General features: G+C 39.4%; 5 protein-coding genes across 6 annotated transcripts; 2 read left to right on the top strand and 3 right to left on the bottom strand.

The window, feature by feature from the left end:
- The first annotated feature begins 13,166 nt into the window (after positions 1–13,166).
- Positions 13,167–18,860, top strand: LOC131311495 (protein translation factor SUI1 homolog). Its single transcript, XM_058338992.1, has 5 exons — positions 13,167–13,317; positions 16,216–16,322; positions 16,589–16,794; positions 16,899–16,952; positions 18,583–18,860. The coding sequence occupies exons 2-5, from the start codon at positions 16,286–16,288 to the stop codon at positions 18,625–18,627; spliced, it is 342 nt and encodes a 113-aa protein (XP_058194975.1). The 5' UTR covers positions 13,167–13,317; positions 16,216–16,285; the 3' UTR covers positions 18,628–18,860.
- A 19,413-nt stretch (positions 18,861–38,273) lies between these two features.
- Positions 38,274–39,686, top strand: LOC131311523 (MYB-like transcription factor ETC1). Its single transcript, XM_058339024.1, has 3 exons — positions 38,274–38,765; positions 39,184–39,268; positions 39,373–39,686. The coding sequence occupies exons 1-3, from the start codon at positions 38,711–38,713 to the stop codon at positions 39,458–39,460; spliced, it is 228 nt and encodes a 75-aa protein (XP_058195007.1). The 5' UTR covers positions 38,274–38,710; the 3' UTR covers positions 39,461–39,686.
- A 1,845-nt stretch (positions 39,687–41,531) lies between these two features.
- LOC131311451 (uncharacterized) lies at positions 41,532–44,954 on the bottom strand. 2 transcript variants are annotated; one of them, XM_058338933.1, is made up of 4 exons: positions 44,848–44,954; positions 44,604–44,721; positions 41,893–41,984; positions 41,532–41,789 (listed from the first exon to the last, which is right to left on the bottom strand). In XM_058338933.1, exons 1-4 carry the CDS (start codon positions 44,861–44,863, stop codon positions 41,725–41,727), a joined length of 291 nt encoding a protein of 96 aa, XP_058194916.1. In that variant the 5' UTR covers positions 44,864–44,954; the 3' UTR covers positions 41,532–41,724. The 2 variants fall into 2 exon arrangements, with proteins under 2 accessions (XP_058194916.1, XP_058194907.1); XM_058338924.1 differs by lacking the exons at positions 41,532–41,789; positions 41,893–41,984 and adding an exon at positions 42,008–43,092.
- A 9,759-nt stretch (positions 44,955–54,713) lies between these two features.
- Positions 54,714–58,781, bottom strand: LOC131311211 (probable xyloglucan endotransglucosylase/hydrolase protein 8). Its single transcript, XM_058338565.1, has 4 exons — positions 58,493–58,781; positions 56,515–56,615; positions 56,154–56,356; positions 54,714–55,283 (listed from the first exon to the last, which is right to left on the bottom strand). Exons 1-4 carry the CDS (start codon positions 58,677–58,679, stop codon positions 54,881–54,883), a joined length of 894 nt encoding a protein of 297 aa, XP_058194548.1. The 5' UTR covers positions 58,680–58,781; the 3' UTR covers positions 54,714–54,880.
- A 544-nt stretch (positions 58,782–59,325) lies between these two features.
- Positions 59,326–62,256, bottom strand: LOC131311205 (probable xyloglucan endotransglucosylase/hydrolase protein 8). The gene is made up of 4 exons (XM_058338552.1): positions 61,922–62,256; positions 61,106–61,206; positions 60,800–61,002; positions 59,326–59,957 (listed from the first exon to the last, which is right to left on the bottom strand). Exons 1-4 carry the CDS (start codon positions 62,106–62,108, stop codon positions 59,531–59,533), a joined length of 918 nt encoding a protein of 305 aa, XP_058194535.1. The 5' UTR covers positions 62,109–62,256; the 3' UTR covers positions 59,326–59,530.
- Between the last annotated feature and the right edge of the window lie 3,666 nt (positions 62,257–65,922).

Genomic DNA, 65,922 nt, shown 5'->3' with positions numbered 1-65,922 from the left:
CATCTCCCTCCTCATCATCTTCTTCGCTATCCTCATCGGTCTCATCCTTCTCTTCTTCCTCATCAACACTACTATCAACCACCGCCTCATCCGGTGGTGCCTCGTAATTCACCTTATCATTTGATTGTTGGGTATGCCAATTTAGCTCGTGTCTAAGCTTCCCAACCTCTCTAGCCAGCTGCCTTCTCTCCTTCTTATCCTTCTTCCTCTTCTCCTCACTCTTCCACAAGCATTTTAAAATGGCCACATTCTGACAGAAAAGTTTATTCAACATGTTGTCTTTCTTCTCCTTCGAGCCAGGCTTAGTAGTCAAAAAGGCTTTCGAACTTTCTTTGGGAGTGCTAGAGCGAGACTTGCTCTTCTTTAAAAAGGTACTAGTGATAGGCCCAGGGTCGAGACGTTCCATCTTCTTGTAAGCATTGCCTTTCACACCCTGCTGCTTGCACAGAGTAGTTATCATGCAAGGAAATGGCATCCGGGCTGAAGAAATTGTATCATTCTTAAAATCGACCAACTGATTGAAAATGAACCTCGCCCAATCCACCACTAGCTTTGAATTCATAAAAGCATACATTAACTCCCCACTCTTGCGACTCAGCTTGTGCTCCAACCCCCTCGGATAAAGATTGTGGTGAAAAGCTGTATTCAGCACCCGAATATCATCCCTGAATCCCCCCACAACATGTGGAATCTTTGCATTCTTTGGGTTCGTGTACAACACATTGTTAATCAAACCATCATCAATTTTTTCGTTGCGGGGGTAATTCACCGTCCCTGGAGGAGGCCGTTCATACCCCAAGTACTTGGCAATAACCGTAGGGTCAATCATAATATCCTTGCCTCCTACCTTAGAGGTAATCCTAGCGGTGTCACTAGTTTCAAAACCCGCCGGAGGGGTTTTCATGTTTTGGTAAAACTCAGTAACGCAGACGACATTATAGCCCTCCAATCTACGAGTCCAGAAATTCATACCTTTGCTCCGAATGCGCTGAATCACCAAGTGATCGGACCCAATGGATTTCGCCTTAACCTGCCTCTCATTTTTTAACGTACGATTCAACATACCCTCCTTCCATTCAATCCGCTTATCCGCCTGAACTTGTTTGCCCGTTCTGCGAAGACGTTTTCTGGACCTCCGAACCGATTTCCCAGCCGCTGGCTCGTCGGAGCCCGAACTGACCTGCTCCTCCACAATTTCCGGAGCAGGGGCACTAGAACCAGCCCCAATCTTTCCCTTACCCTTCTCTCGCACCATGATCAGAGTATGGAGGATGGAGAGAGAATTCGGATTTTTGACAAGGGTTTGGTAAAATTTCGGAATTTGTGGGGTGGGGGTGATTTTTGGGCTTGTAGCAAGGGATTGATGGTGGGATTATGTAGGAGAGGTATAGAATATGGAGATTAATGGAAAGAAAAGAGGGGAATTCGAAATCTATGGAAAGAAAGAGGAAATTTCGAATTTTGAAGAGAAAAAATGGGTTTACCTTGATTTTGATGGGTTAGGGCTTGAACCTTTGAAAACCCTTGTGATTTGTTGAAGAACCATGGTAATTGATGGAGAAGATGCAAGATTTGGGAGTGTTTATGGAAGATTTGGTGGTGTTTGGAAGTATTTTGAGGTTAGGGTTAGGAGTTCTTGGTGGTTATGGAGGTATAGAGAGAGGGAGCCGTGGGTTTAGAAAAGAAAAAGAAGGATCGGGCCTTTTGATCTCCTGGAACTGTCAAGTAACCTTTGGTACCAATACCACAAAATTAAGGTACCAATACCTAACCAACTGTCTTCCACTGGATAGAAATGGTACCAATACCAGGTTTTTGAGGTACCAATACCTTTTGCTGGTTTTCTGCGGAAACTACTTCCTTGGCCATTTCATGTTCCGACTCCTTGTAACTCACCCGAAACACCTCCAAACCATATGCAACATAGTAACACACCTTCCGAACGAACCTCCGAACATCCGGATCCCTAGGTTAATGAGAAAAATGTAGGATACGGACTAGGATACAAAATAGGACGAGGGGACACTTTTGTGGTTTAATCAATCAAAGAATGCCTTGAATCACTTCCAAAGTACGCCATAGATTCCATAACCGATTCAACATAGATATCAAACACAACTAGGCATGAACATGAGATTATAAACCTAACTAAGAGTTTAAGACAAAAAATGATGGGATATGGGTAAAACTTACTTAAAAACACACTCAACACCTAGATCACTCATCTTTTAATCATGCAAATTAGTTGAGATGTAGATAAACACTCAAGATCACATAAAACTCTTGCCATTTAAGAACTCAATGAGCATGCGCCTAGTTATGTTATACCAAAAATTATGTACCACGGAAGGATTGCACTAAAAAAACGAAAAATTTTAACCGAAATAATAAAAGCATATATATAGAATAAATATATCTCTCCCCCCAACTTAAAATGAGCTATGTCCTCATAGCATGCAGAACAACAGTATTGAGAGAGAAAGAACAAAAAAAAATCATACCTCTGGGGGAATGTCAACCCCCGTATACCTCGACCAAATTGGAGGCTTTTGCGTCATCGTCTCCTTTTGTCATACGAACAGCTTCCAAGGTCGACTCCTTCGGCTCTTCCAACGGAACCACAGCTAGTCACACAGGGTCATGGTCAAAGCTTTATTGGACTAACAACCGCGACACGTAATCGCACCCATGCTTAGGGCTCCTGAATGCCGCATTCACTCCGACTTTAGACCCAATCCACCAAGGCTGGTGTGGTAGCACGTTCACCCTGCAAAAGACTTAAGCTCGAACTACCTATTAAGAGACAATTGACATTAGAACCGCCCGGCTCGTGTTATCCGGGCGCCAACAAACATAGATACAAAAGAAAAATTAAGAAACACCACCCGATTTTCACGCAATCTCACGAGTCATACTTTTCTTCCCGTGTCTCACCGGCGAGGTAAGACACGGGTGGCTATACTAGACCGTCACATTTGTTACATCAACGCCCGAAGTAAAATTTACCGCCTGACCTCGCCAAGCAATTAAGCCCAGCGTTCCCTATGATCAAAACAAAGTGAGACAAGACAGAGCCTAGCGCCAAAGCACGGGAATATCAAGTCTCACCCAAAGACCTAAACTGCCCCCGATAGGGACATATCTGGTGAGCATGGATCATTAACGGCAAACTACTGCAAAGAAGGACTAATTAAAGTCCGATACAATGATGCATTGATGAAATCTCTTAATGAGAAAAACCCAAAACTAAACAAACATGCAAATATGTACAAGAAACGAAACATTGCCCTTACTAACCGGAGCTGGGCACACGATCCTTTTTTTAGTAGCGGCGTGCGGAGCTACAAATACCCAAGTCAATGGAGGGTACCCCCTACCTGGGGGCCGGGTCCGACAAACAGTTAAGTTCAGCGGTTACGCTTGCGCTCCCCGTGCAAAGTTAGTTCAAAACAAGCTAAGAAACAAGAGCATCAGAATAAATGGGATCGCCCAATTCCTCATCAGGCTCGCCAACGTCAAAATGACCAAGAAACGGCTTAAGCCGTTGGCCGTTAACCTTGAAAACATTCCCACTGGATTCATTCTCAATCTCTATGGCCCCGTGAGGGGCGACAGATTTAACAACATAAGGACCAGCCCAACGGGACCTTAACTTGCCCGGAAACAGATGCAATTTAGAATTGTACAAAAGCACTTTTTGGCCTATTTCAAAGTCCTTTCTAAGAATTGTTTTATCATGCATAGCTTTGACTTTGGTTTTATAAGAACTAGAGCGATCATAAGCATCGGACCTTATTTCTTCGAGTTCATTGAGTTGAAGCTTCCGCTTAGCACCGGCAAGCGGGAGGGAGGCATTCATCTTCTTGATCGCCCAATAAGCTTTGTGCTCCAATTCCACCGGAAGATGGCAAGGCTTTCCATAAACGAGCCGATATGGCGACATTCCCAACACGGTTTTGTAAGCAGTACGATAAGCCCACAAGGCGTCGATCAGCCGAAGTGACCAATCTTTGCGGTTTGGATTAACCGTTTTCTCAAGGATGCCCTTGATCTCCCGATTAGCTAGCTCAGCTTGTCCATTAGTTTGGGGATGATAAGCCGTCGATACCTTGTGCACAATGGCGTATTTCCTCATCAAAGCCGCAAATGACCTATTACAGAAATGCGTGCCTTGGTCACTGATTATAGCTCTTGGCATCCCAAACCGTGCCAAAATGTACTCTCGGAGAAATTCGACTACAACCTGAGCATCATTGGTACGAGTAGGGATTGCCTCCACCCACTTGCTGACATAGTCGACGGCAAGCAAAATGTAGAGGTAGCCGAATGATGTAGGAAAAGGCCCCATAAAATCGATGCCCCAACAGTCAAAGACTTCAATGATTAGGATGGGATTTTGGGGCATCTCGTTGCGTCGGGTGATCTTGCCCAAAGCTTGACACCGTTCACAAGACCTAGTATACTCGAACGTGTCTTTGAACAAAGAAGGCCAATAGAAACCGCATTGTAAAATTTTAGCCGCGGTTTTCTTGAAAGAGAAATGGCCACCACAAGCCTCCTTGTGGCAAAAGTTCATAATACTCTGATGCTCAGAATCCGGAACACATCGCCGAATAATCTGATCTGGACAGTACTTAAACAAGTAAGGATCATCAAAAGAAAACCTTTTCACCCTTGAAAGAAACTGCTTCCGCTCTTGAGAAGTCCAATGTGTCGGAAGTAACCCTGTTACCAAATAGTTGACAATATCTGCGAACCACGGGGTACTTGAGACACCAAAAAGTTGCTCATCCGGGAAAGTATCGATGATTGGAAGTTTAGATGTACGATCCTCAAACTCCAATCGTGACAAGTGGTCGGCCACCACATTTTCCACTCCCTTTTTGTCCTTGATGGTAAGATCGAACTCTTGGAGCAAGAGAATCCATCGAATAAGCCGAGCCTTAGCGTCTTGCTTGGTGAGCAAGTACTTGAGGGCAGCATGATCCGTGTAGATGACAATAGGCGAACCAATCAAGTAGGAGCGAAATTTATCCAAGGCAAAAACTACCGCGAGCAGCTCCTTTTCAGTGGTGGAGTAATTCATTTGAGCATCGTTCAATGTTTTGCTCGCGTAGGAAATAACGCAAGGCTGCTTCTCCCTCCTTTGGCCTAAAACAGCCCCGACGGCGTAGTCACTCGCGTCGCACATAAGTTCGAATGGGAGGTTCCAATCGGGACTTTGCACAATAGGCGGAGTAGTAAGGCGTGACTTAAGCTTCCGAAAAGCTTCCTCACAATCATTCGTCCACTCAAAAGGGACGTCTTTCGAAAGCAGATGGCATAATGGCCGAGAAATAGCACTAAAGTCCTTGATAAATCTCCGGTAGAAACCGGCATGCCCGAGGAAAGAACGGACATCCTTGATGCACTTGGGAGTAGGGAGGTTGGCAATGAGATCAATTTTTGACTTATCAACCTCAATGCCCTTCGATGACACGATATGGCCCAACACGATGCCTTGCGTTACCATGAAATGGCATTTCTCCCAATTTAGAACAAGGTTCTTCTCCTCGCATCGTTCCAACACCTTATTAAGATTGGCTAGACACGACTCAAAAGAGTCCCCGAATACCGAGAAATCGTCCATAAAGACCTCAACAATCTTCTCCACCATGTCACTAAAAATACCCATCATACACCTCGAAAAAGTGCCGGGAGCATTGCACAAGCCGAATGGCATGCGCCTATAAGCAAAGGTCCCGAACGGGCAGGTAAACGTAGTCTTTTCTTGGTCAGCCATGGCGACCTCGATCTGGTTATACCCTGAGTAGCCGTCTAGAAAGCAATAGAAGGCATGGCCAGCTACCCTTTCCAAAATCTGATCAATGAACGGGAGAGGGAAATGATCCTTACGGGTTACCGCATTTAGCTTGCGGTAATCAATGCAAACACGCCACCCGGTGACGGTCCGAGTTGGAACAAGCTCATCTTGGTCATTCTTTACAACTGTTACCCCCGACTTTTTAGGCACCACCTGGATAGGACTCACCCATTGAGAATCAGCAATTGGGTAGATTATCCCCGTATCCAACAATTTCAACACCTCCGCACGCACTACATCCTTCATAATAGGATTCAACCGTCGTTGTGGTTGGCGCGATGGCTTCACATTATCGTCAAGATAAATGTGATGAGTACAAAGGGAAGGAGAAATCCCTTGTATATCGGCTATAGTCCACCCAATAGCCTTGCTACGCCGCTGTAATAATGCAAGCAACTCCAACTCTTGAAGATTCTCAAGAGTTGAGGATATCACCACCGGAAAAGTTTTGTTGTCGCCAAGGTAGGCATACTTCAAATGGTCAGGTAGGGGCTTCAAATCAAGCTTAGGCGGCTCGACACTAGATGGCAAAGTTTTTCCCTCAATTAGTGGCAACTTCTCAAAGGTAGGAATCCACGGTTCCGCCCCACAAACTTCCTCCTCGTCTAGCAAGGAACAAAGATTCGCAACTTCCGGCGATTCCAAAAAATCGGCTTCCTCGGCGGTAAGACATGCCTCCAAATCATCCTTGGATAAGAGTTCATCCACATGATCTTGAACTAATGAATCGATACAGTTGACACCTTGAACATCATCATCATCTCCCATTTGACTCCCAACGTTGAACATATTGACCGCCATCTTCATATTGCCGAAGGACATGTTCAATAGCCCATTCCGACAATTGATTACAGCATCCGAGGTTGCTAGAAACGGCCGCCCAAGAATAACAGGAGTAGACAATGGCGATGAAGACGTCGGGCAAGTATCCAATACAACAAAATCCACCGGATATACAAATTGATCAACTTGGACCAATACATCTTCCACCATACCACGAGGAATTCGGACACTCCTATCCGCCAATTGAAGAGTAACCCGTGTAGGCTTCATCTCCCCCAAACCCAACTCTTGATACACCGAATAAGGTAGCAAATTGACACTCGCACCCAAATCCAAAAGAGCTTGCTCTACTCTCTTACCCCCAATAGTAATTGCAATTGTAGGACATCCGGGGTCTTTGTATTTAGGTGCAAGATCTGTTTGGAAAATTTGGCTAACTTGCTCGGTGAGAAGCACCTTTTTGTGCACGTTGAGCTTGCGCTTCTGAGTGCATAGATCTTTCAAGAACTTGGCATAAGAAGGAATTTGCTTGATAGCATCCATTAACGGGATGTTAACATTTACCTTTTTGAACACGTCAAGAATATCGGCATCCTTGGATGGGTGAGCCGGCTTTTTCAGTCGGGAAGGATAGGGCGCAGGAAAGGGAGAGACTTGTGGGCTTGGAGTGGTGTCGGCCTCATTTGAAACTTGAACGGGAGATTCCCCGTCTTCCTCCGGAGATGACTTGGGAGATTCCCCAAGCGTTGTAGAACTTGTTGATGTCGAAGCTGGTTCTAAGATAGGTGTAGCCGGCGGATTGACAACGAGATTGTCAACCGCCTTGCCACTCCTTAGAGTGATAATTGCTTGAGCTTGCTCGGGCGGTGGTATGGAAGAATTACCAATGAGAAGTTGACCTTGTGGATTGGCTTGTGGCTGGGTCGGAAACTTTCCTTTTTCTTGTTGGAGAAGCCCTATAGATGTGGTTATCTTTCCCATTTGGTTCTTCAACTCCCCCATCATTTGGGTGTTACTCTCATTGTAATTCGATTGAGCTTGCATGAAGGATTGGAGAGTGTCCTCCAAAGATCGCCTTGGCGGGGGTTGATATTGGTTAGATCCTTGAAACGGGCCGGATGGTGCGAAACCTGGCGGTCCTTGTGGAAAACGAGGCTGCCCTTGGCCTTGAGCAGACCGCCATGGTTGCATTTGAGAACTGGGAGGTGCTTGAGATGGTCCGCCTTCAATCTGATTGTTCCAACGGAATCCCGGATGTTGTCGTTGATTTTGGTTGAAGTTTTGGGGAAAAGATTCAAACCGTTGGTTTACCGCACTAACTTCTTCGAGCGGAAGGTTGAGGTTACCGTAATGATGTCTGAAAGTGGGAATAGACAAGCAATTGTCGGTGGAATGGCCTGATGTTTCACATATAGCACACATCTCCTCTACCGCTTGCACTGCCTTAACTTCCTTTACCCCTTTCAACTCCAACTTCTCCAACTTTTGTGCTAGTTGCTCCATCCGTGTTTCGATAGCATTGTGCTCATTTATGGAGAACTTTCCGGAGCCACCGGGACCTTGGCTAGCCATAGCTCTATCACCAGCATCTTCATAATTCCAAGTCAAAGACTTCTTGGCCAACTCATCTAAGTAATCCCAACCGTCATCGGGTGACTTATTCATGAATCCTCCGGAGCACATGGTGTCGAGCAGTTGCTTGCTTTGTTGCGTGCAACCCATATGGAAGTAGTGAATCAGTTGATACAAGGCAAAGTTATGGTGAGGAACCGCAGAAAGCAAATCCTTGTAACGCTCCCAATACTGATGGAAAGCTTCTCCCTCACGTTGCTTGAAACCCTGGATTTGATCCATCAAGAGCTTTGTTCGGCTCGCTGGGAAGAATTTCTTATGAAAAACATCTTGCACTTCCCCCCATGTGTTCAAAGATTGAGGCTTCAAAGAGTGAAACCATGTCTTAGCCTTATCCTTCAAAGTGAAAGGAAAAAGCCTCAATCTTGCTTGGTTGAGAAGCACCTCCCCGCTAACAAACGATTGGAGAACTTCCTCAAATTCTCGGATATGTTGGTACGGATCCTCGCGCTCCATACCATGGAAGAATGGAATGCAACGATGATAGTCTGATTTGAACACGAATGTGTTTGCAACAGTGGTGGGCCGTGGAAAAACTATCGGTGACAATTGAGTGACCCGTTCCGGATTCAAATAGTCCTGAAGAGTCCTAACCGGAGGAGCTTCCTCATCTGCCATTGATGTTCTTGGTGGAGAGTACGGTTGAGAATATCTGCTTGGTGGAGAGTAAGCTCGAAGATTGCTTCGAACACGAGGTGGAGAGCTAGATCGATGCAGCCGGTTTGAGCGAGGACTACGATATACCACAAGCATGAACCTTCGCTTTGACCGATTAAGAGCTATGGAACCGCTCTGCAATAAGAAAAACAGACTGGAGGGGCTATGCCGCCTCCTCAATATATATATATATATATATATATATATATATATATATATATATATATATATATATATATGTATGCAAGAAAAGAAAACAAAAGGCAATAGATACCAACACTAGCTTCGTTACACCTCAATTTGATAGTGTGATCGGTTAGAGGTATCCACTAGAATTAGTATGCAATGCACAAAGGAAAATTAAATGGAATACTTACAATGGTTTGTCAAACCTCCCAATAAGCTATATAAGAAAGATATCCCCGGCAACGGCGCCAAAAATGCTTCTCGTCGCAACCTAACCTCTTAGAAATAGGTTTGCACCCCAAGCGTAGGGCTAGGTCGTTGATAGCATATAAACCGGAAGACCGGATCGTTCCCACAGAGAAATCTTCTTTAGCGAATTTGGAATAGAAGTTGCTTAAAGATTGCGGCGTTCAAGCGGCCAACTTTAGAGTTTTGATTCGATTGATGAAATTAAACTTGGAAATAAACTAGGTTAAGATGGTCGAGTCAAAGGGATTGATTTACCCACGACTTAGCCATCAAACGGTTCCTTCATCTAACTCATGAGTGAACCGAAACCGTCCGGATTCCACTAGAAGAATTAAAAGCTGAAGACTACTTATAACTTAATTCAAAGCTCTAATTCAAATTGAACTCATTTAACGCAAGTGAGAGACGAAAAAAGATCGTTCGCACGCATAGGATTATCAAGCACGTAGCACAAGGCGATAGACTTCATTGATCAAAGAAGCCACCAATCCCCATGATCAAAGCTAGAAATCATGGGTTTAATTCATTCAAAACCTTGAGATTAAGCTAAAGTTAAGAGAAACCATTTGATGGACTAATCCATAGGGTGAACCTCACCCCATGACCGAACCGATTATCTACTCACTCATAATAAAAAGACTAGAAAGCATGCTAAGAAAGGTAAACATGATTAACCGATAGAATTGAAAACAAACTTGATTTATATAGAGATCTCACTAGTGGCTACAACATTAACAAACGAGAATTAATCATCCAACCACTACTTACTTGAGTTGTTGAGGAATTGAATGCAAGAACTTGGGAGAAATAACTATGGAGCTCTTAAGAAAATAAAAGACTTAAAGTGTAAAAGAGTACATAATGGCCAATAATGGCTTACAAAGCTATTTAAAGGCCACACAAATCAGCCATACAATGGACCAAAAGGTCCCTAAAATATCCCAAAAACATACTAGAAGTAGAAACTTTCTATTAATAGAAAGTTGAAATGTTCAGCACAAAAAGCTGCTGGCCGAAGGGCATTGGTACCAATACCTAAAAAATGAGGTATTGGTACCAATCCAACTGTCTTCTAATTCGGCATGATGGTACCAATACCTAAAAAATGAGGTATTGGTACCTCTGTGTGAAAACAGCAGAACAGGGTCAGCTTGGGCCATCATGCCTTGTCGTGCCCCGACGGCCTTCCAATGCTTCATTACATGATCAACGAGACTTGGCGGAGGTATGCCATGTGGCCTTGGTCCCACGGATGTCCTCGGAACCATCACTGATGCGTTTGCCTCATTTGATACACTTTGGCTCACTCCTCGCCAACCTTGACCTCCGGCCAATCTCCGAGGCTTCTTGTGGCACCGTTAGGCTCCGGTGACAATGACCATATGCCGCCGGGCACTTGAACTCTTGGTGACATACCGGAACGTCCCTTGGCATACAAAATCGCCTTATTAGCACGTTTTTCCTGAAATACACACAAAAATACCTTACGTGCATTATGGGATAAAAACGATTACTTAAACATATAAAAGCTACAAATTAGAGGATTAAAGCCCCAAGATTATACAATCTTGGGTGCTAATCAATCACCGTGGAGGCTTTGGAGCTGAGGAGCTGGCAAGAATAGAGGTGCTGAGGAGCTGTAGTTAGGAACCCTAAAATACCCTTCCGTTTGTGTAAAATATTGAACTCTTGTGAGAGTATTTGTTGTAATAAGAGTCAGACTCCATTTGATTGTATGAATAAAATGTCCTTTTAACGTACCCAAAATTCAGGGCGTTACAGATTTTATCAATAGATTGTCCTTTTAACGTACCCAAAATTCGGGGCGTTACAGTCAAAATCAAATCCACGGCCACACCACAAGCACTCATCAAAGCCATCGATGAGAAAATTGGCGGAGGCGATTTCGACAGAGAATTCGAGCTCGTCGTCGTCATGAAAGTCCTCCGCAATGTAGAGCTTGTCCGTGGTTATGACACTTGTGATTGTGGTCTTGTACTTGAGCTCGTAGCTGCTGATATGGGCTTCACACTAACACCTCTGACTGTCGCCGTAAAATGGCTGGGATTTGTCACCGCCGTGTGGGTTCAAGCCATATCCAGCAACAACTACACCTTCTTGAATTACTTTGACCATCGAGACCACTCAAACACTCGAAAGCGAAAGCGAGTAGTAATTTCTACCTTCAGTTTGTTGTATATGTGTTCGTTTTATTATGAGTACACAGAGATGGTGCCTACAAGGTGTTTGATGTTATTTCTGAGTAGGAGTGCCAACAAGCCGAGTCAAGTTTCACAGTGTTTGAGCTCCGTTTCTTTATTAAACAAGCCTAAAACTCAAGCTTGCACTCATTTAAATCATTTTTTATTGGATGTTAAAAATGAGTAATTGTGTTTACTCATTTTTATTCTCATTTGAATATAGGCCATCTGGAAAAGGAGAGAGGGTATTTTAGTCGTTTTAGATGTACAAGAGTAAATTTGATCATTTTAGTGTACATGGGTAGTTTGGACATTTAGTACATAGGGGTAATATGGTAATTTTAGAGTATAGGGGTAATATGGTCATTTAGATGTGCATGGGTAATATGGTCATTTTAGTGTACATGTGTGTTTTAGTTATTTTAAATTTTAATAGATATGTAAATGGGTTAATGGGAGGGGCGGGTTTCATTTTAAATGAATGGGTTGGGTATGGGTAATTATATATGCTCATAACAATTGGGTTCTAAATGGGTCAATAACTCATTAAAAACACAACCCACTTAAAACTTACCAAATTTGGCTCAAACTCGTCAATTTGACAACCCTAGCAAAAATTGATAAAAAATTTAATTTATCACTATTTTTCTATATTTTTATAGGCCTCACATAAAGCGAAGGAAAAGATCGATAATAACGGTGCGGTGAACGTAACACCTCTTTCTTTCCACACCCCTAAATTTTCTCAATACTCACGCCTTCCTATCTTCTTCTTTTTTTATTTCGATAATTTTAAATTTTATAGATGATTAACATTCCCTGCTTCCAACCTCTCCCCCTACCATAACACCAAGCCAAACAGGGAGTGCTAGGTAAAAAAAAATGTACTCCAAAATACTTCGAAAAGAGTAAATTAATTGTACGATTTACTTTTTCGGGGTACATTTTCTTTGTACTTAGAATTTCTCATGTTTGTTCCTATTTTGCTCTATGTAGAGTATAAAATTGATCAATCCTTTACCAATATCCGACTGAGCTGATTTTTTACAACCATCGTCAAAAAGTGTTTTAAACAAATAAAGCCACTTCGAACATTTATGTGAAACCCGAAGTGGGTCTCATAGAACGCGATGTACATTCTTATTTGTTGGGAGGATAGAGGAGGGGACAAGGGAGGAAGGAAGAGAGAAAGAAAAATGTTCCTTGGTAGGAGAATGAAGGGGGAGAAGGGAGGAGAAGTAGAGCTTATCCTCTCGAAGAGTGTTAGTAGTTAACAACACTTCCCACTCTAAGATTAGCTTATTCGGTGGAAAAAAAGACCAAATTACTCTTTAAATCATTTTGTACTCCATTTTCGATGAAATGATTAAATGAGTGCAATTAAGTAATTTATCACATTATCCATTCTTATCCATCCATATTAATTACTATCCAAATCATGTGGAGTATTAGGTAATCCCTTTTTTAACTTATCCTCTTATAGTAAATTCATCTCTTATTCACCCTTCTTCTTATCCATTAGTAAAATTTTATTCATCCGAGAAACGAGCCCTACAGAATTAAAATATGACGCAAAGCCCATTTTATCTCTCCACCCCTTGTCTTATCCCAAACATTTCTCTCCCTCTCCCTCTCCCTCTCTCTCTCTCTCTCTCTCTCTCAAAGGAAGCTTCGTTGTTCTGTTTTCCTCTATCACCGACCCTCTCCCCAACCTCGTCAAAACTCTAACCGTTTCGACATAATCAGGTGCTCCGTTTTCTCCTTATATGCATACATTCATGCATAGCTCAATTCGTCGTCATACTATCTGTTACTATTGTTATGTTTTTGTTCGTATATCAGTTGTTGTGTAAAACTGTTCTCTCTCTTCTCTCTCTCTCGTGTAATGAATTACTAATTCCCGGTGAAAAGAAACGGAAATTGGTATGAGAGAATCGAAATTTTTGTAATTTAGGCCTTAATTATGGTAAAAAGAATCGAAATTTTTGCACGCATTTGCCCTAATTGTTGCTGTCATGATTTGGTATTTCATGTGCTAATTCTTGGAGAAGGTCCTGAATTTACGTTGATTTGGTGTATTATATACGTAAACATATGGACTATATATTTCAAATACACGGTCTCGTCTTGGGTGGAATAGCGAATTGCAGAAACAGCTGTTGGGAAATTTATACACAAGGAAAAAAAAATGTTCTTTTTGACTTACCGAGGAGGTTATGATTAGTTTCTCTCAAAAGGCTGACTTTTTTTTTTCCTCCTCTGGTGAGTATTTATGGAAAATGTTAAAAAGAGCCCGGTGGGCTTTCTGTTAAAGTTGAAAAAGCTTATTGAAATAGTATATGAAAAATGTATTAAAGTGCGTGAAAAAGAGTAGAAAAGTGTAGTGTATTGAAATATGTGAAAATTGTATACAAATGCGTGAAAGAGAATAGGCAAACGTAAAAAGTGTATTAGAATTTGTGTTTTTGTTTCATTTTATTTGGCTTAATGAAAGCCCATGAACTTCTGAGCGGGACCCAATATTTATTTGCATGAGCTTTTTCCTGCTTCTAATGCATTTAATTTTTGTTTTTCTAGTTCTATGACAGAACTGGCAAAAGTAAAATAACAGAGACTAAATTTGAAAAGAGAAGTTGTTAAAGACAAATAGATCCAGATTATCGAAAATTTTTTGGAATCTGTAAGTTGATTTTGTTAACAAAAATTGATTAGTGTATTTCGTTTCTATAATGTTGATTACGATACTTATTGATATGGGTGTTTTGGGAGCTGATATAAAAACATCTTCTTTCGTGAGTTACAAATTTTATTTTGTTGTGATGGTCACTTCCGATATATTTTCTCTCCATATTCATCTAGTTTTGGTCCCTGCACATCTGATAACACGCATATGGAAGGCCTATTGATGGCATCACGATGCCTCTAGTTTTGTGGAGATGGTTGTGGGCGTACATGGGTCAGGTTCTGACATGACCCGTCACCGTTTCTTTAGAGAACCCATACGCTGAAATTTAGACCTAGGTGGATCTGAGGGAGAAAGGACAAAAGGTTTCTCAAGGGGGATCAATTCCTCGCCGTACCCCTCCATACTCTCCTTATGGCTCCAACTCCTGAGCCAACGCCAAGAATCGGAACTGTTCATCTTGTAGAACTCGCAATTAGCTATGTCCACGAAAAAAATCAACATCGGACATTTATATGTGTGAACAAGTCACATTTTCTTTCAAACATTGGACATTTTAAGTTCATATTCATACAACTTCCCATTTTGTGAAACAAAATACGATATCTGATTTTTTTAATGGACTTAGATAACTACGAATTCTACGAGATGAACGGTTCTGATCCTCGGCATTGGCTCGGGAGTGGATGCCACAAGGCACAAGGAAGGTATGGAATATGGAGTGGAATTGATTCCTTCTCAAAGATAGATTAGAGGGAGAAGGGCTCCGGTGGACGCCATCGTTGCGAGTTGTCATGCTTCACTGGAAGGAGGCTTTTATCTGTACAGGTGTAGGAGGGAGGGAGAGAGAGTTGGGTCACGTGTGGTTACTTAATTGATAAGTTGTTCAGGTCTCAGGTTATGTGCTTATGTAATATCTTGACCCATCATTCTATTGAAAACCGATATTATTTCGTTATCAAAACCCATGGCCTCCCGACCACCAAATCAAAACTGTCAGTTGCCAGTTCGATCATTTTTATTGGGTGATTTGGATCCTTTCACATCCCTATCTGTATTCTAATTTTTTGTTCTATAGATCGAGCTTTTACAAGATAAAAGTTTTCGTGTAAAATATACCTTTACCAGCATTTAAATTTTCTTAATTTGATTCATGTTGATTAATAGTGTCACAAACTTGTTTGTGGCTTCCCCCTATGAGCCATCATATATTACAGTTAGAAAAGCATGATAGAGTTGTTACTTGTTTGTTGTGGAGTCAAGTTTGATGCTTGAATTCATCTCATTTTATTGTTCAAGTAGAGCTTTATTTTTCCAACTTGTCTTGCCAAAAGATTCTCCTATTCTTGGATTTCAAGAACAACTTCTTGTGCACTAAATGCAGCCAAATAGGAATAACTTTTCCCGTGCAAATGCAGTCAAGTGGGATATTGGAATTGAAAGATTAGTTATAACTTGTTCTGATGGGTGTTATACTGTTATATTATACAATATTGTACTGCCGGCTATGGGCTTCCAACATATAGAGGTTTTCCCGCGTAAGGGCCTTGTACAGATCCTGAAACATGGGAAGTGGATGTGATTTGTGCTTCATAGCTTGGCTTGTTTCTCTTGGTCTCAAGCAGTTGGAAATCTACGTCATAACCATCCATTTATGACTAGAGCACTCACATTGCAGATTCTAAAATACAGTTTCTTGCCCTGTGTATTCAATGTATGTTAACAGAGTGATAATAATAATATTTGCTAAAGCCCTATATTTCAGAAAGAATTTCAACTTTACTAACCCACCATTGAACACTTTCTGATACTCCATCTTACCATCAGTGATTATTTCCTTAAGGTAATGCCAGCAGTTGGGACAATGGCTAGACAGCTAGTTGGCTTGACTTGATGTCTGGAGGTTTTATACTCTTTATCATTGGTTTGACTCTGATTGTATCTTTCGCTTTATATTTCAGTTCTGAGCACTTTAAACAGAGCGGGATTTGCCTGTTGGTTTGGTTCCTTGAATTCGAGCAGCCAAGTTTCATGTCTGCGCTTGACATCCAGATTCCCAGTACCTTCGGTATGTTTGTTTCCACGAGTTATTTTCTTTTCACTCTGGAGTCCTTGGCTTGTATAACGGTGGACACTGCTGGTTCACTGCACGACTGTTGGGCCAGCATTGGTTCTGATAGCTTTACTCTAGTTAGTACACTGTTTGTATAGCAATCTTGGAGAAAAGGAACTTAAATGTGATTATTAGTCAGTGGCCTATTTACGAAATAGAACAAGCATGTGATGCCTTTTCTCGTGGATTGCTGAGTGGTGAGTTTTCATTGTTGTCAACAGATCCATTCGCTGAGGCAAATGCTGAAGACTCAGGTGCAGGGTCAAAGGAGTATGTGCATATCCGTACACAGCAGCGTAATGGTAGAAAAAGCCTGACCACTGTCCAGGGATTGAAGAAGGAATTCAGCTACAATAAGATACTCAAAGACCTTAAAAAGGACTTTTGCTGCAATGGTAATGTTGTGCAAGACCCAGAGCTGGGCCAGGTGAGCAAGCACGCGCTATATCAAAAGCCACTTGAGTGTAGTTTCCTTTCTTTTAACTTTATATTCAGACGTCTAACACCACAAAATATTTGTAATGAACTTAGGTTATCCAACTTCAAGGTGATCAGCGGAAGAATGTCTCTACTTTCCTTGTTCAGGTATTTTTCATACATCACGTTTGTTGTACAAACCATACCTGTAGCCTGTGTTTGGGTCCTAGATTTTAGAGAGATTTATGGAGTAAGATAAAATCTCGGTTTGAATAGCTGTGGAAATCAAATGAAGTGATTTGAAATTATACTATTCAATGAGATCATCTTATTGTAACTTTTACCGTTTATATTGGTATTTCGATATCGATTTTGAGAGCTCTGTGTTGATAAATTTGAAAATGACTCGTTAACAGGAAGGATTTGAAATCTTTGATTGGTGAAAACTGTTGGGGGGTTTTTTTTTTTTTTGGGTAAGTTAATTTTCATTCGACAAAGAAACCACAATACAAATAGTAGGGGCAACTGGCAAGCTCTGGAAGAAAGGCAAAAGTCTTAACAGAGATCAAAAGATCAGTCCAGCCAACTACTAGAGCCTAAAAGCCTAGAACCAACACAAGCCAACAAAATCACAAAGCTGGACAACTACAGGGGAGAAAATACATACTCCAGGCTTCACAGTTCACACAAAACTTGGTTCCTAGCAGACCCCTTTGTGTTCCCTCCAATCTGAGATAACCTCTCATGCCATTTATGGTGAAGTGAGGCAGCCAAAGCCAATTTATAGACAGAATGGTGAAAGCCGTCTCCACACTTATGCAAACCAGCCCATTGAATTTCCTGTTGGATAGCAGAAGGCCTTATAGACACCCCACATCTTGGTATCAAAGTTCCCCAAAGCTGAGCAGAAAAAGCACATTCTAAGAGCAAATGGTCATCATGACAATCATCACTATTCGCACAGACTAGAGTGTCTGCAACGACTCCACAACTCTGCATTCTATCCTTCATAGATAATCTTCCCGGAATAGCCAACCATTAGATGACAGCCCATCCATGCACACGTTTGATAGAGAAGCCCAAGCATCCCAAGCAGATTTGATTGAGAAGCCCTTAGCATTCAAGCTCCAAATAACATCCTCAAGAGCTGGATTGGGGAGAAAAGTGCTAGGGGTGATGATCAATAATTTCCCTTTCCACATCATTTCTCCTTCTAGGCCAACACCAAGAACTATCTCTGATTATGGAGTCCACCTTAGCATGATAACCTCCCCATGTTGAAGGTGATCCTGTCCACAATCTGTCTAGGAGTGGGCCCAAATGATGCCAATTATCAAGCCAGAGAAAAGTCTTGGAACCTTTACCAATGATATACTCGATCATGAATTTGAAAATCTTTCTGATGGTTCAAAAGGCAGAAGAAGGAACACTCATAGTCCACTAACATTGAATCTGTCTCACATAAGAAGAAAACTGTAGTTATACAATCGCAGATGGAAATACTTTTTTTCTCATTCTAATCCATTAGTCACTCTTCTCGTGGTAGCCACCTATAATTAGAAACTCGTATACGTTAGTTAAAAGCGAACATCGAATTTCTTCAGTTGAAATCCATCTCGGCCCAAACAGGCATACAATGCTAGGGAATAGATAGGGTAAGGTGATGAAGTGAAAGAAGCTATATTTATTGATTGTGTTCCTTATCATTTGAATTTCCCTTTGTAAATCTATGATCCAAACACAGCCTTAGTTTGTGTTCTGTTACAATTCTGTTTTCACCTTTTATTTTGTCTAACAGGCTGGTATTGTGAAGAAAGAACAAATCAAGATTCATGGTTTCTAAATAGCAGGCAGAGGCAGCAGATTGTTCCAATGTGGTAGCAACTGCTGCTGTGTATATATATGTATAAAATTATAGCAGGGGTCCTGAGCATAGCCCTAAATGCATGTATTTGCACTCCATGTTTCATTTGTATTCGCAATAATATGATGGTTCCCCGAGTATTTTTGGTTTCTCTCCTTGTCGCTGATATCCTTCACAATAATAATTTACATCTTTTTTCCCCCTCCCACCAATTTTCATTTCCTGTACTTTTGCATTTCTTTTTCCCTCACAACGTCCGAAGATAATACTGTTTGAGTTGTATTTCTTTTCATGTTTTTTAATCGTGAGGGTAATTGATGAAGAGCAATAAGGATTAGGTAATGATTTCGTTTGGCAGATTAATCTATTAGTTAGCTTTCTCCTTTATTGTACAATTGAAATTTAAAATTTATAAGGGTAGATTTATCGTTATTTTTCACTGAGGATGTCATGACTTACGCCCGATAATGTCTAGGGGTTCGATGGCACAAGGGTGCCTAAAATCTTTTTCTATCTTATTTTAGATCAACCTACCGTTTTTGGTATTAGAGTGAATATCGATCTTATTTACTGTTTTCACATAGATCGCCGTTACCAGTAGTTTCTTCACCCGTTCATCCACATTTATCATCGTAATTTCGTCACTTTCACAATTACCGTTGGAGTCTTCACCAGGTCACCATCATCCTGGTACGCACCGCAGACTCTAACCAAAGGGTCAACCACATCCGCTTGCAGCAGCATTAGTTCACAACAAGATTAACAAGATTTGAAACTGAGCAGTTAAACAATTTTTTGTCCTAATGAATTCAGAAAAAATACAAACCGATATCCGATTGAGATAATTTTTTTACAAGGCTCCCTAAAAAAATATTCTAACGTTTATGGGTATTTTTCTGTATTTTTGTGGGATCCAAGGTGAGCCCGACGTGAATGTAGTGTAAATGAGTAGTGTACTTGGCATTTTTGTTTTGGTATCTCATTCTAGATAGTCCTACATCAGTAAACATAGGGCAGACTCGGCAGAGTGGTCGAGAATTATATGGATGCTTCAGGTATTGCAGTGAGAGAGAGAGAGAGAGAGAGAGAGTACAGCGTTGGTTTGGTTTAATCTTGGGCAGTCATGGTCTATCCAGGACCTTAACTTCGATTAAAACAGTTCATTTACTAGTTTTTTATTAGATTAAAAAAAGGGTAAATTCCATATACAACTCTTCTACTTTGGTCATTTTTCAACTACACTCCCTCTACTTCATTTTTAATCACTCGCACCCCTTGTACTTAAGACTGGTTTGGAACTGTTAGAATTTCCGTCCAAAGTAACGAAAAAGCAGGTAATGGCTTGTTGGTGGGAATTTTCCCTCCTAAAACATCTTTTCTAAGACCAAATTGCCCTCAAAACCCATTTACATCCTATATATACCATTTTCCCACAGGTTAGAATGAAAAACAGAGCATCACCATTGGTGTTCAATTTCCCCATGCCATCAAGAATTCTATTTCCCACAAACCCACTAGAGTTCTTAACATTGGTGTTCAAACTACTTCCAATTTTCACAAATTCACTAGAGTTGTCCACATTAGGATCTGAATTGCCTACAAACACAAAATTCTCACTACCAACGTTTCCAAAGTTCAATTTTTTCCCCAAAAAAGAAGAACCCACTCCCAGAATAGAATCATTTGAAACGGGTCGAAACGGGTTAAACCCATAATCATCTTTACCAGTTTCCATCCTACCCTTTGGTTTTCTCAATTTCACTAGTCTCGGCCTTGAACGGCCCGATGCCGCAGAGCCAAATGCTGGCTTTTCAAATCCTAACAGCTCATCCAAGCCAATATATGGGTTAACTTCTTTTAAATTGGAAAACCTAGAAGAAAGCTCTGTATTTGAATTTGATGAATACATAATCAATAGCCTTGATTGAAGAAAACCTAGAAAGAGTGAAAAATCTGAGCGTTAGGATTGGATTTGTGATCTAGCAAAGTTGGCAAAATACCAAGATTGGCGTCATCAAGTCGGAGTGCTGGTGTTGCTGGGTCTCAATTAGTTTTTCAATCAATGATAACGCGATAGGAGGAAGATGGGTTGTCAGTTGATTTGGAGATGAGGTCTGTGGTGATCTTTTGTTTTGATATTTGTCTCAGCTGTCTGCCTTAGGTTTGAAGGGAGGGAGAGAGAGAGAGAGAGAGAGAGAGAGAGAGGGAGAGAATACGCAAATGAAAAAAGGGGAATAAGAAAGGGGAACATGAATGTGTATTCCAGTCTTTTCGTTACTTTGGACGAAAATATTAACAGTTCCAAACCAGTCTTAAGTACAAGGGGTGCGAGTGATTAAAAATGAAGTAGATGGGTTGTAGTTGAAAAACGACCAAAGTACAGGGGGTGTATCTGGAATTTACCCATAAAAAAGTCATGTAAATATTAGCTTAATTAATCAAGGGCGCTGCTATTCGCAGCCCTCTATTTACTCCCATAGCCCGTTAAAAATTTCCAATTATACTCGACAGTTAGTTATCGAAATTGAGATATATTTTCAGCATCCAATTACCGAAATATAATATTTTTTTCAACAGATGTTTACCGAAAATGCATGTTCGGCAGTTGTTTACCGAAAGTTGAACATATTTTCGACATGTAGTTACCGAAATATAATCTTGTTTTCAACAACAATTTACCGAAATGTTATTTATGATTTTCAACAACCATTTACCGAAATGTTGTGGGCTACGGGAGAAAATAAAGGGCTGCGAATAGCGGCGCCCTTAATCAAACATCAATATGTATACAAACGTACATATTCCAAAATAGTCATGGTTTAGTCCCTTATTCATGTCTTTTTGTATTTTCTTCCATAATAATGCCATTTCGTGGAGAAAATTTTCAGTGCCGGGTGGGCACTACGTGGTACTCGGTCGGCATATTCGGACCGTTCATTTCGATTTTGAACGGCTTAGATTTGAAGAGAGAAAAATGAGAGAGAGAGAGAGAGAGAGAGAGAGAGAGAGGGGAGAGAGTGTGGTGGGGTGAGAGGAGAGAGGAGAGAGAGAATTTTAATCTGGGCCGTACAATACTCTTTTAAACGGTCCGCATGAACTGCTCGGACATCACGCGGGCACGGCCACATAGTACCCACCCGGTACTGGAAAAATCTCTCCATTTCCTGTACTCACCGTACTGGAGTTAAAAACACTACGGCCCTACGGTAAATTTACATGGGCCGTATACATGGTCGGTCATATAAAGACATTTTATGGAGTACTTGTTTTGTGTAGCTTCGTTTGTCATTTTCTTGTTGGTGCCCAAAAGGGAGAGATTCCTTTTTGTTTTTGAAACAATAAAAACGTTTTCAGTTTGGTAATGTATTTAATTTTTTATTTTTAAGAAACTAAAAGTAGAATCAAGTTTATGTTTTTACAAAAATAAAAATAAAAAACATGTTTTGTACTAATTTTTTTTTTGAAAACAATAAAAAAATATAAACATATTACCAAACAAGTTTTCTTTATCAGTTTTCAAAAAAAAGTAAAAACAAAAATCGAAAACTGAAAAAAAAATGCTACCAAACGCCCCCTAACCAATTCACCTTCAGTTTTCAGTTTTCTTTTTCAGAATTTTCGAAGATTGGACATGAAAGTATGTTTGGTTGGCTATTTTTGTTTCCAGAAAATGAGAGAATGACTTTCAAAAATTTTGAGAATTGGAGAAGCAACAAAACTGAGCTTCCACTTTTTCCAAAAGGCATTAGCCGGTTGCCACTTTTTCCTCGCGCGGTGAGTGAAACTTTCCACCCACAAGGCCACGGTTCAACTCCTAGCTGCTGCATGGTTTCCACGTTTAAGGAGCGAAATAGTTTCATCCTTCTTAGAATAAAATTCTCTCTCCCTCTCTCATCCTACCCACCCCGACGACTTCCGCTCCTCTCGCTCCTTAAAAGTCGTTTTTTTTTGGCTTTTTGAGCTTTATCATGGATATTTTCAAATATATTTGGGTAAAAGTTATAATCTTTTACTTTTTTCATTAGTTTTGCCGAGACGAATCAATAATTTACAAAAGTTAAGCGCAAAACTGTTAAATGCAAAAAAAAAGAAAGATTAAGAACAAAACAAGAAAAAGCCTAAAAATCCAAAAAAATTCTTAGCGGAACTTAGCCTGATGTAGGGAGGTAATTCCGAGCACATACATTTAGTTGCCGAACACGTGATGTTTGGGAGCACGTGGTGAATACGACCGGACTTATCGCCGGGCAGTATGAAGAACAGCGATATGGATCAATGATATGGGAAGTCCTTGGTCCATGCAATCTGTTCGGCTAAATACATGCCAATGACATGACAACTCACTGGTGTAAACTATCTGTTCGGCAGATAAGAGACATTCTGATTATGTTAGGACCAAGTTACATATGAAGTAAACTGGTCCAGGAAGTCTGTTCGGTAACGAGATGGCCGAACAAAAGAAAGAACTTCAATCAAGTATTGGAGCATAAGGAACATTCTGGAAGAGTCCAGAAACAATAGTATTCCGTTAAGGAATAAGATCCCGAGAATATAGGATCTGATAGAGATACCCAACGAGTATGGAATGTTCGGCTTGTTATGAAAAAGAGTCCTACAAGGATTAAGGTAATGAACTGATAAAGGAAACGAGAATCCTTGATATCCTCGGATTCCTATACGAGTTAGGAATCCTAGGGCAACACGGATGCTTGGCCAGCAAGCATACGTAAATCTATAAATAAGAGATAAACCTAGAGGTAAAAGGTACGCAATACTTTGCATTCTGGCTTTCCTATTGATAATTAGGGTTTAAACTGCTAGTACGTGATACTAACTTTGGCATCGGAGGGCCTTTGCCACGAGAGGCAGAGGTGCGCTCACCCCCTGTCTATTTTGCAGATTAGGGTTCCGACGACGAATTAGGGTTTCGGTGAAGAGGCACGAGAAAGCCGTTGCAATCCAGTTGATCAGAAAGTATCAATTGTTTTCATCCCCCTACAATTGGCGCCGTCTGTGGGAAACGAACCAGCTTTTTAGAAAAATAAGTACGATGGAAGAAGAAAATCCAATTACTCCGTTTAGTCCAAAGGACCAGTTGGGTGGGGGAAGAGATAAATCCCCACCAGGAGCTCCGAGAAAGCCAACTGGTAGACATGACAGAGGTAACTCCAAAGAAAAAGGAGACAAAACTGCTACTGGCTCCACGAGAAGGAGTAGGTCTCATCGAAGGGATGAGTCAGTCATCCGTTCAAGAAGTATACACGATGACAATGATCTCCTAGATAAAAAGAGAGGAGAAATCGAGGAGTATGCTCGTTTCATTAAGAAACGAGAGTATGAGATACAGGAGTTGCAGCGGATACGAGAGCACCCAGAAGATTCTGGACTCTCTTGGAGGCATTCCCCAAGAGATGGAAGGACGCTGGTAGTCCATAAGCAGACCCATTCACGAAGAAGAAGGAGCAGAAGTCCTGTCATAGGGCGTTATGAGGCTTCTCCACGAAAAAGGGGAAGAAGAAGTAAAAGCCGAACACCCGAGAGAAATGTTTCTTCATGAAATGGGAGGAGCAGAGACAGAAGTTCCACCCCCGAAGAGGAGGGAACTAGGAAACATCATCGAGACAGGTACGAGAGACCTGATGCTGATTGGGCCAAAGCCACGGCTCACAAATAGAAGGAACATGAGGATGGGACAGTGACTGCACGAGAAGCAGCACGAAGGGCCCTAAGTAATATTGCAGCCTCCCCTTTTACAAAAAGGCTGCAAGAGGCTAGGTTGCCGAGCAGGGTGAAGCACGGTGCGTTCGTACTTTACGAGACAAATACGGACCCCGTGGCTCACATACAACATTATCAACAGGCTATGTTCATGCACGAGGGAGATGATGCCATCTTATGCAAGATGTTTCCCTCCAGCCTTGGTAAGGTGGCTTTAGCCTGGTTTCATAAACTGGGCCCGCGTTCCATACGAGGATGGAGGCAGTTGGCCGAGGAATTCACTGCTCGGTTCCTGACTAGCAGAAAGGCCCCTAAGACCTTTGAGAGTCTTTCCACCATGAAACAGGAGGAGAACGAGCAGATCAGGGATTATGCAAAGAAGTACTGGGAGACTTTCAACGAGATTGAAAGTTGTAGTGAGGAGTACGCAATTGCAACCTTCAAGACTGGTTTGCCTGTTTGGGGAGAGCTGTGCCGCTCATTGAATAAACATCCGGTAGCCACCTTGGCTAAATTGATGGAACGGATAGAGCAACATGCCAGAATGGAGGATGACATACTCCGTGAGGATGGCAGGACGATTGCCGAACAGCCAAAGGCACCTGCCAAAAAGGTGGATAAGCCAGAGCCCAAGACTTATAGAGAGAGAAGGGAATATGGGCAGGCTAAGAAAGAGTCGTACAAAGATAAGCAAGTTCCTGACCCAAAAGCTTTCTTTTCTATCACTACGGTTTGGAAGGAACCAATATACAGGATTCTTTATCGAATAAAGAATCAGCCATATTTCAAGTGGCCCCCGAGTCTAGGCGGAGACAAGGATGCAAAACGTGCTACGAATCAGCACTGCAGTTACCACAAAGATTGGGGCCACATGACCGAGGATTGTGAGATGTACAAGAGGCACCTTGATGATTTGGTCTCTCGGGGCTATCTCAAGGAATTTATCCAAGAGGATCCTAAGGAGAAAGGGAAGGCTATGGAGCTGGGTTACGAGCAAAACCCTAAAGGAATAATCCATATGATACATGGGTTGGCCACACCATACACGAGAAAAGAGGTTAGGCTGTTACAAAGGCAAGTTAAGCACGATCAGCACGTGATGCGATTGGGAAACAAGAGAGGGCGAGAGGCTGATATATGCAATGAGAGCTTGGCATTCAGTGATGATGACCTAGGAGAGGTCCAAATACTCCACAACGATGCATTGGTCGTAACCCTACGAGTTGGGGAATATGACATTGAGAGGATGCTTGTGGACTCAGGAAGTTGTACAGAGGTGTTGTACTACGTTGCGTTCAAGAAGCTGGGGCTGGCCCAAACAGACTTAGAGCAGTCTACAACACCTCTCATTGGGTTCGGTGCAGGAGCAGTCTGGCCCCTTGGGAAGGTAACGTTACCTGTTCCGGCTAGATCAGTGGTATTGAGAACAGATTTCCTAGTGGTCGATGTTCCTTCTTCCTATAACGCGATTATAGAGAGGACATGATTGCACAAGATGAGAGCAGTCTCCTCGACTTATCACCAGATGGTGAAATTCCCAGGTTCAAATGGGATTGAGGTACTTAAAGGCAACCAGAAGGTGGCACAACAGTGTTTGATTTCCATTATCAAAACTGCCCCAAAGGTCTACCATGTTCATACATTAGAAATACCTGATCAACCAACTATCGAGGATGTTGGAAGAAGTCCGGCTGAAAAAGTGATTGAAGGATTGGAGAAAATTTAGATCAACGAGACTGATCCTGAAAGATATTTTCTAATTGGAGAATCACTACCAGCAGACGAAGAGGCTGAATCGATAAGATTTCTGAAAGAGTATATTGATGTTTTTGCATGGGTGCCAGAGGAAATGCCCGGGGTGGATGCAGATGTGATCTGTCACCATTTAAACATTGACCCTCAGCACAAGCCGATCATTCAGAAAAAACGAAGGGCAGCCGTGCAGCATATAGATGCAGTGATTGAGGAGGTCGATCGTTTACTGGAGGCCAAAGCAATACGTGAAGTCTATTACCCAGAATGGTTATCCAACACCGTTGTGGTGAAGAAAAAGAATGGGAAGTGGCGTGTCTGTGTGGACTTCACAGACCTAAACAAAGCGTGCCCTAAGGATAGTTTTCCTTTGCCCAGGATTGACCAATTGGTTGATGCAACCTCTGGATACGAGCGAATGAGTTTTCTCGATGCATATCGAGGATATCATCAGATTGCTATGTTTGAACCTGATCAAGAGAAGACTTCGTTTATCACACCTCGAGGGTTGTATTGCTACAGTGTTATGCCGTTTGGGCTGAAGAATGCTGGGGCAACATACCAAAGACTTGCAACCATTATGTTCAAGAAGCTCATTGGAAAAACTTTGGAAGTTTACATAGATGATATGGTGGTAAAGAGTCGAGAAAAAGGAGGGCATATTACTGACTTAAAAGAAGTGTTCGAAATCTTAAGGAAGTATAAACTAAAACTCAACACCTCGAAGTGTGCGTTTGGAGTTGGTTCAGGAAAGTTCCTGGGCCATTTGGTAACCATGAGAGAGATAGAGGCAAACCCCGATCAGATTGATGCCCTACAAAGACTACAGAGTTCCAAAACTACCAAAGAAGTCCAGAGGCTGATTGGAATGGCAGCAACATTTAACAGATTCATCAGCAGGTCAAGTGATAAGTGCAGACCCTTTTTTCAATTGCTGAAAAAGAGAGAGGGATTTGAATGGGGAGCAGAGTGTGAACAGGCCGTCCAGGACCTGAAGAAGTATCTGGCAGAGCCCCCACTTTTGTCAACTCCATTGCCAGGTGAGCCTTTAATTCTGTACTTAGCTGTTTCTGAGCATGCAGTAAGTGCAGTCCTACTGAGGGATTTGGGGATCGAACAAATCCCTATTTATTATGTTAGCAAGACATTGTTGGATGCAGAGACGAGATATCTGCCTTTAGAAAAACTTGTCCTGGCACTTAGGACAGCCACAAGAAAATTGCCACACTACTTCCAAAGCCATAAGGTTGTGGTTTATACTGAGTTTCCATTAAAATCATTGCTACGAAAGGCAGACTTTTCGGAAAGGATCTCGACATGGTTCGTGGAGTTAAGCCAGTACGATCTTGAATATCAGCCACGCATAGCAATCAAAGGCCAAGTGTTGGCTGATTTTGTGGCAGAATTTTCACCCACTGTGGCTCCCCTACCTCCTACGAGAAAGGAACAGGTGACTGAGACATCATCCATGAAGGATCAACCTTCAGCCGAACAGGATCCCACGGAGTGGAAGCTATTCGTTGACGGATTAGCATGTAATACTGGTTTTGGAATTGGGGTAGTCCTGTTTCCTCCTCAAGGAGTTCTGATTGAACTATCTGTTTGGCTTGGATTTAGTGCAACGAATAATGTAGCTGAATATGAGGCACTCCTGGCTGGATTGAGGAGTGCAAAAACCCTTAAAGCAGAACGGGTTAGGGTGTATTGTGATTCCCAGCTTGTGGTGAATCAGCTGTCCGGCGAGTATGAAATCCGAAATGAAAAGATGTTGGCTTACGTGCAGGTGGCCAAGGACTTGCTTGATACCTTCGAGAGGGTATATATTGAGCAAATTAGTTCTGGACAGAATGCTCATGCAGATTCTTTAGCTTGATTGGCTGCAGCTGTACCAACCGAGTTCAAAAGAAAGGTGTCAGTCGAATATCTGAATAAGCCGAGCATTGGGAGGAGTGAAGATTTAGTCTTGGACGTGAACCAAGGACCAAGTTGGATGGACCCAATCATGGAGTTCTTACGAGACGGGATACTCCTTCTGACAAAAAAGAGGCCCATAAGATAAGGGTCAAATCTGCCAGGTTTTGGCTGTCTCCAGAGGGTAAGTTATACAGGAAATCCTTTACAGGCCCATATTTACTATGTGTACATCCTGACATGGTACAAAAGTTCCTTCATGAAATCCACGAGGGAACATGTGGGAGCCATACTGGAGGCAGATCAATTGCCCACCGAGCAATTACTCAAGGATACTGGTGGCCACACATGCAAGAAGATGCAAAGGTGTATGTGAAGATTTGTGAGAAGTGTCAAAAATTCTCACCAATGATTGGAACACCTGTTGAAGATCTGGTGCCTTTGACAAGTCCCTGGCCTTTTGCTCAATGGGGGATGGATATCGTGGGTCCATTGCACAAAGCAACTGGGAATCGAAAATTCCTGCTTGTAGCAACTGACTATTTTACAAAGTGGATTGAGGCAGAACCATTGGCCAAAATCACTGAATCTATGATAGAAAGGTTCGTGTGGAAAAACATCATCACTCGCTTTGGGGTCCCTTATTCATTGATCACAGACAATGGATCCCAATTTCAGAAGAAATTCAAGGCTTTTTGTGCCCAGTATGGAATAAGAAATTATTATTCCACCCCAGCCTACCCTCAGAGTAATGGGCAAGCAGAGGCGTCTAATAAAACTATCATTGATGGAATCAAGAAAAGACTAGACAAAGCTAAGGGAAAGTGGCCTGACGAGTTACCATTAGTTTTGTGGGCTTACCGAACAACGCCTAGGAGGTCTACGGGAGAGACCCCCTATTCATTGGCCTATGGAACAAAGGCTGTCATACCTCTGGAGGTGGGTTTGCCGACCAACAGGACCGTTTTGGTTGAAAGTGGAGGCAATGACAGGGCCCTTCAAATCGAGCTTGACCTCGCCGAGGAGAGGAGAGAAAAAACCTTGGTACATCTTGCTTCTTACCAAGAACAGCTGATGAAAAGCTACAACAAGCATGTTCATCCTCGAGAATTTGGTGTTGGGGACCTCGTGCTACGAAAAGTGCTCGGCAACACCAAGGTGGCCAACGAAGGCAAGCTGGGGGCCAACTGGGAAGGCCTGTATAGAGTAACTGAGATTGTAGGCATAGGAGCCTATAGATTGTCAGATTTGGAAGGTGATCCAATCCCAAGGCCTTGGAATGTTCATAATCTACGAAAGTTCTTTGTTTAGAAGTATTAAATCTGTCTTAAATTTGCACTACGTGATTGTGTGGGAATTACGAATATAATTCTCTTGTTCTAGTCTTTGATTATTTTAGTTACAAAGGGGTACGAATACAGCCCTCTTGAGTTTTACAGATTCTGAATAAAATCACTTTCTAGTATAACTGTTGGTATTTGTTTTAAATACGAACTACGAGATTGGTTTCCCTCATTCGTATTGGGGAGCAGGGTATACCATTAAGTACGTGACACTTAAATACAAGTATGAAACACTTGTGTGATTTTCAAAAAGTTAAGTACGTGACACTTAAACACAAGTATGAAACACTTGTGTGATTTTCAAAAAGTTAAGTACGTGACACTTAAACACAAGTATGAAACACTTGTGTGATTTTCAAAATCCTTTAACAAGTATGAGCACACTTGTATGCCGTGTTTAAGTACGTGACACTTAAACGCAAGTATGATTCTTTAAAGTACTTGAAACTTAAACAAAGTACAAGTATGAAAACACTTGTATGAAATTTAAAGTACGTGATACTTAACAAGTATGAAACACTTGTATGAAATTTTAAGTACGTGAAAACTTAAACGTTATCAAAACACAAGTAGTTCTAAGTACGTGATACTTAGAAGTTTTTGTGTGAGTACGTGAAACTTAAACTGCTGCTCTCAAGTACGAGATACTTAGAGCATTTAAAAGTACCTGACAAAGTACGGGCCATGATGATTCACACAATTTGCTATGTATTAACAGCAAAACAAGATCAAAGTACGAAATACTTAAGATTAAAACTATTTGCATCCGAACAGATGCAAACATGACGATAGCCGAGCAAAAACAAAGTTATGCCACGAAGGGCCAAATACCTGTGTTAACAAAGTATTTAATAGTACTGGTACCACGCAGGGTAAAGAAGCTATGGTCATGAAGGACTAGCCAGGTGATTTAAATCAAACAAAAAACTACCTGTTACTCTTTCAATCTAGGTTCTGGACATCCACAAGTGTTCTGTCAGGTTCCTCCGTTGGAGCATTACCATCTGTTGCATTCTCCTCCAAAATAATGGGCTCCAGGGTTGAAACCCGAGCAGGAGATTGAACAGGGTGCACATCGGTGGGTGTCTCTTCATCAGCATTAGCATATTCTTCAATCTGCTGTTCAATATTGTCCTCTGGATGCTCGGCTGGATCTTGAACGTTTTGAAGACGAGTGCTTGGCAAATCATTCTCAACCCAGAGAGGAGAATCATCAGCAATTCCAGCCTTTGTCAAACATGCCTCCCAGCATGCGATCCAGATTTGATCTTGAATATCAGGCATCTGTTCGACGTAACTTGTTGTTGTGGCGTCAAAACCCTTCTGATAACCATCTTCAAAGGATGCCTTTTTGGTGCTGTCCATCTCGGCCAAAACTTGATGAAGGCTCTCCTCCGTGGTCTCAAGCTTACCCTTTGTTTCGGACAAATCAGCCTTAGCTTTATCTCTCTCCCTCTCTAATCTTGTGACTGTTCGGATCAGCCTGGTGTTGTCATTTAAAAGCCTGATCCTCTCGGCTTTAGCTTCCTGGAATTTTTGGCCCAGTACGACCATTTTTTGGATAAACTATAGCAATACCAAAACGTGAGTAACTTTTCTCTTAAATGTTACAAAGATGGGGCTTTAAAACGAAAAGAGAAGTTTTTGTTACCTTGATTCCACTGACGAGACCAGTGGACACAAGCCGATCAGGGGGAGACGAAGACTCTTTCTGTAAGTCAACAGGGAGTAGCAACCCTTGAGCCAAAGCAAGTGCTGTTTCCGACGAACTAGCATTGTCCCCGACGTGAACGGGACGGTCTCCTCTAGTGAATGGAGGAGTCCATGTTTAAGGAAGTGCTTGGGTAATTGGTGAAACAGGGTGATGTGTTTCAGTATCTGCTTGAGAAGCAGTACCAGTTGGGTCTTCTGATCTAGGCCGTTTGTCTCTGTGAGCATCACTGGCCTCTACGGTAGTATCCACTTCACGAGATGAAGTGGAGCGGGTCGAACCTCCTCTGTTACGACGGGGTACAGGAGGAGCGTTCCCTGTGGAAGCTACCAGACCAGATCCCCGTCCCCGAGAAAAGACGGTGAGGAGGGAGCTGAGGTTTAAAGGCTGACGGGTCATGGTGCTTGAGTTAGGAGAAGAATGAGAGTAACCTGAAGAGGACGATTGGCTGGTGTCAAGATTCAATACTGACTGTTCGGATTGAAGAGGAATGACCTGTCTCTGAGAGGATCTTCGAACTCTAACTTGAGGTAACGGAACTCCTTCAGAAATAGGGATTTCACCCAGTTGACCAGCTACAGTTACTCCAGCGTTAGCCCTTGTGCTCCTAGGCTGAGGAGCAGTTGATGTAGAGGCGGCACTGGTGCTGGGGTGAGCAAGCCTCCTGTCAATGACACCTTTGTACGCGGGGTTATATCCCAGAAGTATGTCAGCGTCACGACCCCGACTAGCTGTTCGGGTACCAGGCACGCCTGTGAATTTTAGGACTTTGTTAATATCCTCTGTTCGGATATTACTCGGTACACGTCTGGGACGATGGTTAGCGTTTTCAGCTGCAAGATCCGAATTGAAAAACCAAAGTTAGACATATAGAAAAGCTATGAGAAAGCAGTAAATGAAGAAATTACAAAAGATTAAAGCAAGAGCATACGTGGATAGCCCCATATGTGGGGGCAATGGAGCCCCAGCACTTGGCCATCTTCCCCTAAAGGCTCGAATGCTCCAGTCACATAGAGGAAGTCGATCTCGTGGTCACGAGCAGAATTTGGCAGATTGAGCACAAAGCGCTTCTCTGCCCTCCTAACTTTGAAGTAGTAAGTATTGTACTCGGGGTTTAGTACTATACTATGCCACCACTGGATGTCCCAGATTCCTAAATTGTCTCTAGAATCCCATTTAGGGCTATAGTCCCCATTATCAGTCTGAAAACATTGGTTGAAACTTGCATGGGTGTAAGACGGTACCAGCTTAAAATCTGGCGGAGTAGTGGGTGGAGGGGAAAACGAACCCCACCTTCGACAATGGTTACAATTGGAATACACATCCTATCCCATGAACCGCCATCCCTGTCTGCACCTAAAGGGGCGAGTTCAAAACCTACATTCTCAGGGACGTTATATTTTTCTCTAAATGCCGCCATGGCAGTAGGGGTATCACAAAGCTTCCTAAACTTACTGGGTCTAGGAGGGTTGTCATCCGCCATGAGTATATTCAGAAAAGAAGAAAAGCTGAAAATGGGTACGAATTGAAACCCTAGAAACGGCCCACAAATTTGAGAATGAGATCTCAGATGGAAACCTAAGAAGAAGAAAGGGAGTGAGAACGAGAATCTTACGAGAATACTGTGACGATTCCCTGGAATGCAATCGAATTTGCAGACGGCGGTGATGGCGGATGGCGGGATGTTTTTACCTGGTTTCTAGAGAGAGAAGGAGCGAGTTTGAAGTTTTGGGTGAGAAACCCAAAATGAGCCCTTTTCTGGGGTTTAAGGGTGAGAAACGGAGACGAAACGTCTCCTCGTACACCGTTACAGGATAAAGTAACGGAAAGCAGAGTTCGTTCTGACGCCGTTTCATAGAACGTCAGTTCGAAATTAATGATAGGCATACGATACGTGCCACGTGGAGTCATTACCTCGAAATGGTATAATAACAAAGGCGCCAAAAGGCATCAATGACATATTGAAATTATGACTGCACGGGATCAGAAGAGTCTGGTCTAAATAAAATTCTATTTCTAAAGCATCATATATTGCCCCCGAACAATGGTAAATAGATGAAGCTGGGGAGCAATTGTAGGGAGGTATTCCCGAGCACATACATTTAGTTGCCGAACACGTGATGTTTGAGAGCACGTGGTGAATACGACCGGACTTATCGCCGGGCAGTATGAAGAACAGCGATATGGATCAACGATATGGGAAGTCCTTGGTCCATGCAATCTGTTCGGCTAAATACAGGCCAATGACATGACAACTCACTGGTGTAAACTATCTGTTCGGCAGATAAGAGACATTATGATTATGTTAGGACCAAGTTACATGTGAAGTAAACTGGTCCAGGAAGTCTGTTCGGCAACGAGATGGCCGAACAAAAGAAAGAACTTCAGTCAAGTATTGGAGCATAAGGAACATTCTGGAAGAGTCCAGAAACAATAGTATTCCGTTAAGGAATAAGATCCCGAGAATATAGGATCTGATAAAGATACCCAACGAGTATGGGATGTTCGGCTTGTTATGGAAAAGAGTCCTACAAGGATTAAGGTAATGAACTGATAAAGAAAACGAGAATCCTTGATATCCTGGGATTCCTATACGAGTTAGGAATCCTAGGGCAACACGGATGCTTGGCCAGCAAGCATACGTAAATCTATAAATAAGAGATAAACTTAGAGGTAAAAGGTACGCAATACTTTGCATTCTGGCTTTCCTACTGATAATTAGGGTTTAAACTGCTAGTACGTGATACTAACTTTGGCATCGGAGGGCCTTTGCCACGAGAGGCAGAGGTGCGCTCACCCCCTGTCTATTTTGCAGATTAGGGTTCCGACGACGAATTAGGGTTCCGGTGAAGAGGCATGAGAAAGCCGTTGCAATCCAGTTGATCAGAAAGCATCAATTGTTTTCATCCCCCTACACCTGAGAAACGGATCTCTTTCTCTCTCGTATCATTTGGGAATTAGTGGAGAAATTGGCGAATGTTTTCTTATTGTTTTTGGAAATCAGTTTTAGAAAAAGTCTAGCAACACAGGTTTTTCACACGATGCTAGATACAACTGTGTTCAGAACCATTGGATGCTTGTGGAGTCATGTGCATCGATCTAATAATTCTGGACACAATTGTGTAACAAAATTGTGCATGTAGTATTCCTCTTTCCACCATGCATACTCCACATGTTGTGTACTACGGTAGTAGGTAGTCACCTACTCATCAGTAACATTAGAAGTATCCCGTTAAATAAATCAAAGTAAAATCGTTGAATTATCGCTCATCTAATAAACAATCATATTTGAGCACAAGTTTTGAGCTTGTTTAAGTATTCAATTAATGGATCTTGAACAATTTAATACTCGGCCATTGGAGTGTAATTGAGTTGAAATGCTAGGACTTGCAATAAATAAAAACTAAGAGTATCTGCGTCAACCTCAACAAATTTTATTTTAAAGTATAAATCAAAAATCCCTTCTCTATTTTTAACTATTCACATTTTCAAATATACATTAATTACATCAAACTCTCTATTCTACTTTCACCCCTATCAAGAGTCTCAAGGTACGATTTACTATTAGGGTACTTGTTGGTTTTTCTATCCTTTTTTTCCGAAGTATACCAATTTCACGAGCTTATGTAAAGGAATTTAAATTTTAGCTAATCTTGTGTTTGTTTTACAAGTATGGAGTCTTTTCGTTTAATTATCAAACCTGAGTGGTTTCAAATGTTATTTCTCAACTTTAAGTAGAGCTACTAAACGAACCAAATAGCTAGAGTTCGGCTCGAATTTTGGCTGGTTCAAACTTGTTTATAAAAAATATATGTCAAGCTCAATCACATTTTTTCATTTGTTTATGAATTCAAGCCAAGCTTGAACATACAGGTGTTTGGCTCGATATATGCTCGTGAACAAAGGAGTCATTTTGTAAATAATAAACATATAGGGGTACGTTAATAAATATTTCAAAATATGGTATATGAGTTAAAGTCAATATGGATATGTCACAAGTTTTATATAGTACTATTGCATCAAAAAGAAAACCTCATAGGTGAGATATGGAAATTTAGGGCTAAATTAAATCGTATATGGTTCTTTCAGGGAACAATTCAAATGAGATATTGAGCCAATTTGGGGCTTCTATCACATTATTCTAGCTTAGGGTTTTCTCGGCAAAGATTAGAGAGGTAATTAAGTGGTAACATACTTCATCTTTCCTTCTTTCATTTAAACTCTACGTAGCTTGTTTTTTTAGGTAATTGTTCTTCCTGAAAGCTCGAAACTTCATGAGCCTAAGCTCATACTTGGAAGCTCGAGATTGACTTGTATATTTCATAAGCAAAGCCAAGCTTCTCACGGACACAAAACTTCAAACGCAAGCCAAGCTTGAACAATTAGTCCCAAAAAGATCTCAAGCTCAAGCCAAACTTGAACAATATTGTGTTTGACTTGTTTGGCTTGATTAGCACCCCTAACTTTAAGTTGATTTTAACTTGTTTTAAGTAAGGTAAACACTGTTATTCATAAGAGTGCACAAATGAATTCCGTAACTTAACAAGACCACTATGGTTTCGAAAATAGCAGTTCTCACCCACTCGAGTTTGGTAAAACAAACAATCTACACTGTTGTTTCTGATAAACATGATTGGAAAGAACAGCCCAACATAGGGAGTAATTTATTGTTTTCTGGTTGATTATTATAAGTCACCCTGGGCCTATGAAGTTACATAATGACTTAAAAAATGCCATATTGTATATGCCCAAAAGCCAGAAGTGGAACCTTTTGAGTTAGATTGCATTAATAGAAAAGGGAAAACTCTTTTTCATTCAATCTTATCTTGATTATTTCCCTGTAACACTCACACATTGGTGCCCGTGCGCGCATCTCGGCTATCCAAATGTGTTTTGGATGACCCGGATTTGTTTGGATTTGAGGGGGTGTTTTGGTAATTTTATACTAAAAAATTACCCAAATAAATTTGGATTGTCCAAAAAATGTTTGGACGGCCGAAATGCATGCGCGCACAGGCACCTAATACTGTTTGAAAACTATGTTGTGTTTTTTTTCAAAGATTGAAACAGTAACGAAGTAATAGGCAAGGGCCCATTACAACTACGACAAGGGGGAAGGGAACAGTACAAACTCTTTAGCACCATATGGTTACTGGACTTTTGTCTGTTTCCATCTTCTTAGTGGCAATTTCCAACCACTAGTCCAGCACAACACACACACACATTTTTGCACAAAAATAAATATGGAGATAAGTTATTCCACATGTCCGCCGAGAATATTGCCTTAGCAACGGGGCTAAATGAGCCGAGTCGAACCGAATCAAGTTTTGTCAAGCTCAAGCTCAGCTAGTTTACTAAACGAGCCAAAAATTTGAGCTTCAGTTCGGTTCGAGCCTTAATGAGCCGAGCTAAGTCATTCACTAAACGAGTCTCTTTAATCGAGCCGATCCTCCCTTAACTAGCCGAGCTTTTGTCGAACGGCGTTTACTAAACCAGCCGAGCGTTAACAAGCCGAGCCGAGTTCACAAGCTGCTCGGTTCATTTGTAACCCTACTTGGCACTACACAGACGTTTGCAGCTAGCGAATACAATTGCACCTATGTCGAAAACAAAGTTAAGGCTTCAATCCGTGCCACGGACTCTAAAGAATATGCTTCACCCAAAGACTTAAACCTCGGCTCCACATTACATATAATCTGTTTGTTTTTGTCAATATTGTATACATCAGAATTTAGCAGAGTTCTAGCTAGTATGTTAATCGATAGGGGATCTAGAGGCTGTCCATAGCCCTAAGCTCCAAATTCACCTTCGGCAGAACTCGAACCTCCGCCTCCACCATGGACGAAGGGTGAGAGAATCAACTTCACTTTTTACATAGGTATAGATAGGTACATTAGTACTCCAAGTGAGAAATCAAAATCCACATGTCACCAATCATTCGCATTAAATTAATGGCATGAAAGATGACAAAGCTTTATATGAGCAGTGGTGCTTATACAGTGCTGCTACAGTTCCCGATCAAATGGGATCCCGATGCTTCGCCGGACACACTTCGGTCACTGGACGGCCGATCCGAGTGGTCCAAAAATTCTAAAAATAAAAATCGAGTGGGCCCACGCGAAAATCAATGGCATCCGATCCAAACACTCCATATTTTTGTATAAATATCTCGGATCGGTCGTCCGATAGCTAGAATGTGCCCGACAGAGCGTCGGAATCCGATCGGAATCTCATTTGGTCGAGACAGTAGACTTTTCGTTATACGAGATCCTAGAGGATATTGGTTGTCCTTATGGTGACTGGATCATCACATTAATGGGTCCTAGCAAAGCAAGCACCAACCCATTGAAAGAGACTTGGCATTCACCCCCCGACAAATATGGGGTCTTTCCTATACTGTTATTCCTTTCATACTGCCGGTTAAAAATATTTGGGGCCCGAAACGGAAGTTTTAATACAAGGCGATCTATCTCCACATACGAAACTTTCCACGAAATGTCGCAGGAACTTGAGGAAGAGTTAAGGGTTGGAGATTCGAACCCAGCTCCTCAAGCATCAAAAAAAACTTAATTAAGTTGTCACACCGTTAAGAAGATGTTACTTGAAGGCAATTGGAACTCCTTATTATTTAAAACTATAAACTGTATATTCTGGGGTCCTCTTCAGACATTATTGGCTTCCCTTCTAAGCCGGCTCTGAGTACCATGAGTATCAGTACTATGTAGCATGATATTTCTTTGGCACATTCGGATAAGCTATGCCTCCTGTTAATTGTAGCTTCAAGAATGGTGGTTAAACGAGCCAACCTACTCGAATTCGACTTGTATTTAGTTTGCGAAAAACTTGTCTTGAATCAGCCGGTTGTAATTTTAAAAAATAAGAATTGAACACATTTTTTAAACTCGTACAGTTTTCAAATTAAACTTGAATGATTAAATATCGAACTCGATAAACTTCTACTATCTAAATAGTAAATGCTACTTTTGCTAGGTTCATGATAGGCTCAATTAAAGCACAGTTGAAATTAACAACAATTAGACTGGAAAACAAAAAACCTTACTTCAACATTTTTTTTTCTGTTTTTTTTGAAGATTATTATTAAGTTTTCAATACCAAGCTTGAACAACTTACTAATCGGCTCGTCTTGGCCCGTTTACAATCACAAACCTTGAAGTTTCCCGACACACATACATAATTCAATTCAGATGTGCTTGGAAAACTAATTTCAGGTTTAACAATCGAATCTCTTCAGCCCAAAAACTGGTACTTGAGATCAGTCACAAATGAAGGAGATTTCAATGGGGTAGTCCCTATACAGAAGAAGCTGTAACGGCAATTAAAATATTTTCCCCTTCCAGCCAAAACTCATTGATTCAACTAACTATCAAGAAACCAGGGAGAAAAGCAGTGCCTGTTTCAGCTACCATTCTTCACTTCTCTGATCACCATCCATTCTCAATCTGAGAAATTGGGCCAGTTTGTTATTGTTTGTTTCTTTCTTTGGAGCCTACATTTGCCTATATAACAATTTACTCAGTCCTACAGGAAGACTATCCATATACCATATACTCTTTGTGCAGTTAATTCCAACTGGTTACTTATTCTCTCTCTCTGTCTCTCTCTCCAAATGGCCGACTCAGAACACTCTTCTTCTAATGAGACTTCTGTTGTTGATTTCCGAGGTATATATACCAACCTGTTCCATGCATTTAACTGTTTTCAAGTTCTTAGTTTTTGAACAAAAGCATTCAATTTCACAGTATGTTAGTTACCAAAAAAAAAATTTCACAGTATGTTATCTTTTCCATGCCCATACTTTTGGACAAAAGCATTCCAATTAGCAGGGCTTGTTTCCATTTTTACCTTGTCTATGCCCGTACTTTTTATTTTTGTGCTTGGCATAAGACAACATTATCAGTTGTAGTTAGTGAGGTTTGAACCCATGTAAATTTTGTTTTTTTGTTTTTATGAGGTTCATGCAACTGTTTTCCAGATAACAAGTTGATATGACTCGATGACATGCTTTTCTTTGTCGTACTTGGTTTAGGAAGTAATCATTCGCTTTGACAGTCGATAACGATATGGTACTGTTTGTTTCAGATGAAAGTAGCAAGGAAAATAAACAAGAATTCACAGAAGATGAGGAAACGCTCATCATTAGGATGTACAATTTGGTAGGAGAGAGGTTAGTCGTTCATCTTATTTTCTGTATTACGTGTTCTATTGAGATGTTTAAGACTCGTCAACATCATGTGTACGACATGCTAATGCGACCAAATCGTAATTCAGGTGGTCTTTAATTGCTGGGAGGATTCCGGGAAGAACGGCAGAGGAAATCGAGAAGTATTGGAATTCCAGATGCTCGACGAGCGAATGAAATTCCGGCATCTTGGCAATGCATCTGCATGCTCAAGGAAACATACAGTGATTTTGGTGAGGGAAGTGGGACTGTTCTTGATTCAGCTATTGGCATATCGAAGAGAGCAACCATCAATTCTATATGTCAAGTTGTCTATATGTTTTTAGTGTCGTGTTCAAGGTTTCTGGGTATTAGTCGATTGTTATTATCCTTGTGGTCCGGTCCGACGTGAAACCATGCATATGGTCAAGCTCTTCTGTGCATAATTGTTTGGAAATTAAAAAAAAAAGCGTCAAGAGAGATCTAGAGAGAGAGGAGGAGGAGGGAGTCCCCCTCTCTCTCTCTCTTTGTGGATTTGGGTTGGGATCACCTCTCTCCTTCAACTGAGAGTCTACATCTCTCCTCTCCCTCTATTTTTGGGTTGACAACAACCAATTTGTGGTGAATTTGGAGCTGAGCATCTGATGGCTTCATGGAGGTGGGGTGGTGGATTTCCGCCAATAGTTGTTGCAGCGACGCCAATGACAGGCTTGGGACTTCTACTCGATGTAGTTCTGGTTCTTTCAAAATCCAGTGTCAAATAGACTCATGGGTTTTCGACTAGTGTTGCTGTTTCTTTCCTTTCTCTCTTTTTCTTTTTTTCCATTTTTTGTGATCTTATTTTTCTCTTTTTTTCCATTTTTTGTGATCTTATTTTTCGGTTGTTTCTTCTTGTATTTTTAGAGCGATAATGTTCTTCGGACTTGTCTGTTATTATGAATGCAATACGTCTCTACTTCCTCAAAAAATTGTTGAAATTTAACCTAAATATTTGAAAAATATGACATAATTTTGACCCGAATGTTGTAAAGATTAGGGAAAGCAATCAAAAAGACGGACCAAAAAACATCTAAAAAGTTAGGTCAAACTCACATTAATCGTCAGCTGTCCAGTGCATATCCCTTTCTCTCTTTACCTTGATAGAAACAACTAGCCAAAAAACCAAACATATAGACAAACGGGGCGGTTCTGAGGATACCTATAAAAACATCTAAAAATGCATCTCATAGTTTTCAATCAAATTTTGATGATCTGAGCCGCTCAATGTGATTTTAAGAGTACCCGTGAGAAATCAACAAAAAAAAATGACCGAAAAGAACTTGATCTGAGCAGTTTTTAGCTCAGATTTGATGAACGGTTCAATTAAAAATTGCTCAAAACAAGCACTTTCCGATCATATTTTTTGCTAATTTCTCACGGGCACCCTTAAAATCACATTCTACACACATTGAACGGTCCAAATCATAAAAATTTGATCGGAAACTATGAAATAGAGATTTGGAATGTTTTTTTAGACGTTTTTATAGGTGTTCCCGGAACCACCCTGATAAACAAATGATCCTTAACTCCAAGTTGTTTTCCTTAAATAAAAACCCCACCTTTGGATTATTTTTCCCTCCAAAATGTAGTTGACCAACCCAGGAACCAAACTTCCATAGGAACCCCACATTTGAGGAGACTTGACCATTTCATTTCACCTCCAAACCCTATTTTGTTGTAGCAAGGGCAAAATGGCAATTGGATTTGTTGCTGGAATTTATGTCATTTAAAAAAGGAGAAGTCAAAGAAATCCATTTAGTCCAATTAGCCTGTTTAGACAATTAGGGAAACTCGGCCCAAAGCTTTCATCCGGTATTAAAAACAAGTTACTCTCAAACACCACTTCCTCATTTTCCACCTCTCCTCACAGAAATTCTGATCTTAGCAGGTTTTTTCAACTCTCAAGTGCTGAATCAAAAGCTAATTTGGAAATATATCAACATAATACGAAATCGCCAGAGATCATAAGCTTGCTAGGGCTCTTAGGTCAAAAGACCACATGGAACCGATACCAATCAAGTGTCAATAAAATGCCAAGTTCACAAGACAAAAAAAAACCCTTTCAAGCCTTAGGACATGTCCTAAACCTCATATAACTCTCAGGAAAGCCTCTGACACCTTTTACTTCACCTACTAACAAGCAGGCAATTACTGGATAGCGTTCCGTCCCAGCAACAAAGAAAAAAAAATCATTTGAGAAAGGATCAATGACGAATGGGTAAACCAAATAGAATTATAACTAGCACAATTGATTGATCAGTGATCACAAGTAAATCGAGTCACCATTCAAGTACATAACAAAATGGTTAGTATTTATGCCAATAATCAATTCTACAACATTGGCATAGAGACCAAATATGCTACAGAAACACTTACCAAGGAGTAACACAAGACTAAAGTAGAACAAAGTGATTTTCTCCATATCATACATTGCTTTGTTTGTAAAACTTGGTGTCCAGCACTTGCTTACCACACATTGCACATACGCCTGCACAACACAAAGCATGTCAGATAATTCCACAAAAGTAACACATATGAGCGAAATAGCCAATAGATTGTTCTAAAATTAGCTCAAAATCTGAAGTTGCTACCTTTAGAGTAAGCACAAGTGTGACAGTACTTGCCATCTTGGTGTACTTGCTGCTTGCAGATGATGCACTTGGTAGTTCCATAAGGAGTCCATCTGCAAAGCAATCGATTTCTGAATCACTGCAATTCTTCGAATGGAAAAAAGAGTCGTGCATGTTAAGAGATATTGTAGAATGCATTAAGACACGGACCTATGAAGCACCTACACCTCTAAGAAGAAGCCTTATCCGTGTCGGACACACCAACACTCCGGGAACACGTGGGGAGACATATGGGACACGTCAACTTGCGTGTCCAACTATGTATAACAAATTTTAGCATGGGACACATCTGAGACATGTTGAGGTCACACGCGTCCCAAGCGAGGTGTTGGGACATGGGTTGGTGTCACTTCAAAATGTAAAAAACTAATTTCAAGGGTAAAATTTTACAGCAAACCTATAACTTGTACCGCATGGCTCCCTTTTATCGATCATATTTTAATTATGTAGAAGCAGAGAGTTTTTATTTTTGTGCTAAAGTTAGTGTTGGTTTCCAATAGCTTGAGTGTTTGTGGATCTGGTATGCTCATTAATTACAATTTAAAAAATGTAAAGTATATGCGTTTTTTACTTTTACCATGGTCCCTGCTGTTTGTATCACGTGTCTGTACCCATACCAGTACTGTGTCCATGTCCATACTTCTTAAGTGGAAACACATCAAGTAGTAAAAATAAAGAGTAAGCTTTTGTAGGTAACAATAACTACATCCATCTAAAGTAGTGTGACGATAGTTGTCATTAACTAAGGTCTGTGGGACATAAATTTGATACAGACCTGACTTTTGGCCTCTTTTTTGCACCAAGTGATTGCCCTCTATTTCACACCCAAAAACTCAAAGGCCAAGGCCAATAAACAAGTCTCAACCTCGAAACTATTGGGAAGAAATCAGATTCCGAATCAATGAAATGCACACAAAGAAGACCAGAGTCCGTGTATGTGGAGAGATATCGGACAGGGCATTATCGAATAATACAGGCCCAGACGCAAATCCTCCATTTATGGAGGTGTATGAGGGGTAAAGTGGGCCCAACCCCTTACCATCAGTATCGTTTGTCCAAAGTCGATGCCCATGGTAATCCACATCCATTCCTTTTTGTACCAGTACTGAATGTGGTGGGAAATATACCACTAAACATCCCCTTCTGAAGAAGGAAGACATGCTGTCCAGAAAACTTTCCAGGTCAGAAACCTTATTCATAAAGTCTAATAGTTCGACGAAATTGCCCTGCTAAAATGAGACAGATAATATTGCTCTAGAAAGCTATCATCAAACTAGTTGAGCCTAGGTGAGAAAAACTCATGGTATATTACCCTTTGGGCAAAACACTGCACGAACCAAAAGCATAATTGTCAAGTAGATAGGAGATGGTCCAGGGGGGATCTTAAGCAACCTAATTAGGTGGTGTGTGCTCATTATGATTGCAATAATAGTCCAATCGTTCCAAGAAAACCCACCATATCAGAGAAAAACAGCAATTGACTGTTTTTATGATCTGTAACTCGCTTAACTTGAGAAAACAAAAACATTTCCCATTACTTTGTCCAATCAAGAAAAAGGGAAAACTTCCAATAACAGTGGTCACGGGTGGTACTAGCCTTTAAGAATTTTGGTTCTTGCCTATTGGCACCAGCTATTGGCTATGCAAGGGCAAGGTTCAATTGACATAAAATACGAAGGTTGCCCAATGCTATGTTCACATATTTAGGTGAAAAAGGATCTGCCAATGTCTAAGATACAATGGTACCAAATTTAGACGGTTAAAACAGAAAGCATCAACCACCACACTCAAAAGCTACAAGTTCTTAAATTTTCCAAAACAAAAGCATGTTGGTTAGAACACTATTTTATATAGCCTATTGCAATATACAAATAAATCACACTTTTTGATCTGTGTAACTATTTTGACCCTGCTAAAACACCTAATTCGTGCGAGTCCTAAGGTCCTTAACTCGAGCATTACATGGTTCTACTTCTACATACCCACTATACAAAAATCTTGACAATATGTACATAACTGTACTCACATCACATTATCTGAATATAGGTCAGAAAGAGCTTATTATTTTATCATGAAAAAACTAGGGTTTAGTCAGATAGGGCTAACATGAACAAACTGGAGTAGCTTTCCGCATACAACCTTGATAGAACAAAAAGTATAACCGCAAAACATAGCTAAATTAGCCTCTAGTTATACATGGCTGGAGATTGTCTACTGAAACTAGGGTTTAGTTAGACAGGGCTAACGAGGTTAAATTTGAGTCGCTTCTTCCATACAACCTTGATTGAACAAAAGGTATAATCGCAAAACATAGCTACACTAGGGTTGAGTTAGACAGGGCTAACGAGTTTAAATTGGAGTATTAGTATTTACCCAAAAAGAAGTTTAAATTGGAGTACTTTCTTGCATACAACCTTGATTGAACAAAAAGTACAACAAAAAGAGACAGCTAAACTAGGGTTTAGTTATATAGGGCTGGAGATTCTCTACCGAAACTAGGGTTCAGTCAGACAGGGCCAACGAGCACGAACTGGAGTAGTTTCTTGCATACAACGTTAATTGAACAAAAATTAAAATCGCAAAGAATGTCTAAACTTGTATTTTTAGTCAAGAAAACCCTTAATTGATAATGGAAAAGTGATTTTAGAGAGAGAGGGAGAGGAATAGGGGACCTGTTTTTCTTGGAGAGGAGTTTGTTCTCGTTGATCTTACGGCCGCCGCCTTCGGTGGTGTTGCTGGCCCCTTCCTTCCACTTGTCGGGCACAATCACCTTCCCCAATTTCTTCTCACCTGCAACAATTAATAGCAAATTGTTCAGAAATACACCCATAACTGCGTGTATACATATATGCCTCATATATATCTACATGTATGCACTAGATTCGTAGGAAAGGAGGAGGAGGAGGACGAACTTACACTTTTCACACACCATTCCTCTGCCCTGATACAATCCGCGCTCTCTCTCTCTCTCTGGAGTCTCTCTCTCGATCGAATGTGGGTTTTTCCGGGTTTTTATAAATGTTTTTTTGGGTAAATTTCACTTACCTCCCTGAGGTTTCTGATAAAGAAAGAAAGCTCCCCTCACGTTTTAAAAATTTACCCTTTTAGAATGATTTTGTGAAATGAATTCCCTTCTAGACTCAATTTAAAAGACATTAATGTTCCTAATTAAAACTATTTAAAAGAGATTAAGTTATTAAACTTATCTCACATTCATGTGTATCTTCAAAATTAAACACATATATACATTGATTTTAAATTTGTGTTTATAAGCATTTATTTTACAAAACTTTGAAAACACATTTGATTTTTTGAAGTCAAATGCATATTAGGCATAAATATAGAGATTAAGTTACAATTTCTTTCCTCAATTTTTTTTTAGGAAACTTGAAACAACTTTTGACTTTTTTGAAGTCAAATGCAAATGTAGGCATAAATACAAAGCAATTACAATTTCTTTTCTTTATCATGAAACTTCAAATGTCATATTTATTTATTTTTTTTTTGCATAGAATAACAAAAATTTTTAAAAACAATATGGCTTTAAATTAAGGTAAACTTTTTTCCCCAACCCTATCATTTATCATGAAACTTCAAAAGTCTTTTTTTTTTTTTTTGCATAGAATAACAAAATTTTCTTAAAGCAATATGGCTTTAAATTAAGATAAACTTTTTTCCCCAACCCTACACCATGCATCTTTATACCAAAATTATTATGTTAAAAGTTTTAGTCAAAATATGTTTTTTCTCCAACCGACTTCTTTTTGGAACTTTTCGATTACATATATACATTTGGTTTTAAATATGCATGTAGAAGTATTTTTTTCTACGGTGATTGAAAAAGATTTTGAATTTATTTGAAGACAAACGCTACGTAAGCACTACAAAGAAATTACATAAAGCTTCAATTTTTATTATTTTTGCAAAGAATAACAAAAATTTCTAAAAGACATGATTTTAAATTAAGGTTACATGTCATCCAAACTGGGAAAAAATTGATTGAAGTAAAAAGGCATATTTTGGCTAAAACTTTTACACAGTTTCTTAGCCAAACCATATTTTTTCTCAAACCGAATTTTTTCTGAACTTTTGGATCTTGTAAAACAAATTTGTGATTAAAAGTTTGAAAGTTTCATGGTATTAAAAAATTCTATGATATATAGAATATAGTTGCTAATTGAGGTCGGTTTAAATTAACAGTACACATGTCAAATTTTTTTTTTGGTCAAAATTAATCTTCTATTTTTCATAAAAGGACCTTATGGCTACAAGATTTACTCATATGTTTTTTTCGATAATGATATTTATGATAGGATATTCTTATAAAATTTAATTTAATTTATAAAGCAACAAAATTATAATTGGAAAAAAAAGGTAATGGGTTCTCAATACAAATACCTTTAGAATTTTGCTGGAATTAAATTTTCACAACTTCAATGAAGCTAGAAATCTAAAACTAAATATTTAAATCTTTGAAAATAGGCAAAAAATTAGTAATTTTAAAGTTTGTTTTCACAAGAAATTTAGAGATAAGATGAAGAAAACTTTCATTTTTTAAATTCTAGACTAGATAACTATTGCATTAACTCCAATATCTTAATTAAATTATAGTTTAAATTATATAGCAAAGTGAGACCTAGGGGAAGTACCTGCAATTGTTAGAAACCATAGGGGAGGTCAACAAAAGGGTAAAATTGTACATTCACGCACTCTGTTAACGTCTGTTAGCCCGAAAAGCCTGACAGGGGATGTAAGTGCAATTTCAGAAATGTGAGGAGAGGTGTCTGTCATTATCAAAAACCTTAGGAGAGGTAAGTGAAATTTACCCATGTTTTTTTGAACGGTGCTACCCCATAAATTTTGTGCATGATTATGGTGTGGAGCCCATTAAGAATCGCGCACAAGTTATCGAAGATTTAGTAAAATAAGAACAATTTTTGAGTGTTTTTGCAAAAAAATCAGTTCAATCCTATACACATAGATGTTCGATTCAATCATCCAACTTTTTATTATTCTGAATGAAAAATTAGATGATTTGTTCGACCAACTACAGATATTAGATTGAAACATATTTTATATTTAATGAAGAACTCGGATTATTTGTGTAGGGACCTAGAATGGGCCTCATACTGTAATCTATGCACAATTGTTGTGCAGTTAGACTTTCTATTTTTTGTTAATTACTTTATAGTACAGTATTCTTTTTGAAATTTGATATCCACACTCCCCATTTCTCCACTTACAATTCTTTTTCTTTCTCTATTAGGGTGAAATTACTAAAATGCCCCTATAAGATGCCATTACTTGAAGCTTGAATATTGTGGATTTGAGAGTACAGGGGCATTTCAGTAACTTCACCCTAATATAGACAAAAAAAAAGTGTTTAGGTGGAGAAATAGGAAGTGTGGATATCAATTTCCTTCTTTTTTTACTACTAAAATGTAATGCCCCTAATTTTGGGAACGTTAAAAGGAAAATTTCATTAATAAACTAAGTAGAGTCTGGCTCAATATTACATTATAAACCCTTCAAAAGTACTCTTTATTACAAAAGGGAGAGGTAACTAGGGCCTATCTACTGTTCCGCCTCTTCTTCCATCCTAGCAAGCTCCTCGGCTCCGAAAGCTTCCAAGGTATAGTGTTTACCCTGTTCATTTATGAGGTCTGACACATTATACCGGCGTCGCCACCAATATAATATGTCAGGGTCACCAAAGGTAACACCGTGAGTTTACAAAAGCTCAATAGAATAAACCCTACCCACTAACTCATAACTTACAAACAGTAAATCATATATGACAAATAGTAACAATCACACATCCACATTCATTATTCAAGTATCGTTGGTATCCATGTCTTTCTGTGTTTCTCCTACGCGACTCATCGTAGACTGTGTCACCATTTTTACTTTTCTTTGTCCAAATCAACATTTCCAAAAATATCATTTTTGTGTTTAACACACCCAACCTCGGTTCCGCCGCTCCGGGTTCCCGAATATCCGCACAATGGTTCCGCCGCTCCGGGTTCCCATTGACACACAATTGCATTGGCACCTCTCCGCGGTAACCAAGCCACACACCCTACCTCGGTTCCGCCGCTCTGGGTTCCCGGGTATCCGCACAATGGTTCCGCCGCTCCGGGTTTCCATTGGCACACAATTGAATTGGCACCTCTCCGCGGTAACCAAGCCACACACCCTACCTCGGTTCCGCCGCTCCGGGTTCCCGGGTATCCGCACAATGGTTCTGCCGCTCCGGGTTCCCATTGGCACACACACACACCCACAACTCACATAATGCCACAAAAATTGGTCATTATGTAGTTTCAAAATATTTCCTCCTTCGAAACACATTTTTCTTGTTAACCACACCTTAGGTGTCATGTTTCTATTTTCTCGATTTTCGTGTCTCGTTCCCATGCATAGACTTGCGGTAGGACTTTTTACAAACATAAATCATTCATTGTAATCTTGAAACTAAACTAGCAAGATCATCCAATTCTATATTAATAATCATGCTCATAACTATCCTAAAGATCAAAATACCAATACTTCTATTCAAGTGTCAAATTCTATCCTTCGAAAACCATTCTTTCTTTCTTTTGAGAAATTCTAAGCAACATATGTTTATTTCGAGTAACAAGTTGATTAATTCAACATATTCCCCTTCCTTTTCATCTTTTTAAAGAAAACTCCATTCAAGTATTTCATGAAATTCTAACATTTCAGGCAACAAATAACCTTATATACTTATGACAGATAACTTTAACAGTCAACAGATAACCTTATATACTTTTTAACATACGGTTCTATGCTATACGTTGAGTTAGTGGACGAGGGACTCTACCTTTCTTCTTGGCGGTAGGCCGGCTACGGAGAGTACATCGATGATCGGGCGGAGTAACTTCCTACGGAATGCTTACGGTAGCTTCGAAAGAGAAAGGATTTCTCTCAAAACTAGTTCTTGACTACACTACCTAACTTTTTGGATCAAAAGGGTGGTTGAGTGGCAGTTTTGTGGTGTCCTAGGATGAGTTTCTTGAAGAACTTAGGAAGAACCTCAAGAACAAAGAAGAACTAAGCAAGAACAAGCAAGAACTCTTAAGTTTTCTAGAGAGAAGGTGGAGGAAGGATTGGTGTGAGTTGAAATGAAGTATGGGAGGGCTATTTATAGCCAAAGTCTTGGCTATTACTCAAGGGGTACAAATTTCCCTAGCAATTATTGTCCAATGGACAAAGGAATATTGATAATAATTTGATATGACTAGTCATGGGAATCTATTGTCCAAGGGGTAATATTTTCCCTAACATTTATCGTCCAATGGACAAAGAATATTGGTAATAATTTTGAAATGACTAGTCATGGGAATCTATTGTCCAAGGGATAATATTTTTCCTAACATTTATCGTCCAATGGACAAAGAATATTGGTAATAATTTTGAAATGACTAGTCATGGGAATCTATTGTCCAAGGGATAATATTTTCCCTAACATTTATGGACTAATGGGTAAAAGATCATTGGTGAAAATTATGGCTTGAAATGACTAAACATGGGAATAAAAATGATTACTCCTATGGTATGACTAGTCTTGTCAAGTACATCCATTCATTGGCATGCCTAATATCTATTGTCCAATGGATAATATTCTCCCTAACTTTTATTGACCAATGGTCAAAGGGATATTGGATATGATTAGGGTTAGAAATGACTAAACATGGTTAGGTCCAAATACGCTTTTAAGGCTAGGGAGAGGTAATGATGAAGGCAAGCTTCCAAAGGTAATTCTATGGACCAACGGGCAATAAGTACCCTCCAAATTATTAACCAATGGGTAAACGATCATGGTGACATTAAGATTATTCTAGATAAGACAACACATAGATTTGGGGAAAGCATAGTGTCCTATAAGTTTGGGGAAAGTACACTGGCATATGGGTTGGGATAAGTACAGTGATACATATACTTCTAATTACCTCATGAACTAATGGGTAATAATTTTTCTACTTTCTATTACCCAATGGATAAACAATCATGTCATACTATTCATGACATGACAAGTCAAAGGTACTATGATGTCATGGCTTTAACTAATGGTCATTTACTTTCCTAGGTTTTATTATCCACTGGATACGTAATCATGTCACACTATTCATGACATGACAAGTCTAAAGTACAATGATGGGTAGTCAAGTCATGCTATTATCCAATGGATCATAGTTTTCCTAGTTCCTATTACTCAATGGATAAAGAATAAAAGAGGTGGGTACGGGCTTGAATAGTCTTGTCAACCTTGGCAAGTCTAGATTTTATTAACCAATGGGTAAAGTTTTTCCTAGCAAATACTATCCAATGGGTAGGGTAAGTAATGATGCTAGGTAAAGTTGAAATGACTAAACATGAAGTAATAATGATTATCTCTATAGGTCTAAAAGGTTCAACTAGGGTTGAGAGGTGTCCATAAGTGTAGAAACCCGTATTTTAGGGCCGTATTTTTTTTTAAGAAATATTAAAATTATTGAGTAATGACGTAAATTGTGGAAATTTGAATAAAGGCATGGTTATAAGATTAGGGGATCAATGTGACATAATTGCAAGTGCAGGGGTGAAAGTGTGATAAGTATATATGTATATGTATATGGGCGTACAGGGAAAACACCATTTTTTCCCCTTTTCCTTTTTTTTCTTTCTTTCTCTCGGCTCTCTCCCTCCGAAACTCTCCCTCCACTTCTCTCCTCGATTTCATCTACTTAGAGCGTGATTCCGAACAAAGTCCGAGAATTAAAGTTATTCTATGGAGCACGGGCTTTCCGAATATCCAAGAAAAATCATGATCGGACCACATGGGAGTTTGGTTGACTTGGTCAAAGGTTCGGGTTTTGCTCAAAACCATGAGGTAGGGATTTCTTACTCTTGCTATGCGTTTATATGGTGTTTATGTACCTAGATCGTGTCTTGTTTCGTTGTTTGAGGTTGTTCTTTCCATTTCTGGAATTCTGCAGAAAATGGGTCACTGTTTATGGGATTTTCATTGTCTTAAACTCGGAATTGAATTTTGGTTCCTTCATAGGAAATAGAGTAGACTTAAAGCCCGTTCTAATGCTGCTGGAATCACCCGAAACCGTTGAGAATTGAATTTCTGGTGGTTTTTAGAATACTGATCTGCAATCTGTCTCGTTTTCTGGGTTTCAGCCCACTTCGGATGGCCATAACTTCCTCGTCTGATATCCATTTTATGCAAACTATGTATCGGTTCGAAGGTCTTAAAGTTAGCTTTCATTTGCCACTGGAATCGTCTTAAAACTCTTAGTATACGGAAAGTTATGATCATTTGAGTGGAGGCGTGTCAATCTGTCATGCTGCGTGACAGATTCGTGTAGCCTCGGTAAACCCCTGTTTAACCACCCTTGGGGTGCGGATTTGACAAGAGTTCCTTCGTGACTTATAAGCTTCGTTCAATCGCGCAACTATTGAGATTGGAATCACTCAAAAATATTAAGAACTCGATTTATAGTGATTTTTAGAAGATTGCCTTGTAATCTGAAAATCTGGGCAGCTCACTGAGCAGCGTTTTTCATTGTTTAGCTATGGTTAAACGACCCTATTGGTTATGGGTCCTTATAGGTTTTAAAGATTGGTAAGTTTGTGATCTTTTGGCGTTGGTTTCAATATTTTTGGGTTTAAGATGAAAGGGAATATGATTTATTTGGATTGAATTGAACTTAAACGCTATTAGGGCATTGTATTGAGCATAAATAGAATCATTGAGTATTGTCTAAACATGTTTCCATTTGATTGAATGTTTTAGGAAGTTCGAGTCGTCACGTGGATCGAGGTGAGTGATTTAATACTTGAATTACATGATTTTGAACTTGTTTTCTTTAACGAACTTATTTGAACAAATTTTATGAATTGTGTACTCCATGGATACCAATGAAAGGTGGACCTATTTGTAAAATATTTGCGAATCTATTTAATGGCATTCCCAACGTCCGGTCTTGCTAGGGGACGGCTTAATGGCTAGCAAGGGTGTTTGAGGTTGGTATGTGTTTTGGGATAATGCGTAGACGTCTGGCTTATCCACTACCGGGGACGCCTGGTAGCTTTTGAAATTTGAATAGCGGAATGTGCATTATATTTGGCTTATGATTTTGAGTTCTTTGTTTTGAAAAATTATCAAATTATTTTGCATTGTCCATGGAAGGCATGTGAGTTAAGTATTAATCATTCACACGAGCTTTGGCTTATGTATTTTCTTTTCCACCTTTCAGGAAGCGACGCGTAGTGTGGCAGAGTGTTTACTTTTGAGATGTGTTGTATATTTAGAAAAGAAAGTTATACTTCATGATCACTTAGTTTTGTGTATGATTTGTTTAGTTTGTAAATTTGTAGGTAAGCACAGCTCTGAGAGGTTTATCCTTTTGGTTTGTAAACCTATGTAAGACTTTGGTTTGTTATCAATAAAAGTTAACTTTTGCTTCCGCTGTTATGTTTAGCCCCTTTTGATCATCGCTTGCTTGGATGATATTTGATTTGTGATTTGGCCTTAGTGAGAAATCACTGGCATTTGTCATGATTACGATCTCAAGGGGCGGGTCAGGGTCGTGACAATAAGGCTCAAAGATGGTCAAAAGGTCCATCTAGGGTTAGAAAATTGTAACTAGGTGGATTGGTAGTTCGATTTCTCAAACTAATCGGTTAGAAACTAACCTTACTTCCAAGTAGGATTTCTAGCCAATAAATATGATTTAAAGATTTTATTTAACTCATTAGAAAAAAGTACAAGTGCTTCTACAAGTATACTTGTCTTTAGAAAATGACTAGATTGTTCGGTGCGAAAATATATAATTTTATAAGTCTCAAATCTAATTATGACGGATTATAAAAATTAAAAAGAAATTTTTAGTAGCAAATCCAAGTAATTAAAATAAAATTTAAATATTTAACGAAATTTTTATTTACCAAAAATCAGGGTCGTTACATAAAATATGAATTTTTATGAAAAAATAAAATGCTTTTGTTAGTATCTAAAGTTCAGTTCTTTTTGGATTTTTTTGTTTGTCCCAATGAAATGAATGATAAAATTTACAAATTATAACTAGAATGTCAAAAAAGTTGACGAAAGTAAAAAAAATAATATAAATTAGATATTTATTTTGGAAATATTTGTTTTTCTGATTTTTTTTAAAGTTTGGTTCATATTTTTGTACTTTTCTAAAAAAATTTATTGAGAAGAATCAATAATCTATAAGAATTTAACAAAAGAACTAATCAAAGAAAAATATTACTAGACTAAAGACAACATAATTCAATAAAAAAATTAGGCCAAATAATGCTTAAAGTATGTTAATCGCACTTTTATTCGCTAAACCATTTCAATTTTTTCAGCTTATTCCTGCACTATCAGTTGAACTTATTTCGTCCCCAATTACCTGATTTGCCATATATAGCCCAACGACTAACATATGTCCAAATTATGGACATAAACTGCAATGTGCACGAGACTTCGGGCATGTTCTTGTAAAATTACAAGATTGAAATTAATTTATTTAGGTATTTTTTTATTTTTCATAATTTTTTGTTTAGCTTTTCGTCTTAATTTTTGGAGTTTATCGTTCATCTTCACAAGATGAATCGGGAAAAAAAATGAGCCGATGGTGAAAAATTCAAATAAAACAACATTTTAGACAAATAAAATAGCCATTTGATACCTTTTTTTTTTTTGTCTTTAGTGACTTTTTTTTTTTGCTTTCGGTCATATTTTTGCACTTTTTGGACTCCTCATCGAGACAGATGATTAATGTAAAAAATATCACATGAGTCAAACAAAAATTTAGAAAAGACGAACAAAACACAAAAAACGAAGAAGAAAAAAAATTTACAAGAATAGAGTCTTCATCTCATTAATGGTCTATTTGGAACTTGTGAAAAATGAGAGAAGGGAAGAAAAATTTAGTTATGAAGGAAAATATGAGAAACATGTGAAGGAAATTTTACCACGATAATGTGTTATGTAAATTTCTCCTCTGTCTCATCTCAAACCAAATAGTATCGAGATATAATTTTTTTTATTTTCCCCTTTTCTTCCCTTCTTTTTCTCAAGTTCCAAACAAACCTTAAATTTGGGCAATATATGAAGACGAGTGTAAACTACTAAGCAGGTAGGAAAATTATTGCGATGAGAACATGGACGATTTTACACTCACGTAAGAGAACTTGAACTGACCATTGTGTTCTAATTCAGTTGACATATCCTGGACCTCCTCATGTGGGATGTCAAGTTCGAGCCCCGTCGTGTGCGTTTAGGATTCAGGCAAGAATATCCTCTGAAACCCACTATGGACTTCCCGCTAACCCCCCGCTGATTTATACAATATTGGAAAAAAAAAAAAAGGAATTAGCCCAATTAGATAGATTAGTTGAGCATTGCGGTTTTAAACAGGTGTGTTTCGATCATATCGTTCTTTTGTCGTACCTTTTCATAATCCACGTTAATTCAGATCGCAAACATTTGCCGGTTACATTGCAACATTTCGATGAACGTCACGGGGAAAATTAGTCAAAAAATCGAATACAAGAATTTAGTCCAATAGAGAACGTTATTGTTCACCCTCATTAAAAAAGGGAGAGCGTTACCATCACTCTAATAGGTGAAAACCTTTTCATAATCCACGTTAATTCAGATCGCAAACATTTGCCGGTTACATTGCAACATTTCGATGAACGTCACGGGGAAAATTAGTCAAAAAATCGAATACAAGAATTTAGTCCAATAGAGAACGTTATTGTTCACCCTCATTAAAAAAGGGAAAGCATTACTATCACTCTAATAGGTGAAAATATAGGCAGCATACGTAAATATTGAGTTCCGATTTCATAAAACAATAAACAGAAGAATCTAAATGTAAAAAAGCAGAAAAGAATCATCCCCTCGCCTTCTTCCTCTCGATCATCAGCTATATGGATCGAGCGAACACTCCTCAGGCAATATAGGGTACCTTACCGTATCGTCGCAGTAGTCATAAACTAGAAGGTTCCTCTGAACCCAACCGTAGTCCAATAGCTGGTCTTCGGAAAGGTGCCAGGCGCCGTATTGATCCCACCAGTTTTGCGAGGTGGTGTTGATACAAGCAGGATACGGGTCCACCCACAGGCAAGCGTCGGCGGTGAAAGCCGTGTAGGAGGAAACGAACGGGGCGTAGGACCAGTTTGTGTGGACGAGGCCGCCGTCCGTGGCCCACGAGTCCGCGTTCCAGATGCTCGAGAAGATGTACATGGGCTGCGTGTTGGGGAAGAAGTTGTTGGTGTAGTTTGCGTTCTTGTACACCCTTATTGCAACGTTGTCGACAACGAACCTGTTTGGATTTACGAAGTGATTCAATGGAAGATTTCAAAACAACACACAGAATTTCTCATGTGGTTTTAGCAACACAATGTTTCACCATTGTGGTGGGATGGTGGTAGGCATATACGACATGACTCAATCAAACAAGAAAGGACTAGGAAAGGTAACTTCTCCCACTTATCATTCTAGCTCAATCCTTGGCCGGGTTCCTTTTTTCCTTTCAAAGAGCCACTTTTTTTTTTGGATAAACCTTCAAAGAGCCACTTATATATCTAAATTGGTAGTTCTCGTTAATTTGTTTGAATTTCTGGGGATATCCATCTAAATTAGATATTCTAGTTAGCCAGAAACATAGGCCTGACCCTGGGCATAAGCCCACTAGGCTACCGCCTAGGATGTACCCCTAATTACTTAGTCCAAAATGGCCTGATCTGGGCATAAACCCACCAGGCCACCACCTCGCACAAGCTCAGTAGTTCAACGGGCCGGGCCTCTCAAGTTGACCAACATTGATGGGCTATGAACAAAGGCATGTGTGTGGCTTATTTACTGGTTGACCCTAGATTCCTGCCATAAATCTTGGTGCTTTGTCAAACTTAAACTTAGATTACGAATTCGTTTTTGTTAGAACTTGTTTTACTATATATGTGTGCGCTGATCACTTCTATCTTAGATCATGTATACGTGAGCGATGATGTGTTTTACCACATGATGCGTATATCACCGATGGAATATACACGCGCGTGCAATCACATCGCCACCTTTGGCATGCATGTGCTTCACATGAGAATTAGACAAGTCCGACGCTCAGACCCAGTACCCATACTCAGGTCCATGTAACATTTAGCTCGGAAGCTTAAAAATGAAGAGAGAGACTTACACAATCTGGTGGTCGTTCCAAAGGATAGAATACGAGTGGAAATCTGCAGTTGGATCAAACCAAAGCTGGTGCCTCACCTCCCGGCCACCGGTTCCGTTCTTGTAAACATTGGTCTGTATTAGGTACGGTTGCCCTGTTGTGTTCCCCAAGAACTCATAATCTACCTCATCTCTCGTTGCCCCGGTATTATCATCCGAGCACATCTGGGCAACAATTTTCGCAGTTTTAGCCATTGATAATTATTAATTAAGTTGCATTACTTACAAAAGATTAACGATAAATCTTAGGAGTACAGAAAAAGATTAATGATAAATCTGCAAGGTTAAATTTGGCAGTTTCATGCGTAAAATTAAGGTCTTACATAATAAGCTGTGACTACACCAGCAGAGTCACCTCCAACCAGCTTGAGCTTCATGCTGAACCACCCAAACATGTATTTCTCGTTTGATGCAAATCCACAACCTGTTTCGATTTTTTTAAATGGAAGCATAAGAAAATAAATAAACAAAAAAAAAATTGAAAACACAAAATTTACATTTTCTTCATCGAAATATGAAAATTGCATGTGCATATGTACACATTGGCGGCGATGTATTGCACTCACCGCCTTCTGGAAACAAATTTAGGGGGCTTTGGCCTAATCATTTAAACTAGATTACTTTCTTTATTCATTTTTTTTTTTTTTTTTTTGCATTCGTTAGTTTTGCTTCAATATCTTTGTGAATTATAGGTTCGTTTTGACAAAAGAAATTAGGAAAAAAAAAATGAACCAAACTAATTTTTTTTAAAATAAAGAGGAAAATGATCCAAATAGTCTGTTTGTTTTGGATTACTTTTGGTTTTAGTGAATTTTTTTAAAGATTTTGATCATAATTTTTTATGTTTTAGATTTCTTTCACAGAGACAATGATTTTTGGGAAGTAGGTGTATGTACTGGTGGAGGTGTGTTGGGGCCAGCGGGATTGGGGGAGCCCGACACCCCATTGTTGTAGTATGACTTTTTAACAAAATTTAAGCATATTTAAATACTAGGGTATCTTTAAGAAAGTTGTCTCTAAATTTTTTAATGAAACTCAGTTTGGTATTTAAAGGCTGCGTTCTTGTGGACTTAACTTAAATTGAACTTAAATTTAAAATTTGTCTTTATTTTAATTTTTTTTTTACATTTATTAGTTTTGCGCCAAACTTTTGTGGATTATTGATTCGCCTCGATAAGAGGAATCGGAAAAGTAATTTTTTTTTACTTTTACCCAAGAATTTCGAGAAATAACCATTTTTTAGCGCAAAAATGTCAAAAGTGATTATTTCTCAAAATACTTGGATAAAAGTGCCAAAATTTTACTTTTTCAATTTCTCTCGTTCAGACAAATCAATAACTCAAAAAAATTTGGCACAAAACTATAAAATGCAAAAATAATTAAAATAAAGACAAAATTCTCAAATTTAAGTTAAGTCCAACAAAATGCATTTAAACTAAAATAATTTCACCTTTTGATCTCTACCAATTTTTCTTAATCATTTCCTAAAAAAAAAAAGTCAAACTTACGTGGGTAGTGTTCCGGTTACCAGGAAAAAGACAGGACAATTTGCACTATGATACATGAAAAAGTAATGAATGTCAATAAATATTTATATTTAATAGTTTGGACTCTTCCAAAAAAATCCTAGCGCTGCCATTGTTGACTGTCAGAATGTCATGGGTTCAAGTTGCAAAAGGATACTGATGAGAGAGGATTTGTCTCTTCCATCGCTTCAAAATCACACAAGTTAGTGGGATCGATGTCGAACGACATTAAAAAAACATGAGTAACACAAATTCTAAACTGTCATTTGCTATTACTCTCTCCATCTCGAAAATGTTACACTTTCATACTTTTTTGTTGTCGCATATAATTTGTCCATTTTGAAAAGTCAAAAGCAGAATACGGTAAACTTCTCATTTTACCCTTTTCTTTTGGGCACAAAATTTTAAATTCAAATCTTGAAGTTCTAGTCAAAGTACACAAAAAGGGTAAGATTGTACAATTGCGTTTGCACAATAGTACAATAATATTTCTTCCTTAAAAGTTAGAACTCCAGAAAGAGTCTAAAACTTTTTGACGGATGGAGTAGTACAGATAACAATGACAACATGAACATGATTTGTAGCCATTCCCTCAAACTTATATGAACATGTATTTGGGATTCTTCAAGGAAAATGCTAGATACAACCCACTGAGCTATTGCCGAGGTTGATAAGTGTATCGAAATGTATATTCTTTTTGTTAGTTTTTCTTATAGACATACATCCCATTGAAGGCAATATACATTGGATACACAGATGAACATTGTACAAGTACCTGTTGCATTGGTCAAAGCAAGAGACCAGATAGCCCCATCCGAAGAAGTGCTAAATTGGTTCACAGCCCCGTTTACGATGAAATCGTGATAAAAACTTGAACCACTGCTTATCTGAGCTTTGGAGACTGATAATAGAAAAGAAGCAGCCATAAGAACTGCAATGGAGAAAAGAGTGGACATCGCCATTTGAGAGGACCCTCTCTCTCTCTCTCTCTCTCTCTCTCTCTCTCTGGTGTTGGAAGGCTTGACAAGCAGAGAGTGAGATTTCTCTCGACTTTGCAGACATTGTCATCATGGACTTGTGTTTTTAAGCTTGCTTCTAAGGAACCGTTGACTCTCTCTCTCTCTCTCTCTCTCTCACACACACACACACACACACACACACACCCCTTGGTGTGTTCACAATTTTACCCTTGAAGTTGACCCAAGCATTCGAAAATCTCATCCCCCAAGGCCCAATCTGATGTTCGATAAATTCAACTCATTGGGCAAAACCATGATGTTTAAAGAATTATATAAGGCAACACTATGTGGAAATGATACACATAGAGATTATTTATACACATAGAGATTATTCAGCACATCGTATCCGTTTTCTACCATATATTGGGACGGCGTGTACACACTTCTCCTAGGTTATCTCACCATGGTGAAACAGGAGCCCGAGGCACCGTCTCATGGCATATAATTTTTTTGTTATCTGGGGTGATATCCCACAGTGGTTTGAATTCATCGCAAACCAGGTGACATAAAAGAAAATAAAATCCTTTGCCTGGCAGGAAATTCACCGAACAAATAGAACCTTTGAAAAAGTGTGTAAGCACAGTACTCCTGAACAAAATCAACAATAAACTTGTATTGGACGGAACTTAACAGGGAAAATTATTCAATAAATCCAATACAAGAATTAGCCCAATATAGGCAGCGTTTATATAGATATATTTATATGTAAATAACAAAAAAAAAAAAAACAATAGACAACAGAAAATCAAACTGCAAAAAAGCATAGAAGAATCCTTCTCATTCTTTCTTGATCATCAATAATATTGATTGCCGTATTGTATTGTGTTAGATGAACACTCCTCAGGCATTGTAGGCGGCGGGTACCTTACGGTATCCAGGCAGTAGTAATAAACCAGAAAGTTCTTCTGAACCCAGTTATAGTCCTCCTGCTGGCTCGCCGTGAGCTGCCAAGCACCGGATTGATCCCACCAGTTCTGGGTGGTGGTGGAAAGACAAGCCGGAGACGGGTCTACCCACTCGCAGGCGTCCACGTAGAAGTCAGTGTAGTAGGAAACGAACGGGGCGTAGGTCCAGTTCGTTTTGACGAGGCCACCCTCCGTGGCCCATGTGTCTCCGCACCAGATGCTCGAGAAGAGGTACATTGGTTTTGTGTTGGGGAAGAAGTTGTTGGTGTAGTCGGTGTTTGTTAACACCCTTATTGGAGTTTCGTCGACAAAGAACCTGTTTGGATGTGCAAACTAATTCAATGGAAGGTTTCGGAAAGACAAAAAATCCTCATACTTTTAGCAAGACTTATAAAAGAACTCAATCAAACAAGAAAGAATCAAAGTGACTAGCTAAGGTTATGATCAAAGGCATTTGTTCACATTCAGTGTAATAAAACTTGGACATATATATTCATTATTTCTTACCGATTCACCCAAGATTCCTGCAATAAATCTTTGTGTTTCGTCAAATTTACTCTGAGATTAAGAAGTTGTTTTGTAGAGATTGTTCAATTGTTTGTCCTAGCTTTTATGCAGGTCCTGATCATGTCTCAATTGCATCTCTCAATTCTCTGTCTCATTTTTCTTGAGATGTCATAAAGCAGTCACAAAAGAATTTGAACCGAGTAGGATCTTATTTAGGCAAACACATATGTTAGGTATCCACATTTCACAGACTAAAACTGTCGTGTAGATTCTATTGTTGGTGTGGGAAAATCACATCTAGTATAGATCTAGTGCACTGCTTTCTTAGTATTTCTCTAGGCATGTCGAAAAAATTGCTGACTTCCGAGCTATGATACTTGTAGTTCTCACAATCTATCAAGTATTTGTGTCAGACAATCGATACTTGAACAAGATTTGGGTTATGCATTCAATAATCTTTTAAGGCGAGAGTCAATTACAATGCATATTTAGCAGTCAAGTTTCTTCCAAAACTACGACCCTGGTCTCGGGACTGAGTTTATTTACAGTGCCTTTAATATAAGAATTAGACGAGTCCGACACTTAGACCTGATACCCGTTCTCAAGTCCAAGTAACATAGCTCCGGAGCTTAAAAATGAAAAGAGACTTACACAAGCTGGTGATTGTTCCAAAGGACAGAATATGCGTGGAAATCTGCAGTTGGATCAAACCAAAGAAAGTGCCTCATCTCACGGCCACCGGTTCCATTCTTGAAAACATTGGTCTGTAAGATGTATGGTTGCCCAGATACGTTCCCCAAAAACTCGAAGTCCACCTCATCTCTCGTTGGCCCTGCCCCATTTTCTGAGCACATCTGCACACCAGTATTTTACAGTTTTAGCCATTGATTGCATTACCTAAAAAGGATTAGTTAACCTGCGAGGGTAAATTTGGCAGTTTAATGCAAAAGTTCGTACAAAATAAGTTGTCACTACACCAGCAGCGTTACTTCCAGCCAGCTTGATCTTCATGCTGAACCACCCAAACTGGTACTTATTGTTTGTTAGATACCCACTACCTGTTTCAATTTTTTCATATGGAAGAATAGTTCAGGCATAAATAAAAGTGCATATAAAAAAACAGTACATTTTCTAGAGAAATACCAAAATTGCATATGCATATCCATATCCATACATAGATACATTGTTTTAGAAAACTAAGGTGTACAGGCCGAGTTTACGCGCATCTCAATTAATCATTAAAGTTTCTACTAACGGGTATCTATTTAAGGTCAAGCCAAGACACTGTACGGGTTGACCCTAGAAGAGTTGATAGCACCTGGGAGATATCGACCCTGAGTCCTAAGAGGGAGCAACACCTTTTAAGTTGCAGGTAGAGGTGAAGTCAGGATTTATCGACAGTGGAGTCAATTATTTAGAGCCGCCTGTAGTTTGTTACATAAGGCAAAATTAAAGATTCCCAGAAGCTCTTTGGAAAAATTGGGCAACATTTATGGGATCAAATGCGAAAAATAACACTAAACTTGTAGCTACTTGAGCAAATTTTTTTTTTTCAACTTGATGGGTAAAATGAGCTTGACCACGATGTCAATCGCTTGTTTTTTTTACACAAATACATACCTACATATAGGTGTATACACATTGATACAATGTCTCTGTGACAGCTCTAGTTAACAACAATTTCGCAAGGGGATGTGGGAAGCCATAAAGAAAACAAGTGAAGCTCCAATCCAACTTTTTATATTCCAATTGGTGTTTGATACGTATAAGTACCTGTTGCATTGATCAAAGAAAGAGACCAGATCTGCCCATTCTGAGAAGTGCCAAACATTTGCGGAGCCCAATTTTGGGTGAAATCGCTGGGAAAGAGTGAAGTTTGCGTAGTCTGAACTTTGGAGACTGATAATAGGAAAGAAGCAGCTACGAGAGCTGCAACGGAGAAAAGGGTGGCCATTGCCATCTGAGAGCCCCTTCTCTCTCTCTCTCTCTCTCTCTCTCTGTTTTTGTGTGTTGAAGGCTTTGAGAGGCAGAGGGAATGGGATTTCTCTTGGACTTGTTGATTTCTAGTGGAAGATGAGGAATATATGTTGAAGAATGAGGAATGTGTTGTGCTCACTCAGATTTCTATGCAACCATTGACTGTCTCTCTCCTTTGTGTGTTTACATCTTTACCCTTGAAGATCTGCGAAATGTTTAAAAATCTCATTCCCAAATCTGATGTTAAATAAAAACAAAGAAAATGCTAATAACAGCTCAATAAATTGTCAATAAAGCAGGAAAATGCCAAATAAATTCAGTTTTCTATTTGTTATAAGTACCTTGAAAAATGTTAAAAGTGCATCAAAAATTGTGTTTTTTGTGTTCTTTTTGCTTTATTGACAACCAAGTGGACTGTTAGTAGCCGATCCAAAAAAGTGGACTGTTAGTAGTATAGCCGAATAAATAAAAGGCATAAAAGCATGATGTTTACGGCTGGCTTTTTCCTATTGTCCAAACAGACTAAACGGTTTAAAGCTTGTATAAATATAAATTTTGAGATAGGTCATTCTTCTCACATATATAACTAAAGTTTATTTAACGAAAACAAATTGTCTAAATTATTTAAGTTAATAGACAAACTTTTTAGTATCATATAGGGTAAACATCCTTTGAGAAAAAGGTATTATATAAGGACGCCCATTCAACAGTTCTAAATTGCCCACAAATGGTGTAAGATTGTGTTTGAATGGGATCAACTCCTCTCCCAATCCAATTTTTTCACGCTCCTTTAAAGTTTGATATTGCGGTCTCATATGGGGCCTATAACCATGAACCGAACCGTTGAGCTCATAGAACCCTCAAAATAGACGAGGTAAGTAAAAAAGCAATTTGAGATTTGCTACCTGTCAAGATCTTACGTTCAAAATCTCCTAGATATTATCAACTCCTTCGAGCTAGTTCATACGAGGATTTGCTCCGGCTTAATTAATTGGGCTCTCCTATAAGTGGGCGGTAAAATTTGGGTCAATAAAAAAAGTAGATACTCCATATCAGTAGATACATAAGACTGGACTGGGAGACCCAGCCAAGCAGTGGTGCTCGGCAGGGGTGCCGAGCGCATCTCGACCGTCCAAAAGTGTTTTGAACGACCCGGATGCAAAGATACCGAATGGATTTAAAAAAAAAAGAAAAGGAAAAGGAAAAGATGTTTCGATCTGGGCCGTCGATTTTGATATGAACGGCCGGATTGGCCGCTCGGCAGGGTCCCCGGGTCGCATAAGACTAGAACATTGAGGAGTAAAATACGGAGTACTACCTATTAATTAGGTGTATACTGCCCTGTTAGTTTACACTATAGTCAACTTGGGAAATGGAGAAGGGTATTGTGGTAATTGCAGCAGACAATTACTTTAAAACCACCGACACGGTTCACAAGAAGATGGCCAGATGGGAATGAGAAGTAACCAGGCTGCCTTTTTGTATTGACTTCTTACAGATTAGAAAACAATCGCGTGAGGGGCCACTATGTTGCATGTTTTATAGGAGAGAGAGAGAGAGAGAGAGAGAGAGATCCAGACAACTGGATTTGAGAGAGAGAGATCCAGACAACTGGATTTGGCTCTTGGATCTCGAAATTATTCCATTTTGGCAGTTTATTAAAAATTAATTAGCCGAATGAGAAGTCCAAGTTTGATTAAAGCTGGTCAAAATCATGAGTAGTTTCATATTGAATCTTGTTTGGAGGGTAGGGTAAATTATCGAAACCACCACGAGGTTTTTTGCAAATTACTACAAAAGATTGCCCCATCACATTTGAAAAATTACAAAATACACATTGTCTTATAACAAATTACTCCCTTGTCGCGATGTAATTGCTAGAAAATTCGACGGAGTCTATCTGACATCGTCTGATGACTAATCCTAATCACAATGGATCATATTGTCCTTTTTGTAGCTTGTGAAATGTTGTAGCTAGAGGTGTGAAAATAGCATTTCACATGCTAAAAAATTACAGTTTGATCTATTGTAATTAGATTGTTGATGATGTCTGTTTACACAAAATTAGGATTTGCTCATCGGTGAGTATGTAGTTTATGTGAACTCTAGCATTTGTTTGAGGGTAAATTTCACTGACCTCCCCTCAGGTTTCTGACAAAGACAGAAACCTCCTCTCACGTTTCTGAAATTGCATTGTCCTCCCCTCTGCTTCTATTGTCTGTTGCACTTTACCCCAACCGTTTGGTTGACGTTACGGAAAGCAACTAACGGTGATGAGGTCAGCACATATGGAACATATAAACTAAAGGTTGAAAAATTAAGTGTTCCAAATTTCAATCCATTTGAATGGGTGGAAGATTTTATTTTTTTTATCATTTAATTCTAAAGGGTCATAATTAAATTTTGACTATACGACTCTCGTTGATTAGCCCTAAGAAAGTCGTAGAATTAAATATCTCTTAGGATTAACCAACGAGAGCCCTAGTGTCAAAATTTAATTATGACCCTTTAGAATTAAATGATCAGAAAAATAAAATCTTCTTACCCATTCAAACGGAATGAAATTTGGAACACTTAATTTTTCAACCATTAGTTTATATATTAAAAAATATGATTAAAAAATTAAGTGCTCCAAATTTCAATCTGTTTGAACCGATAGAAAGATTTTATTTTTCTGATCATTTTATCCAAAATGGTCATAATTAAATTTTGACTTTAGAACTCTCGTTGATTAGCCCTAAGAAAGTCGTACAACCAAATATTTTAGGACTAACCAACGAGAGTCCTAGAGTCAAAGTTTAACTATGACCATTTTAAATAAAATGATCAGAAAACAAAAATCTTCCTATCGGTTCCAACTGATTGAAATTTGGAGCACTTAATTTTTAACCATTTTTTAATATATAAACTGCACGTTAAAAAATTAAGTGTTCCAAATTTCGATCCGTTTGAATGAGTGAGAAGATTTTATTTTTCTGATCATTTAATTCTAAAGGGTCATAATTAAATTTTGATTCTAGGACTCTCGTTGGTTAGTCCTAAGATATTTGATTGTCTAACTTTCTTAGAGCTAATCAACGAGAGTCCTAGAGTCAAAATTTAATTATGACCATTTAGGATAAAATGATCAGAAAAATAAAATCTTTCTATCGATTCAAACGAATTGAAATTTGGAGCACTTAATTTTTTAACCATATTTTTTAATATATAAACTAAAGGTTGAAAAATTAAGTGTTCCAAATTTCAATCTGTTTAAATGGGTGAGAAAATTTTATTTTCCTGATCATTTAATTCTAAAGGGTTATAATTAAATTTTGACTCTATGGCTCTCGTTGGTTAGTCCTAAGAGATATTTGATTCTACGACTTTCTTAAGGCTAATCAACGAGAGTTCTATAGTCAAAATTTAATTATGACCCTTTAGAATTAAATGATAAAAAAAATAAAATCTTCTCACCCATTCAAACGGATTGAAATTTAGAACGAGAGGAGGGTGTGTGGAGAGAAGAACGTGTGTCAGTGGATTTAATGCGTCAACGGGGCTAGACTTTCTGACTGACAATTTACCCAGAAGGCAAATTTTTATTGGTGGGAGGTACCACCGGGCAAAAGTAGACGTGTTGCCCTTGGGGCAACCAATAATTTCTCAGTCCTTTTTAGCTTTTTCCCTTTTACTTATTTATTTTATTCATTACAAGTACGTGGGCATAAAAGTAAAATCAAGTTTCCCGTTAACATGCGTTACCCGACAAGAAGCAGAGGGGAGGACAGTGCAATTTCAGAAACGTGAGGGGAGGT

This window comes from Rhododendron vialii, chromosome 2a, assembly GCF_030253575.1.
Source record: "Rhododendron vialii isolate Sample 1 chromosome 2a, ASM3025357v1".
NCBI lineage: Eukaryota > Viridiplantae > Streptophyta > Magnoliopsida > Ericales > Ericaceae > Rhododendron > Rhododendron vialii.
This window is presented reverse-complemented; position numbering and strand designations above follow the sequence as displayed.

What these genes read in the sequence shown, in the direction of transcription:
- LOC131311451 (XM_058338924.1), bottom strand. An exon ending in CTCCTCTCCAAGAAAAACAG is followed by an intron (nt 43,093 to 44,603) that starts GTCCCCTATTCC and finishes TTTTCTGGACAG; the next exon opens with CATGTCTTCCTTCTTCAGAA.
- LOC131311211 (XM_058338565.1), bottom strand. Translation starts at nt 58,679, where the DNA reads ATGGCGATGTCCACTCTTTTCTCCATTGCAGTTCTTATGGCTGCTTCT. An exon ending in GTGTAGTCACAGCTTATTAT is followed by an intron (nt 56,357 to 56,514) that starts GTAAGACCTTAA and finishes ATTGTTGCCCAG; the next exon opens with ATGTGCTCGGATGATAATAC. An exon ending in TGGAACGACCACCAGATTGT is followed by an intron (nt 55,284 to 56,153) that starts GTAAGTCTCTCT and finishes AAATCCAAACAG; the next exon opens with GTTCGTTGTCGACAACGTTG.
- LOC131311495 (XM_058338992.1), top strand. Translation starts at nt 16,286, where the DNA reads ATGTCTGCGCTTGACATCCAGATTCCCAGTACCTTCG. An exon ending in CCAGATTCCCAGTACCTTCG is followed by an intron (nt 16,323 to 16,588) that starts GTATGTTTGTTT and finishes TGTTGTCAACAG; the next exon opens with ATCCATTCGCTGAGGCAAAT. An exon ending in AAGACCCAGAGCTGGGCCAG is followed by an intron (nt 16,795 to 16,898) that starts GTGAGCAAGCAC and finishes TAATGAACTTAG; the next exon opens with GTTATCCAACTTCAAGGTGA.
- LOC131311523 (XM_058339024.1), top strand. Translation starts at nt 38,711, where the DNA reads ATGGCCGACTCAGAACACTCTTCTTCTAATGAGACTTCTGTTGTTGAT. An exon ending in TTCTGTTGTTGATTTCCGAG is followed by an intron (nt 38,766 to 39,183) that starts GTATATATACCA and finishes TGTTTGTTTCAG; the next exon opens with ATGAAAGTAGCAAGGAAAAT. An exon ending in TACAATTTGGTAGGAGAGAG is followed by an intron (nt 39,269 to 39,372) that starts GTTAGTCGTTCA and finishes ATCGTAATTCAG; the next exon opens with GTGGTCTTTAATTGCTGGGA.
- LOC131311205 (XM_058338552.1), bottom strand. Translation starts at nt 62,108, where the DNA reads ATGGCAATGGCCACCCTTTTCTCCGTTGCAGCTCTCGTAGCTGCTTCT. An exon ending in TTCTTTGATCAATGCAACAG is followed by an intron (nt 61,207 to 61,921) that starts GTACTTATACGT and finishes AAATTGAAACAG; the next exon opens with GTAGTGGGTATCTAACAAAC. An exon ending in GTGTAGTGACAACTTATTTT is followed by an intron (nt 61,003 to 61,105) that starts GTACGAACTTTT and finishes ACTGGTGTGCAG; the next exon opens with ATGTGCTCAGAAAATGGGGC.